Source organism: Monodon monoceros, unplaced genomic scaffold, assembly GCF_005190385.1.
Source record: "Monodon monoceros isolate NGI ecotype Baffin Bay Population unplaced genomic scaffold, NGI_Narwhal_1 Super_Scaffold_8, whole genome shotgun sequence".
Classification (NCBI taxonomy): domain Eukaryota; kingdom Metazoa; phylum Chordata; class Mammalia; order Artiodactyla; family Monodontidae; genus Monodon; species Monodon monoceros.
The window spans coordinates 3,205,603-3,277,691 of NW_021703785.1; the positions used below are offsets into that span (position 1 = coordinate 3,205,603).

Sequence of the window (72,089 nt, forward strand, 5' to 3'; positions counted from 1 at the left end):
TTCTGATACTATAAAGTATTTGAAAAATCAAAACTGAAAATTTTTATCAAAAGAATGTTAATAAAGCGAATGAAAATAGAGTGAACCACCAGAATTTTTAGCACTATTTAATAGTTAGAAATGATCGTGTGTTGTAGACACTAAATATTAAATGGACTTTAAAAATATTCCTATAAATAAGAGTGTTTCATTGAAAACCAGGGTGATAGTCCCTGCTGTCACAAAACTTTGATCTTTCTAAATAAGATAGTGAATTTTTGGAAAAATATAAAAATCGAGGCAGTAAAATTTCAGACATTATTGACGACAAGTTTTCACTTAAAGGTGTTTAAATAATTTCATGTGCAATTCTATATATATATATATATATATATAATATATATATATATTTTGTGTGTGTGTGTGTGTGTGGTACACGGGCCTCTCACTGCTGTGGCCTCTCCCGTTGCGGAGCACAGGCTCCGGACGCGCAAGCTCAGCGGCCATGGCTCACGGGCCCAGCGACATGTGGGATCTTCCCAGACCAGGGCACGAACCCGTGTCCCCTGAATCGGCAGGCAGACTCTCAACCACCGCGCCACCAGGGAAGCCCAATTCAACATTTTTGAGCTTAGTAACGTTTTCTAGGGATCTTGGGAGATGCAAGAAATGTTAGTTGTAAAAAATTAAACCTTGTTCTTAGTACACAGGAAATATATTTTAAAGAGAAAAGTTTACAATAAAATCTTATTGGATTTTGTACAGATGTTATCCAGGTAAAGCTATGGAGAAAATCTGAAGTTTCAGCCAAAATTTAGAAACATATGCTTTTAAATTTGGCTACATTAAAGCCATGATAAGATCACTACTCTGATTGTGCTATAAAAGATATAAATTATCAGTCTCTTTACCACTACTCCAGATAACTCTCATATTGATGTACCAAATAAACCCTGGAGAAAATTAAATAATATATCTGAAAAGAGTGGGATTCAAATAAGGAAAACTGGAAGACAATTAAATGTCAATAGTATATTAGTGCTAAAGTTGCCAAAATAATTTGAAAATTACATCACAATTTTTACATTCACTTTATTAGTAATTGAATGTGGAAACAAATGTTAGAAAATAATTCTTTTTGACATTTAACTTTAATAAAACTCTTTCTGAATAAGATGTTACTCTCTTTTTTTTTTTAAAGCAATAAAACCATTTATTTCCCTTAATAGCCATCCAAAAGCATTAAAGTTATTCTCTTTGGCTTAACAATAAAGACGTGTTTTCAGTCATCAAGGCTGATCTATTCCTGCAAATCTCTATGGATTGAGAGTGATCTATTAATAAAATTAAGTCAACAAATGGATGGGACATGCCAATCAATGATGTTTGTGACTTTGATAACTGAGGTAGTTAATATGTGTAAACCTCAGACTATAACTGAGGCTAGAAAATGCTTTGCTTAACATCGCTGTTTGTGAAAAAAATCTGAGAACGTAAGGATTGGACAGCAGGACGATTAACGTGGACAGTGATATAAATCCTTCACTTCCTGAGGCTACAAGTAATCTACTGAATGTCCAGTGAATGGAGCTGTCTTCGGAAGACTCGATGCAGTCACACCTCTGTCACATCATGACAGACTGGGTCTCCACTGACCTGATGAGAGTAATGTCAAAAGATTACAGAAACTATCCCTCAACTATCAACCAATAATTTGGAAATGAGTATGATGATTCTGGAGAAAGTTATGCTAAAATATCACGTGGTAAAGGCTTTAAAAAATATGTGTCATTTAATTCAAGTAGTTAATGGATAAAGGAAGACATTTTTACTTTTTGGTTCATATATCGATTCATATATATATATACAATTTATATGATCATAACAGTTGTTAACATCTGTAATATCATAAAAAGTATCATGTTTCCCAAGTGCACATAAAACAAATAAATAAGAACTGAGAATTCAGAAAACTGAGTACTTTTTTTTTCTTCTCAAAATGAGTTTAGCGTAATTTATTGTAAGTTTAGTGCAATACCAAACAAAATCCCCATGGAAAGTTTGGGGGGGTCATAGGCAAAGTGATTCTGAAGATGATCAGGAAAACCAGCCATATGAAATTGAAGAATAAAGTTTTGAAAAAGAAGAAACCAGAAGCATTTTTCTCCAGACATTAAGCTTTGACAGACAGCTCACTTTGGTCCTGGTGAACGGATCAATGGATGAAATAGATGAATTAAAAACACAGTGACATCTTGCAGAAACAGTAAATAATATTAACAGCACCATGAAGTTATGAAAAACAGAAGGATTACACGTTACATTTTTCCGAAACAATGTATTATCTGCTGAGAAAACAAAAACAAAACCAGATCAAGTCTATCGTTACATATGGAGGAAAATGCAGGGGGAATATTTCTCTGTTCTCAAGACGGTCAAGAATTTTACAGTCAAAGCAACGGAAGAGAGTGTGATGGTTAATCAATACAGCCAACTACATAAAAAGCTTCTCTATTTCACAAATCAGCATAAATAATATAAAAGGCAACAACAACCCAGGGAAGAACTGCAGCAAACATGGCAAACAATAGATTAATGTCCTTTATGCAGAAAAACAGGGTATAAATCAATAGATGAGATAATAATGCACCTAGGAGAGGAGTCTGCACGGAATGTGAACAGGCAGTGTATTAAAGGAAAAGCTTATAACCAGTATATATGAAATCATCTTACCTTTGCTTTCAGTGAACAACTTTTTCTATCATGTTAATGAATATTTTTCCCCTGAGGATGGTTATAAAAATATGTTGTGGTTTGGTATGTTTTCCACTGTAAAGTTACTATTTTCCCCCTTTGTAATTAATGTGTCACATAGAGATATAACTTGAGATTGTGGAAATACCTTGATTCTCATCCTATTTGGGGAACTACTTTTAGCATCCAGTGGTGATTTTTGCTTGAAACAATGTTTACTGTGGTGTCTACCAAATGGTGATTTTCTATTTCTGTCTTTCTTTCTATGCACATTAATTGGGATTCTACTGTGAAGACAGATTTTTCCATCAGTGGAGAAGCTAGGCAGAAGACACGTTAACCAAATGATCAAAGTTAACGTCATCTGCAATGGGGCAAACTGGCGTGTTTCTAGGTGTGATACAACAAGGACCTAACATCTCTTCTGTAGAGAATGCAACCCTGACATGTAGTCTTGAGGAAAGGCCCAGCAAACCGGAACGGAGGAACCTAGATGAAACAGCTGACCACTAGTCCTCCAGAGTGTCAAGGTCTCGAAGGACAGACCCCGAAAATATCCAGAGTAAAGGAAATTAACAAAACATAGCAACTAAATGCAACCAACTTTTGGCCTTGAATTCTATCCTGGACCAGAAAATGGACATTAATGCAATGGTAAAATTTGAATGAAATGTGTAAGTTAGATAAGAGTAGTGTACCAATGTTATCTTTTTCTAATTTTTGTATCTGCAGTGTGGCTACCTAAGCTATTATCATAAGGGGAGTTGGAGTGAAGGATATACAGGAATTCTTTATCATATTTTTTCAAATTTTAAAATTCAACACACAAAAAAATTAAAAAGGAAATGAATGCATAGGACTTTCTGAAAATAGTTTATTAATCTACCTACTTCAAGACACTTAACAGTGTTTCAGCATTTCTCCACTTCACTCTACTGGATAATTTTCCTAAAGAAAGAATCAGAGTTGTAGGCAAAAAACACATCATAAACATTTTCATAACAGTGTTTTTATTTCTATATAAATGCAGTAAATTTATATAAAGACTGCCATAGAAGCAACCAAAATTGGGTCTAAATATTGTTTGATGACATGATATTTGGGAGCTTGGTGGGGGTTTTATATGCAGCAAAATCCGAAACCAGACCAAGAGCCTCAAAAGAACACACATCCAAAGACAGAAATAAGTGGGAAGTGTTCAGATCTCTTCCATTATTAAATAGGTCTGCTGTTCACTTGCCGTGTTCAGATGAATCCTGTGACTTTAAAAAATATCACACACCTGGAAGAGAGCAAAGGCAGCTACTCAGACCTCACGGTGGCTATCTGGGGCTTTCAGAGCTTCTGGGACTCCTCTGGACGTTCTAAAGATTGACATAAACACACACACACACACACACACACACACACACACACACACACAAAACCTCTGTACAAACAGCCTCTGATCAAAGTAAAGCTACAGATGATCATATTTTCCAAGAAATTAAACCACTTAACCATTAGACATGGGAAAGTTTCATGATACCCATGCAGGTTACAATATACACTATACTTAAATATTTCTTGTGGATGTACAGAGAGAAGAATAGATACATTGAAGGAGAGATGGATAGAAATATAGATAGAAAGATAGATAAATAGGAAGAAAGAAAGATAGATAGAAAGATAGATGATAGATAGATGATAGAGATAGATAAATAGATGATAGATAAATGACAGAGATAAATAGATGATAGATAGATACATAGATACATAGATAGATGATAGACATAGATGGATAGATGATAGATAGATAAATGATAGATGATATAGACAGAGAGATGATAGATAGAAGATAGATAGATAGAGGTAGATAGATAGATGATAGAGATAGATAAATAGATGATAGATAGATGATAGGGGTAGATAAATAGATAGGTAGGTAGGTAGATGATAGAGACAGATACAGAGATAGATAAATAGATAAATGATAGATGATAGAGATAGATAGAAGATATAGATAGATAGATGATATAGATAGATAAATAGATAAATGATAGATGATAAAGATAGATAAATAGATAGATAGATAGATAAATGGATAAATGATAGATGATAAAGATAGATAAATAGATAGATAGATAAATGGATAGATAGGTAGGTAGGTAGGTAGATGATATAGATAGATAGATAGATAGATAGGTGATAGATAGATATAGATAGATAGATAGATGGTAGAGATAGATAGATATAGATAGATAGATGGTAGAGATAGATAGATATAGATAGATAGATGGTAGAGGCAGCCACACCACACTGCAGTGGGGATTGTGGATCCAGGAACGCTTGGGAGTGAAAACTAATTCCGATGGTGGTCTGAGCCCAATTCTTTGACTTCTTATCTGGGTCATGTTAACCGTGGGCCCCACAGGTTTCTGCCAAGAGTCTCATTCAGGGAGGTAGAGAGGGTCTGTCTACCTGTGATGTCCCCCATTTTTCTATTACACTGCTCCTCCAAAGGGTTTGCATTTCGTAGGGACAATTGGAACCCACGTGTCTGCTCTGTGCAGATCAGGATCCTCCCCAGGAAGCAAATGCAAAATTTGAGTGAGTTTAATAGAACAAACCTTATTTTCAAACATGGGGTTTGAAACATATTGGTTTAGAGAAACTACGGAAAAAAAGGAAGTCATTCTGGGACTAGTGTCTGCACAAAGCCCTTATGGTCCCCGGGATAGAGGGGCTCCGAGGAGGGAGTGGTGTTCAGCACTGGGGTACAGGGTAGCTCATGAAGCAGATAGGAGCCATGGTCTGTGGTGGAAGGATGCCTCAACTCTCAGAGGTGGGCAGGTAGGGCCTCTGGGAGCAAAGACCCGCCTCACTCTCCCCAACTTTCTCATTTCTTGCTTTCCTGTGGCTGACTCGGTGGGAGAGGAAGCTCTCCAATGTGGTCCATCCAGGTCAACCTTGGGCAACCTCCAGACACAGAGTGGGATGAGGAAAGGTGGAGAGGAGGTGTCCCTCTCAAGCCTGCACCTACTTCTCAACCCTTTGATTTTCTTTCCTAATTTTATTGAAGTATAGTTGATTTTCAATGTTGTGCTAATTTCTGCTGTACAGCAAAGTGACTCAGTTATACATATACATATTCTTTTTCGTATTCTTTTCCATTATGGTTTATCACAGGATATTGAATATAGTTCCCTGTGCTGTACGGTAGGACCTTGTTGTTTATCCATCCTATATATAATAGTTTGCACCTGCTAATCCCAAACTCTCGATCCATCCCTCCCCCATCCCTCCTCTCCCTTGGCAACCAAGTCTTAAACCTTTTGATTTTCTACTCATTCCCCCCACATGGACCCCACCAGAAAAGTTTGACCCCCACCTTGTCCTTCCTGTTTATCTGGAGCTCAAAGACTCCAGTGTCAACCTGAACCCCAATCCACCAAGCCTGACACTTGCTTGACACGTCAAAGGTGGAGATGGAGGAATTGAGAAAATCTTTTCTCAGGGCAGAATGATGATGAAAATGCCCCGAGAACTGTGAAGTGCGAATCACTGACCTCTCTGAGCCTGAGATGAAAACAAACAAAATCCTTGTCTTTCTCAGCAGTGTCTTATGTGAGGGAAAGAGGCCCGTTTTGAGTGTCAGAAGCTGCATCTTTCTCTGGGCATCTCCGACATAAACTCTTCATTTCCTCAAGGCAGCTGTGTACTGGGGAGACTACAGTGACTGTCTCACAAATGAAAATGAGAGAAACTCAACACATTCATATTTATGTTTGTCAAACTATTCCTCCTATTTCTCTAGGAACAAATAGAACTGGAAATAAACACGACATTAATATTGGTTCTATTCAAGTGATGGTATGGTGAGAAATTCTTACTTTCTCCTTTTATGCTATTATTTTTTTCCAAAATATTTTACTTTTATAATCAAGGAAAAATACCTTTTTTTCCGCAAAGGGACCAGAGTCATACCTGGTGATAGAACATCAAGTTTGAGAGGTTATATTTCGGGGAAATGAGACAAGTCTACATAAGAGGTACATTGCCCATAATTTCTCTAGGTACTCAAAATTCTTTTCTTTGATAAATTTTGATCCTTACGTAATTATATTATATTAGCTTTTTGCAGAGTCACATTTTCTGAATTCTGTTATAGCCTTACCTTTTATTCAATGTTGCTACTCTTTTGACAATTTACGAGACTTCACGTGCATATGTTAAAAGATATCTTATAAAATAAAATTGCTCTTTTCTTTGGAACATCTGTCTCCCTTATGTGGCAGTTATAGGGCAATTTCCTGGGAAATTTATTATTAAAACAGAAGAAGGAAAAGAAATCTCAGGATAAACTGTGGAAATTATGTTGTATATGGCATGATTAAAAGATAAGATGCCCTAATGCAAGAATTCTGGAAAGGCACTTTTTTTCCTAATGTTTCCTTGATTTTATGCAAATAATCTGAGTTCACTTTTTGCCTCAGTTTCTCAGGATGTGACTAATTTGAATACATGTTCTAAGACAGCCGAGCATGAGAGAATATTTGGAAATTTTCAAATATGACGATATCCATTTTCTTCCCCAAACTGTCAGTTAAGTTGATATTTTCTTCAAGACAGCATAACAGGTGCCAAATTAAAGGACAGTTTCTGCAAGAAACTGTTTTGTATCCGTAAGCTTTCATTTTGTTAGTTGGGAATGACTGCAACTACCCAAGAATTTACTACTTGGAACAACTGACCAGCAATTGTGGTTAAATATTCTCCATCCTTTACTCTCCTCCTTCCTTCCTTCTTTCCTTCCTCTCTGTCTCTGTCTCTGTCTCTCTCTCTCTCACTCACACACACACACACAATTTAATGCCAGCAAAGTGCAAAGCACTATTCAGGACAAGAATGATACTTTTTAATATGCTTATTATTAGATTTGACAGAAACAAGGACGGATAAGTTTAGGATCTTCATAAAAATGTTACAATTTTTCCTATTCTCAAACTTGTTGCATAATCCTGAGTCTTAACCATACATCTCTCTGCATTATTATAAATTATTATTATTATTATCATCATCAGTCAGATGGGAGCCAAAAAAGCAAATGACTTCACTTTAGTGTCTTCAAGGATCAAATTGTTAATAAATTGATCAAAGCTGTGGTGACACAAATATACATGTGCAAAGGACTAGCTGAGAAGATGGGGCCATCGGAGGGAGGAGCGGCAGGTGTCCTCCCTGCCACTGGGCAGCAGGTCAGGGCCTTAACATGCATCCACGTGGACCCCTAGCAAAACCAGTGTGAATCTTTAAAATTAATTTTGCAAATGTAGATAAGGAATTAGATACCCTAGATCAAATTGGGCTACTCTTTCTTATACATTCCTGACGTAGAGGGATATAGTTGGCTCTTTTTTCTAAATAAAAAAGAAAGGATTGGGGCTTCCCTGGTGGCGCAGTGGTTGAGAGTCCGCCTGCCGATGCAGGGGACGAGGGTTCGCGTCCCGGTCCGGGAGGATCCCACATGCCGCGGAGCGGCTGGGCCCGTGAGCCATGGTCGCTGAGCCTGCGCGTCCGGAGCCTGTGCTCCGCAACGGGAGAGGCCACGACAGTGAGAGGCCCGCGTACCACAAAAAAAAAAAAAAAAAAAAATCTCTCTCTTTAAAACATATCTTCTGAGAAAAATAAATGAGTTCTATGGAATGGGGCTTTATTTTTAGCTCTCGATGAGCTATAGTAAGACTTCTTATGCCAAATATCTCTTCAAAATATACCTTTTGGGGAATATTAGTTCTTTGAAATAGGAATTTATGATTAGTTCAAAGTGAACAGGCCATGGCTTCTTTTTCCTGAGAGATCCTTTAAAAAGTCTGAGTTCTAGATTTTTGTCTAAGCACAATGAAAACTAAAATAAAAACTCTTTCACTCTGTACAATCAAAAAAAAGGGCAAGTTATTTGTCCCACGGTGTCTGATCTGGAAAATCTGTTAGCCACGGGGCATTTTAGTTCTTTGAAGATTTCATTATAGCAAGTAGAATAACGCATGACAGAAAGAATGCACACACAGTATGGGGAATACGCAGCGTATAAACTTTTATGGAGCTAATTCCCTTCATTAAATAGGAGATGGCACTTTGAACGGCTGGGTTAACACCTGCAGAGCCATAAGCTTTGTGTGGATTATAATATTTCTATTCGATGCTTCATGTTTTTTGCAATCACAGTGCACATCTAAGGTTTTGAGTCTTAAGGTTAAAGCTGGTGCATTTACAGCCCGGCCTCACTGGGAACTGGGAACCCCAGAACTGTTCTAAAGCAACAACGTTTTACCTCCACCTCTGTCTTTTTTGGACAATCAGGCTCACTCTCCTTCCCAGCAAGGAAAATTGTGTTCATCACCTGCAAGCAAACGCTTTCACAGATAAGGGCTGCGGGAGGCTTTGCCTGCAGCCAGCCGCTCGGGGCGGGAGGGGCCGAGTGCTCTACGGAATCCAGGGACAGACACAGTGTCAGGAGTCGCAGTGCGACCTTTGCAGCATTGCAGTGACAAGCACTTTGGGAATTTAAACGGTTTTGAAAGGAAGCCTCAGCGAAGGGCTGCAGGAGCCTGCTTCTTGTGTTGGGAAAAACAACCAAAGTAAGTGGTCTCTCCCTGTCTAGACAGAATGGTACTGTCCCAGACAGAAAGGTCTCCACAGGCCAGTCAGTGCAGCACCGCAGAGATGAGAGTGCCACGATGCCCTGGTGTAAAACACGACACGGAAAACAACGGCTGTGTCCTCGGGGTGATTAACAGGGCCGGCCCAGCAGACAGCCTGGGCTGTGTGTGTGTGTGTGTGTGTGTGTGTGTGTGTGTGTGTGTGTGTAGTTCTCTGCACAGGGCTCGTGTTTTGGGACACAAATTCAGACACAAGCCCAGTGCAACAGCAATCCACGTGGACGTTTAAATGCTATAAGTGCACAGAGAAAATTATTTTGAGCTCCGGATTGCTTCTAATGGAAAACACAATTTGGTTTCATTATTTTATTTGAAAATCAGTTTTCAAACTCAGAATTCCAACCATGATGTCAGCAACATCTAAGTTTTACTTGGATTTTGATTCAGAAGGAAAATGGTTCAGAACCCATGTTATTGGGACAGGGTATATTTTTAAATCTTGACTTGGTAAATTTCACACTTCAAAAAAAAAAAATTCTCCTCATTTTCCCACCTGGTTCACAGCCACAAAAGACAATGATTCCTTGGCTTCCCTGTGGCAGTGCCCTGGGTCTCCTGTGACATGGGTACCCCCTTTATCATTCCAAGCAGCTCTCGGATGTTAGGAGACCCAAGGCAAAGCCTGTGTGAATTTGGGATGCATTTAATTCTTAAGGTCTTACTTTGTCTTAGACACACCCCTACTGAAGACCACAGAGAGTAGTAACTTAGTCCCTTTCTGCTCTACGGAGAACGGTAAAATGTACTTGGCTTTAAACAACTTAAATGCGCCGCTTTGGATGTGGAGAAAACAGTCACAGTTTATCTCAGAGTTTATTCTGATCGGCCCCTATTAAATGATGAGAATTGCTTCCTCTGCTTATAGACTAGTGCAATTCATTGCCTTTGTCTAGAGCTGACACAGATTTGAGAAACACTGCATGAAATATGGCTGTGGAACTCAGCCAGAGTCCCGAAGATTTTCACTGCTTCACTTGAAATATTGGAGAATTTCAAAATATAAGAATGTAGATATTTCTGCCACTGTGATTTCCAGGTGAAATTTTGAATCTCAGTGGGTAGGTGAATCTGCTTAAAAGTACCTCACAGGAAATCTTTCAGAATGTATCCTTGTTTAAAAGAGTTATTCTCTTGGCCAAAGAGGGTGTGACCAGGAATGGGGCAGGCATCGCGCCATCTGGCTCCTCTGTGCCCAGGGGCAGGAGAGAGACCAGGGGTGGCTTTTGCTGGGAGCTGGCCTCCTACCCCCGGCAGTCGTGGACTCAGTGGAGGAGTTGATCTCCAGGCAAGCACAGATTCGCTGGTACAGAACATGGAGGACCTGGGCACTGACTGTGAGATCAAGTGGAAGTTCAGACTTGGGCCCACCAGGAAGACAGCCTCTCCAGATCTTGCAGGAGGTGATCTGGGAAAAGGTGAGCAGAGATTCCACTCCATGTGTCCAGGAAATGCCTCAGCGGCACCTTGGTCTTGAGGAAGATGACTCTCCTCCACTCCTGCCCCACATGGCAGTCTGGTTTCCTGACATTAGGGCTGGTGGCCTGCCTGCTGGGTCTGTGTGTGTCCTTTGTCACCTCTCCTTACAGTGTCCAGCTAAGGAGAAGCTGAGGATTTGCACAACCAAACACACAACGACTCCCCAAGCTACAGATGGCTACCAGAAGCTGAGAGTCTATTTTAGTCTATTCTGTATGCTCTGGGCATGTGGACTGGTACTTAATTTTATGCCTGATATATAATCTAAAATTGTTCTTGAAAAAATGCCTAGAGATAGGTTACTAGAATGGGGAAAGATATAAAAACAAACAAAGCGATACACACAATAATAGCTACATTACACAAATCGCAAGAAAAAGCTATGGTACTGAAATTGGTCCTCCAAATATGGGTTTGAGAAACATAGAAAGGTTATACCTGACTTAGAAAAGGTGAAAAATTAGTTTCTTTGAATCTTGGTTTACAAATTTCTTTTCTTTTTTTTTTTTTTTGCGGTACGCAGGCCTGTCACCGTTGTGGCCTCTCCCGTTGCGGAGCACAGGCTCCGGACGCGCAGGCTCAGCGGCCATGGCTCACGGGCCCAGCCGCTCCGCGGGCACGAACCCGTGTCCCCTGCATCGGCAGGTGGACTCTCAACCACTGCACCACCAGGGAAGCCCAAGAATACTTATTTGAAACAAGAGACTACATATTGCTGGGCTGGAGAGAATACATCCTTCTCCCCGCCCCCATCCCCTTGGTTTCCGGGGCCTGAGTTGCACCATATTCCCTGGATGCTACTTTGCAAACTCCTTCTCAGACTCCACCTTCTGGGCAGGCCAGTGTCTACTGTTCACTGGGTCCATCTTTGGGGCTCTTCATTTTATGCCCCCAATCCTAGCGCATGGCTGTCACATTTGATTGACTATTTATACTCGTATTACCTCGACGGCTGAATGGTCAGCCAGCCTCGTATACTGGCCCTTCCCCTCTGTGGAATCCCTAAGGCAGGTCGCAAAAACCTCTGAACCTCAACTTTCGAAGCCGAGTTCACCTGCTTCACCTGACTTCTTTCTATCGTGTATATGCTCCTGTCCACTCGCTGCAGTTGCCCTCCCATGGGGGCAACTTCGACACGAAACCTGACTGTCCGCTCTGCATCTGCCCTCAGCAACGCCGTCACTTCCTGCTGGCCCCGCCTACTGTAGGGCTCTCACCCCTCAGCATCGCCAGAAGCCTCTGGATTGGTTTTCCTAAACTTCATCCTCATCTTCGTTTCCTACCAACTTACCTTCTCTCAAGGCTGCCAGACTGACTTCTTCAAAAAACCAAATCTGATCAGGTCATTCCTCCGTGTCAGATCTTTCAATGGGCCCAGATGGTCCTGAGATGATTTCAGACTTTGTGGTCCAGCCAGCAAAGTCCATTATCTGCAATCTCATCTCCTAACACCGGACTTCCTGAAATGTAAGGTTACAAAAATACTTGCTTTTTCTATAAGGAGCCCCATGTTCTCAAGCGTCCCCTGTTCCCCAGAAAGCCCTGCTTCCATTATCCACTTAACGAAACTCCCACTTCTTATTTCAAAACTCAGATCTATTGCCACATCCTCCAAAAAAGAGTCATTTGAGCCCTGCAAACGGCGCTGGGAACCCATCCAGAGTTTATCACGCCCTATGTGATTCCCTCTAGCCATTGTTTTCTGCCCTCCATCTTGAGCTCCTTAAAGGCAGGCGTGTTTTATATTCATTGTACTGTTCCTAGTCTTCTGCACAGTGCCTGGCCCATGGTAGATGCTCAATAAACATTTATTGGGTGAATGAATGGATAGGGAGCTCTCAATAAGTGTTTAAGACTGCTTGTAAATAGGTTTGGGAACCATTAAGGGGCCAGATAGGATTGCTCATTGTGAATTTCGGGATACGCCATATCTTTCCTAACGTCTTGTTTTCCAAGCAGTTGTCCCAGATTTAAAGCATCTCAGGCCTAAGGTAATAATAAATGACATGGAAATGCAAATGAATTTTAGACAGAATTGTTGGATAGGAAGGTGTCCCAATGGAGTTGAAAAGCATAGGTCTTGAGGGTAATGTCATCCGGGGTTCATGTGGCAAACCTGGCTGACTAAGTGACTCCAGTCAGGTCATTCAAAGTCTTTGAGCATTCATTCCTCCATCTAAAAAGCACATCTGTAAAGTTTATATATAAAATACCTACTCTGTATGGCCATCTCTTTGGGTGGGGTGGGGAGTGCCTTAAAGAAATCAACATCCTTTTGCTGTTGACACCCTCAGCTTAAGAATTTCTTATTCCCAACAAACAGCTCATCTGATCTCAACTTTTTTCTTCAGTTTCCCAGTTTCATTGAGTGTGTTTGTTAGATGTTATTCTTCAAATAGCTACACATCTTTGTGTCACTCTTACTTTTTGTCTCAACCTGGCATAGTTTTAGTTTGTTATAGTATTTTATTTTCCTTAACAACATTAGTTATCTGTGATGCCTAGTTACACATTTTGAAACTAAATCAATGTTTAGAAACAGTAACCAATAATCTTGAACCTGTATGTGTTTCTTAAAGATTCACTGAAACAGTCAGCAACACATACGAAATGTCTGTCTATTTAACATTTCTTTTCCTTTGAGGCTGATCTGCTATGCACTTAATTACCAATAATTGCCCACCAGGTATGATATTATAAGAAGTAAATGTCAATAATTAGTAATCGTGTAAGACAGCTTAATTTTTCTTTGGAGAGATTTATTTCTAACTGTTTCTCTGGTGTGTAGCAGTTGAAATATTAGATAATGTAATTTTATTGATTTTTTAGCTGAACACGGAAGAGGTACGAAATACATCTCCATAACTTTGATGGTCATGAGACTCAGAGCATATTGATTGGATGGATGTAATACATTTGTTTGTTTAGAATATTAACATCATGAGAAGAGAAAACCATTCCAGCAGATAGATGCCACGTGCTGTGCTGGAGGAGAAGAAGGAGGAGGGTGTGTGGGGAGGGGAAACGTTTGAGTTCTAAGCCAGGCATCAGCCTGATTTACGGCGTGGTTCAAAGAACCACTCATCTTATCCACTGCTGCCTGCTTCTGTCACAAGAGCGCATCACACAGATGCTCTCCAGCCTTAGCATCCTCCCTTTTAAATGACTGGGACCATAAAGTAGCAATTGTCTCTTAATGTGTTTGCGGGGAGAGGGCTTAGGGAAACACAAGATTAAGCTCCGATATTTACAGCAATGAGGCCAGTGATGCTCTCTCATCAGGGTCGCTTTCAGAGAAATGGGTCTTCAATGTGAGTGTGAAAGTGGCCGAGTTATGTTTATGTGCGGGATCTTCTTTGCTTCCTGAGAATGGTCTGAAAAGTTCATTCAAATGCAGATGGTGCAAGTGACAAATGCAGTGTTGATGTGTTTACCAGAGAGACAATTCGGGCTAGATCATTCAGGCCTAGGGACTGTCTTTATACCCGAAATAACTAGACCAGGGCAGAATCAATCCAGTTACTGTAGCCATTTTAGGAAATAAATCAAACTGAATATAGTCAATCCAATCAGTGGCCAGCCTATTGATCTGGAGGGTTGGAAACACAAAAGTGAGTCTGTATATAATTGTCTTGGTGGAAGGAGGCTTTACTGGTGGAAGGAGGTTTTAAACCAACTCCTAGTGAATAATCACTGCCTGTCTCCCTGACTTAGTGCATTGGGAATAGGGTAAAGGCAAGGGTTTTGGAGTCAGATAGGATGTGAATTCGAATCTTGCCTCTTCCACTTATTAAATATATGACTATGGGCAAGTTGGCTTATTCCTCTTATTATTGTCATCTATCAAGTGGAAATAAGAACTCAGCTCACAGGGTTGCTCTGAGGAACACATGTGCAAAGTGTAGATGGTTGTTTTCATCTGATGGCTTCTGCCTCCCTTGTCCTTAACTGGGAGCTCTTCTTTGTTTACCAGTGTTTTGTCAGAAAGAACGGTTGTCTTTTGGGAAGGGGGAGGGATGGGGTGCTATACAGATTTTAAAATTTATGTTTAGGTAATTAATTTGGGGATGTTAAAAAGTGGCCAAACAGATCTTGACCGCTACTTCCCATTACATATAAAAATCAATTCCTGATGGATTACATATCAAAATGTGAATGGTAAGATAATACACTTTTTGAGAATAAAATATAAGAGAAGCTCTTCATGACCTTGACTAGGAAAAGACTTCTTAAATAGGACCCCCAAACCACTCATCATTGAAGAATGATAAATGGTACCACATTAAAATTAATAAATTCATATCACAAAAGAGACCATTAAGAGAGTAAAAATGGAAGCTGCAGAGTAGAGAAAGATGCTTGCAATTCCCTATATTACACAAAAGACTTGTATCTGGAAAATGTTAACAAGTCTCGCAGATCAGGAAGACAAACAGTCCAAGAGAGAGATGGGTTAAAAAAGCTCCAAGACAACATGGATGGGCCTAGAGAAGACCATACTAAGAGAAGTAAGTCAGACAGAGAAAGACAAATACCATATGATACCACGTATATGTGGAATCTAAAAAAGATGATACAAATAAACTTACTTACAAAGCAGAAATAGACTCACAGGCATAGAAGACAAACTTATGGTTACCAAAGTAGATAACAGGGTGGGGGGGGGGAGGGGGAGGTAAATTAGGACTTTGGAATTAACAAATAAAATAAAATAAATTATGTTTTTAGAAAAGCTCTAATAGTCACATCTCAAAAGAAGAAATCCAAATGGCAGTTAAATGTAGGAAAATGTGCCCAACTTCATAATTCACGAGGGAAATGCAAACTGCTTCAGTGCAAACTGCTTCAGTGCAATAGCATCACACACCAACTGGGACCACCAAGTGTTGGTGAGCATGCAGAGCGAGCAGACCACGCATCCACGGTTAGTGAGTGTAAAAGGCTTAATCACTTAGGGAGACTCTGGAACTCCTACCAAGGTAGAGTACATGCACCGACTATGGCCCGGCAATTCCGCTCATAGAGATGGACCCAAAGCTATGCACTTGTAAGTTTACCAAAACGTGTGTATACAAGAATGATCATGGCAACACTTTCCCTAGCTGCTCCTTAGTGGGAACAGTCTCAGTGCAGCAAGTTTACACAAGGGACGTGATATAACAAAGAGAATGAAAAGTCATTGCTACCTGCAAAACCAGGAATGGATTCTCTTAAGCATAGTGTTTGTCTAAATAAGCCAGGGGCAAGAGTACATACTGCACTGCACTCCACTTAGTAAAATTCAAAAAACAAGCCAACTATTCTACAGTGTTAGAATTTATCTTTGAAGGGAGGTAATGATTGGAGGGGGCACAAGAGAGCCTTCTGGAAATGCTATAATGAGATCTTTTTTGGTCCAGGTGCTGGTTCCATAGAGGCATCTCCTCAGGGAACTTGTCCAGCAGTACAGGTATGACTTGCGCACTTTTATTAGTGCATACTGCAGTTAAAAGGTGTTTTTTTGTAAGTATCTGGTGACAACTTTTTGAAGAAAAAAATTTCTTAACGTAAATGTAATGCATGTTCATTATGAAGAATTTGGAAAATATAGAGGAGAGATTTTAAATCATCTATAAATCTGTTACTCTTATACAGTGTTTATATTTTGACACACTCCTTTCCAGTGTTTTTCCATTTATACATTGTTGTGTATGTGTGTGTAAAACCTAATATGCAATATACAGCACATCCATTTTTCAGCCTCCTTTTTTCACTTAACAGTGTGTCCAGAGCACTCTCTCCTGCCATTAAATACTCTTTAGGACACTCGCAAAGCCTCCCTCCTCCAGACGTGACCCACTGCCGCATTTAGCCCATGGCCTTGGCCATACGTACTTCCATCTCAGCCTTGTTTAAACTACACATCTGCTAGAGCCTGGAGCTAAAACTGAGTCAATAAAAGCAGAACAATTTAGACCCAGCAGGATCTTACCCACAGTCTTTGGCAGTGGGGAGCCTTGATTGTCACTGTTGACCTGGTGAGGTCATCCTCAGCTAGAAGCAGGACTGACTGCATGCAGAGTCCACCCCACTCCCAGGTCCAGTCCCTTGCTGGGCAAGACTCTGCCACAGGAAGACCCCAGGGTCAGGGAGACAAGGGCCAGGCACCAGCTCTGCAGCTACCATCAGTGCGACTCTGGCCAAGAGAGACCCGGCAGCCAGGGGCTCCATTTCCTAACTCCCATCTTGTAGCACAACGTTGTATTCACTGAGTAGTGGAGGCACATAATGAATTATAGGGACATTGAAGGAAGTGACGACCAAGCCACTTCCTTGCTTACAAACCTCAGAGTCAGCTCCTTAGCCTGGCAGTGAGAGCTTCATGCCCTGGGCTCAGCCTCTTCTTTCCATGGCCTATAATCTCATGGTCTGTGTGCCAACCACACTGTGTGCAGCTTCCTGAACACAAAATGACTCACTCATTTTTTCTTATCTGGAAGCCAGTTTTGCCTCATTCCCCACCCCCCTGCCACAAAAACATCACCCATTTACCTTCTAATTTACACTCACTGTGTGTTTTCATCCAGATTTGCTCTCTTATCATAGAAATGTCCTTTGACGCTCCCACTCAGCTCTCTAGAGGCCCCTCCCATGGTTCCCACGGCCCCTGGACTGACAAACACGTCAAGGGGATCAGCACATTGTAGTCAAGTGGCCTGTTTACCCCACTGTGTCTCCTTCAGACAGTCAGCTTCCCAAGGGTAAGGTCTATTTTGCTCATCCTGACACCCTCAAGGCTTGACCCAGAGCCTGGCAAAGGCTACTGCACACAAAATCATTGCTCACTGAATTACTTTATGTTGCAACTTAATTTCTATGAGCAATAACTTCACAAGGTCCAGGGTCCGGTCAGAACTATCAGGTTTCTCTCCCCTGAGGACCAACAAGGGAAACCAAATCACATCAGAAGGAGGCTGCAAGACCTAGAAAAGTGAGAAGAATCTAGTATTTAGTTCCTCAAACTGAGGGTCCTCAGGCACGCAGCCAACTACAGAGATAAAGTAGTTTTATTTCTTTTCCTAGTATTTCATTGTTAGGGTATAGAAATGCAACTGATTTCTGCATGTGGCTTTTATATCCTGCAACTTCACTGAATTCATTGATTCGTTTCAACAGTGTTTTGGTTGAGTTTGAGTCTTTAGATTTTCTATATATAAGGTCATATCATATGCAGATAACAATTTTGTTTCTTCCTTTCCCTTTTGGATGCCTTTTATTTCTTCATCTGCCTAATTTCTCTGACTAGGTTCTCCAGTACTATGTTGAATAAGAATGGTGAGAGAGGGCAAAGTCTTATCACTGATCTTTGAAGGAAAGTTTTCAATCTTTCATATCTTTTCACAGTTGAGTATGATATTTGCTGTGGATTTGTCATATATGGCCTTTATAAAGGGAGGTATGTTTCTTCTATATCCAATTTCATGAGGGTTTTTATAAAGAATGTGTTGTATTTTGTCAAATGCTTTTTCTGTATCTATTGAAATGATAATATAATTTTTATCTTTTATTCTGTTAATGGGATCTATCACACTTATTGATTTGCATATGTTGAACCATCCTTGCATGCCAGGGGTAAATCCCATTTGATCAGAGTATTTTCCTTTTAATGTGTTGTTGGATTTGGTTTGCTAACATTTTGCTGAGAATTTTTGCATCTATGTTCATTTGAGATATTGGCCTATAGTTTTCTTGTAGTGTTTTTATCTGTCTTTGGTACTGGGGTAAAGCTGGCCTCATAAAATAAGTTTGCAAGTGTTCCTATCTCTTCAATTTTTTATAAGAGTTTGAGAAGGATTAGTGTTAATTCTTTAAACTAGATGGTTTTGCTCATGGAGAAAGAATGCTTTGAAGTATTTGAATAAAGCTCTGACTCCCTAAACAATGGATAAGCAAAGTCTACTTTTGTGTCAGTTGCTATGATTTTGTCTGTGTTTATAGCTCCATCCCTCCCCTTCATCCTCCTGACAATGGTTTTCTTCCACGGAATGTCTTCCACCACCGTGAAGTTAAGTTTTGTAGGCATGAGAACTGTGCTGTTTCTTTAAGTTGATTTTCTATCTCTGCTTGGATATGTGCTTATTTCATGGCTGGACTCTCTAAAATAAATCTTAATTTTTTAAAGTCCAAGTGATTGAGATGCAAATTCCTGAGCGGTACCCATTATAGACCACAGCTTATCAATGATTTTGTAATATAAATATTACATGATATGATATATGACATGGTTTTCAGCCTGGAGAACTGGCAATCTGAATAGAGTCTGAATGCATGAATTTTTAAAAATTAACAGTAATTTATCATAAATCATCTTAAAGCAAAGAGTTATTAGAAGGGTGTTTGTCACAGTGTTAGTTATTTTAGTAAAAATATAACCAATACTCAAATTTTAAAATTATAATGGATTCTTTTGTTGCTACAGAAATTATACTTTCAAAGATACTTAATAATGTTTCTAAGGGTAAATCATTTAGAGAAGAAAAGTAAAGAGCACGAGTTCAAGATACTAGGTCATTATCTGCTATTACTGTGAAAGAGAAATTGTACAGGTATTGGAGAAGAAGGAGGTGAGAGCCAGCAAAGTAGTATTTAAGAGAGTTAATCACAGGTCTCTTCTAATTTTATTTGCTGACCCTCTCAAGGTTTATCTTATGTCCTTAATACTGATGAGATTTTTCCTAGCTTGTTATAGCTAATTCCAGGTTCTCTGGCAATGTCAAGAATTAGAAATCGATTCAGAGAAGGGCCAGCCTCGTGGGCAGGGGAGCAGGTCTAGATTTCCATTTTCTACAGGCTTTAGACATATGACTATGCATTTGTCTCTCTGTGTCATGTCTTGGGTTTGGTCTCGTCTCAGTATATGAAGATTCCAGGCTCATGCATTGTTCATTGGTGAATCTTTTCTAAGAAAAAGGACTTTCTAGGCAACTTCCGGAGGCACTAAGCAATAATGGATTTTAGTTTTGCAAAGTATGTTGGAGATCTAGTACAACCCCTATGAATGGGGAAACTGAGGTACAGAGAGTCTAGGAGACTTGCTTGGTACTTGATGGCAGAACTATTTCCCCTGCATGTCCTTTTCTGCTTGCCTGTGCCCTATGGCTGCCCTTGCACTTGGCAAATAACCCCACAGGGCTATTTGGAGTCAGGCCCTACTGTTTTCTGTCTCTGTGCTGACTAACGCAAGAAGACCCGGCAGGGCAAGCAGGGCGGCCTTCCCAGAGCACAGTTCTGTGCAGACATTTAGGAAACAATAGAGGAAACATCATGGAACATGTATGCTATCCTTAAAGCCTTAGCTTTAGCTCTGACTGGCCTGTCTTGAGGACTTATGTTTATTTTCTCAAAATTATGTATATTCATGTAAAAGCCTTTTGGAAATAATATAATAAGGATGGAAATAATAAGAATATATTTAGAAACATAAAGTGACCCAGTACTATCAGGGTTTCGTCATTTCAGAGGAACTTTTCCAAGAAATTCAGTCCAGAATTAAATTTGGGGATTAATAATTATACCTTAAACATTTTTGGTAGACCAGGGGATAGAATATGATTGTTGAGATGATTCTTCAAAGGAAAAGCTATGTCTGCTTAGCTTTGCATTAAATACTTTACATTTGATATTTTTCCTTAAGTGTCTCTAAATCACAGTGCACATCATAAAACAGGCATAATACTCTCCCACATTCCCTGTCTTTCTTTGTGACCATTACTTTAAAACAAAAATAAAAACAAAAAAACCCAGCCAATTCTTTGACCTTCAAAGGCCAAAACAGAAACAAACAAACAAACAAAGAAACCCAGCCAATTCTTTGACCTTCAAAGGCCATGTGTGGGTATTGGGTAAAAATGAATATCACATGATTCGTGGGAGAAAATTGTCATTTTCTTAAAGCAAACTTGGGAAGGGCTCTACCACGTGCTTACTGGACCCTTCTGATGGCGGCAAAGCTGCAGGAGTTTTGCTGGACTTCCCCTGAAGCTCAGGGCACCCATCACCAGATCCACTGTTGCACAAGCCCCTTTCTTTCTCCCAAAAACACATTTTTGAGGAATTCTAATGACTGCTATTTCCGGAGGCATAAAGGAAGCAATGCAGGTATAACTTTGTGACTGAATGAAAGAGCCACATGCTCGTCTGTACATCAGGTGGAATGGCCCTGACGGATTTAGCTCAAATCAAACATTGTTTTCTTCTTTTAGAAAAATCTGTTAGAGTCCGTCCCTTTGCCTTCCTCCAGTTTTTGTGTGTAAGGAGTGGAAAAATCAATAGAGCCAAGGGCAGCAGGATGGAATGATAACTCACCCACCCTCCTTTGCTGTATGCAAGGTGTCATCTGACCTATTTGTTTTGCAATTTCCTACCGTTAATCATCGATTCCTTGTTTATGTGACTTCACTTCTCATCGGACTATGATCCATATCTTTGGAAGCTGTCTGTGGCTTTCTACCTGAGTTGACTTAAGTGAATAATCAGAAAACAAATTGTTGCCTAATATTGGCTCAAGATGAACTGAGGATTAATGTCTGGAAAGAATGTTCTGTGCGTGGTGTGTCTGGGTTGTCATCTGCCCTGTTGTTTGTGTAAACGCATGAGTCCTTCACGCTGAGATGATGCTCCGGGTGGTGGGAATAAATTACTCTGAACCTGTTATCCTTTCTACAATGAGGACGCGTGCAATTGTTTGTTTGTTTTTCTGCCCTGTGGTTACAGCGGTGGCCCATTTCCAGAGATGTTTACTGCTCCCAGTGCTGGCCTGTTCCTAGGTTTCCTTTATGTTTTTACTCCATCTTTTTACAATGTGTTTTAGCCTGTTTGCTCCATACGAATATGTTTGTTCACTGGCTTTCATGGTAACATTATTTCAAGATGTTTCACCATACCTTTGTCTTTCTCTTCTCTGCTCATATTGTTTCTAATTTCCCTACCAGAACCTTCCATGGTGCCCAGGACAGTCCTGGTTTTCTACCTGTTGCCCTACTGTCATTCCCAGTGGTTCCCCCTCCCCCCACTTTCCCATTGAAAAGGGAAGGCATTGAAATGAAAATTATAGTGGTCTCCTTACCCAAAATCATGACTTCTCTCAGATTTTATAACCAACTTCTGAGACTCTTTATTCCAGGGAAAGACTGATTGGGTAAGTACTTAATTTACAGCCACCCTCCCCGGTCATGTATGAAATCATAAAATGGGACCAAACCCTGAACCAAACACTAAGTAATAAGTAGGTCCTAGTAGATGATTCTAAATGACAGACCAGGGTGAGAAAAACACTTTAAAGTCTTCTAAACTTTTCTGGCCATTGTAATTTACTCAGAAGCTGTGGATAATTCTGGACTTGTCAGCATGACTACCGTAGTCTTTATTTTCCTCCTTTCCCCAACACGTTTATTATGTTTGCACAGACTGTGTACCAAACACTGCTCTGAGCATAAAGCTGTATCAGAGTGTATCAGATAAACCCTCTACTGTCACGATGTTTATTCCAGGGAATGGAGGTAGAGTCACAAAATAACGAGTTAAATAATTAAATCAAAAAATCAGATAATATTGTCTTATTTTTTGGAAAAAAAAAAGTGATATGATAGAAACGGAAAGTTGTCACGGAGCATAGCTCAGGATGAGAGACCAAGGAGGCATCCTCAAAGGAGGAGTCGTTTAGGAAGAGAACCAAATGGTAAGTCAGTGCCGGTCACAGGAGGTTGAATGGCAAACTCATTCCAGGGTGAGGAAACCATGAAAGCAAAAGTCCTCAGGGGGAAGGAGCTTGACACATTTGAGAAACAGAAAAAAGGCCAGTGAGACTGGACTTCATGGGAAAGTGGAAGCATGCAGGGGGTGAGTCCAGAGAGAGACAGGTCAGGTTGGGGCTGAGGAAGCAGTAGGGAGGGGGCGTGGCAAAGAGCTCAGACCAGCCTCCAGGCGAGTATGTTTCTTGCGATATTGACATGTCACAATGTGCATGAACTAATATTCTAGCTGTTTCGTGCAGAACAGGGTGACAAAGGCAATGGGAGAAGCAGAGAGGCCAGTTAGAGATCTCACCATGACCTGCTGAAGAGCTGGATGAAGGAGGAGAGGAAAACGATGGATCAAGTATGCATCCTAGGAGCTGGCCGGAGGAAGTGGACTGACAGGAGGCATCTAGCAGGACAGATGGTGGGCTGGGGGCAGGTGGAAAACTGAGAGTTTTGTGTTGTCATGTTAACTAATCATGAATCCCATTAGATTTCCACGTGGAGATGTCAAGTGGAAAGCTGGCTGTTGGATCCACAAGCCTGGAATTCAGGGCAGAAGTCAAAGCCAGAGATATTGGTATATAGTCTGTATTTGAAGTTATTGGGCAGAACTGGATAATCTAGAAGGAAAGCATAGCAAAAAAAAAAAACCCATCCAGGCTCAGCAAAGGAGAATGTGATGTAGGAAAAGCAAGAGAGTGGGTGTCATGGAAACTGAGAGAAGAGGTGTTTCAAGAGGTAAAATGTGTTCATAGGAGCTGAATGCTGCCGACAGGCTGGGAGACGGGAGAGACCTCTGCATCTCCATCACCAGGATAGCTCCTGAGAAGAGGCCAGAGGCCCTGATGGGAGAGTTTGGGGCAGAGTGAGAGGCAAGGAAGTGGCTCCAGATTCTTTCAGGAAACTGATGTCTACAGGAGCTTTTACTAGATGGAAGTAGGAAGTCAAAAAGGGTGTTTTGTTTCTTTTTTAAAAGAAGCCAGAACCCATTTGTTTGCAGATAGAAATGGTCCAGTAGAGAGAAAGCAATGATGGAGAAGGAGAGGTGATGGTGTAGGGTAGAAATGAATGGTTGACCTTTGAAAGGAAAAAAAAAAAACCAAAAAGAAAACCCTTCATCCTTTGAAACCCGAGCGCAGAGATGGGAGGACGCTGGGCTTGCTAGGCTGGTGGGGTTGGTGGCAGGAAGATGAGGGATTCCTCTCCATTTCCTTCTACTTTCTTAATGAAGGATCAAGCGAGATCAACAGATACAAGCTTTAGGAGGATGCTGTATTGCAGAGGTTCAATGGGGACCACTTTGATCTGACCGTGAGTCATACATCCCAAGGTGACTTCATGCCTGTGGTCCTGGACGGTCTGGACAAGATGCCCTGTGCGCTGTGACTACACCATCAAAGTCCTCAATGGTTACTGAGCTGAGAGGTGATTTGCCCAGATGTTCGCATGCAGTCTCGGCCCAGTATACATTTCCAGTGTTTTCTCACATTTCTCCATGTCACCATGTCTTTCTGTCTTCTGTTCCTCTCTTGAGCCTTACCCTTTCTGGGCACTTGTTCCCATCATTTTCCTGGCTGGATTATTCAGAGCCTACTCCTCCAAGGGAAGTGGGTTAATTCTTTTCATCCCAGTTGAGATCACACGTTCAAAATGAAGGTGTGATCTCAAAAATCACACCTTCTGCTCTTCCTCATGACCGCCGTCTCCCCCTCCAATCTGAAATGAACGAGTTCTGTCTCTGGACCCCACAGAACTTTCACTCATTCATTCATATCCACCCATTCATTCATCCATCCATTCACTCATTCGATAATATTTCAGGATCTTCAGCAATGTGCTGGAAGCATGCCAGGCAGGCCCCAAGAATATGGAGGGGGGGCCTTGTCTTCATGCTTACAATCTAGAAGAGACTATGACAGAGCAGATGCCGTCAGTAACTTTATACCCTTCATCCCTGTATTTTTAGCTGGGCAGGGATCACTCATAATCCACTACATTTCTCAGACTTCCCTGCAGCTAGCTGTGGCATGTGAATACGTTCTAGCCAATGGTTTGTACATTGAAGCATTGTGTATAGTTTATGGAATGTAGTCTTCAAGTGAGAGGCATCCTTCTTTTTTTTTCTTTTCTGTTTCTTTATTCTGCTGCTTGGAATGTAGTTCTGACTTCCAGATTTCGATCAGCCATCATGGACAACGTGGTGGGGCCAAATGCTGAATCTGATCTGAGGAAGATCCTAGAAGGACCCTGGGTCCCTAGTTCTTACAGAGCTCTCTTTTCAGCTCTGCATGCTTTAAATAAGAAATTGATCTATTAAGCCACTGGTATTTCAAGTTTTCTGTCATACACAGTTGTATCTTAATAAAATAAGGGCTAATAACAAAATGCAGGATGCTGTCAGAACGTTTCATGTCCTGCGGTCTAGCAACTCAGAGGAGCTTTTCCGGGGCTGTAGACTTGTAGCTGAGCTCAGAAGGAGGGTTTGGAGCTTACTACAGCCGTGGAAGGAGAGAATTCCTGATGAGGTAGGGTGGGGGGAACAGTACTATGAAGACACTAGACAGGAGAGGAGGCACACATTCAAAGAGCCACAGACTGTGGCTCGAGCAGAGGAAACCGGTGGTCAGGGGGAGCCAGCAGAAGCAGGCAGGGCCAGACTCCCCATGACCTTGGAGGTCATGGTGGAAATGTTGTCCTTTACTCTAAAATGAAATGGGAAGCTATTTAAGAGTTTTATGCAGATATTTCAATGATCAGATTTGGGCTTTTATAATACGACACTTACCTCTGTAGGGAGAACTTACTGGAATTGAACAAGGGTGGATACAGCAAGACCACCTGGGAGGTTGTTACGGTGCTATTTGGTTCACAGAGGAGGGGGAAGAGGTGCCAGGATGTAGTGTCAGAGGGTCAGGGAGAGGGTGGAGGGTCTGGCTTCACTGGGATTTCCCTTAGATGGGAATTATCTTCTCTGTTCCTTAGACATCTCCATATATACGTCCTCTTCTACATCACAGGCTATATTTTACTCGTCTTTGCATTTTCTCTCTCACCCAGCAGAGCGCCTTGCTCACAGTAGGTTCTCAATACAAATTTATTGATTTATTAAGGGATGGGTGAAGAAACAACTGTTGTATAATTTTTACCAAAGGAACCCAAGGATGCTCGCAGAACGTGCTGGAAAGCTCCTCTGAGACTCGTTTCTTTGCTGACTCTTTGTTTTTGTTTGTAGCTATGGCAGAATAATCTGGAAGAGTAGGTCTGATTTTGCAAGTTCATTTGCCTATGAAAACAGCCCGTATTGCAGGATTATCAGCACGAGCAGCGGGAATGGTGCAATGCAATCTGTGGGCTTTGGCAAATAGAGTTTCTGAAGGAAAAATATACAACTTTAACCCACTTGCTCTTTTGCAATCATGTAGCAATATCTGTAGGAGGCCAGTGGCTTTTCCCCTTGGTAATAATGTAGGTTGAGTAACAAATGATTTCACTCTGTCTGGTTAATTATTACGGGTGGTTTATCCATTGATTGAAAGCTCTTTACAAGTATCAGGAAATGAAAATAGGAACAGAAAACTCCCTCCCATATTCCAAGAATTTCTATCGACTGGAAGAATCAAATGTTCCCCGTTTAGCAATGTCATTCCTAAGCAGTGCTCTCATTTAGGGTTAAACAGTTCATGGACAGACGCTCAGGCGAAGACAATGCCACTTTCAGAAGGGCACACATCACCGATGTCAGCGAGACTCACTCGACACAGGGAGACAAGGGTGCCTGCAGACCACTGCACAGGGATGCTGCAAACAACAGTCTTTACAAGAATTCATAATTTGTTCCTACTTTTAGAGGCGCATTCAGCATTTTGAATGGTGGTGTTGCCATCACCACATTCGTGAAAGAGAAGAGTCAGTGAAGCCACTAAAGGTTCACAGTGACCCCGAAAGAGGCAGACGTTGCAGAACTTCAAGAGTTAAAGACCAGGCCAAGTGTAAAGATACATCAGACGGCCTCCTGAGAGGTGTGGAGGGAAGGCGCTCTTTCCCAGCAGATCACTTTGTTTACTACTTACATATAATTGTTGACAGCTCATCACGAATCGATCTGACTTAAATACTTCCCGGAACAAGGTAAAATACATGAGTTGAAAAGAAAATGCATGAATGTAGGTATGTTCTCCATCTCTCTCTCCCTCTTTCTTTCTCTCTCCCTCTCTCTCTCTCTCTCTCTCTCTCACACACACACACACACACACACACACACACTTATTCCCAATCCATAAATTTTGGGAAGTCACAACTCTCTTAACCATTATGCTCCCAGTTATTAATCAGCCAGTTTAAATAACTAAGAATAACTAAGTCATCCAATAAAACTCATAACTACTTCCGAAAGAAAATTTGTCAATTTGGAGGCTATATTATGGGTTTTTTCACTGCATGATTGCTTTCGTTGTCCATCTCACCTTGTGAATGTCAGAATTAACTCTTTGTCATTTACAAACAATGTGTGACTGTGCAGATGTAATTTCCTTCCTCTCTGCCACAGATTTTATTTTAATGACGAATGCCTTATAAACTCACTGCAGAAAATTTAGACAACACATAAGAATAAAATTACTTGAAATCCTATTTTGAAGACTTTGTTCCATATTCTGGATTTTCTTAAATGTATTCAATAGATTGGTTAACAGTGAACTTTGATTGCACACGTGTCAGGCATAGTTGTATATACTCTACCAGCATCAACTAATTCATTCATCCATTTCTGCATGACTTTGCATTTTTTCTTATGACTTTTTAACATTCTTCTGTATATGCTTTTCTCTATCATTAAAAATTCTTAGTAAACATGATCTTTAATGCCTGTGCCTTTTATGGGATAGATATATACCAGAGCAGATTTATGTCACTCAAACAATTAATGTTTCCAATTTTTCATTAATGTAAATACTGTCACCTACTATAATTGTATTACAAATATTATTCTGATGAAATATTATAGCAGTTACTTTTAATAAATCCTCAAGTGTGTTTCTGATTGCAAAATTAAGACAGATGCCCAGAAACAAAATGCTGACTCAAAGACTTGGAATATTTTCTATACACAGTATTTTTAAAGGGGAATTTTTATAGTAAAAAGAATTTTAGTTTGATCAGATTTGCTTGTTAAAATGCAAGGACCAAAAATGAGTTAAATATTCAGATTTCTCCCCAAACAGGGGAACTGAGCCCCTAGTCAATTGGATATTTTTTTCTAATCCTATTCTAGTTTTATTCAAATTCCCTATGGAAGTGGGAAAGATCACACACAGCGCTCACTGTTTTGATTATTGTTGATGAGGAACCAGCCTTCCTTTGCAAGCATCTGAATGCTGCCAAGGGTGGCAAGTTTGTCACAAGGATATCCCTCGTGCGAGCCTGGACAGGACATCTGGGAGCCAAGGCTGGGGTGCCTGGTGCCCAGTGAGGCCATTCCTTCACCCCCTATTCAAGAGGACATTTCCAGCTCCATTTCCCCTCAGAGCAAACTAAGCCAGCAGCTTTGGTCAGGACCCAGAGAGCATCTCTGAGTCATCCGTGCCTTTGAAATCTCATTAGTGCCTTCCACGTAGAGAGAGCGGATTTGGGGTCCACGTGGAAAGCCTCTGTTTTACTAAATTGCTGACATCATCTTCCTTCTCTGCTGCTCTTCCTTGAAAGTAAGGACGGTGGTGCTTAAAACAGAGCTGAGTAAACTTAGTATAGATGCAGTATAACCGAATAAGGCTCCATTTGGGAAACCAAAACACAGGAAATGAGAGAGATCTTAGTGAGGAAGAACCAGTTTGCTCATTTTAGCCCACTTCACACGTATGAAAAGCTCATAAGATAGTAGAGTAAAACTGAGAATACATCACTGAAACATGAATCAAGCATCTGTAATGACAATGAAGAAGAAAATGGTTATGTGATTTATAAAGCATGACGGGGTGTCAGGATAAGCACTGGAAATTTTACTCTGATCTGATAATTAAGTGATAGGAGACATGTTGGCAAGATGTTGGATTTGGTAAACTACTTTGCATATTTGGTGATATATCCAAACAATTGTTACATATCAAAACCCAACTCATACTGTGAGAAGAAAAATACAGATGTAATTTTAACAGCTTTATTGAAGTATGATTAACAATCACGCAATGCACATATTGAAAGTGCACAACTTGCTGAGATTTCGTCTGTGTGCACATCCATAACTGCCACCACAGTTAAGGTGATGCATGCATCCATCATCCCCAAAGCTTCCTCATGATCGTTTGTCATTCTCTCCCTCCTACCGCGCCCCGCCCCCCCCCCGCCCCCGCCCGCCTCCTCCCCAGGCAACTGCTGTTCAACTTTCTGTGGGTGTTGATTAGATTGCTGGAATGTCATAGAAAGGACCAAATGTACCCACTCATCCTCTACCTTAAGCATAAACAATGCCGTAACAATGCCTTTAAACAATAAGGAACAGTGATGTCACAGAAAATCTTGGCTGTGAGGGGGAAAAGCTCATAGTTACGTGAATTACACATTTTCCATCTCCTACCTTTTCCTACAGTCTATCTTGCTGGACCAGAGAGAAATGTGTGTGACAGTGCAAATGAGATGTTCACCCATGACCGCACCAGTAGGCAATGCAGGTACAAATTCCACTGGTCGAAGTAAATGATGTCAGCTGCAACAGCAGCTTAATAAATGAAACAATGTTTACAGCTAGACTAAGACTTGGCATTTATGAAATACTATGTATCTGCTACTATGCTATATATTTGATGTGCAGTAGCTTATTTTTTTCACTTGATTTCCCCCCAAATTCTATATACAATTTTCATTTTCACATCGTGGTTCTTTCCTTTAATATTATTCTGTATGCCTTTTCAGTGTTATTCACTAATTCAATAAGCATCTAAGAAACTATGTCATAACTTCTTTATATCATATATCATAAAGACAATACTTACAGCTAGGAAAAAAAATTGATAAAATTTTCATTTGTATAAAATCCCCTGTAACATACCTGTGGCTTCAGTTAAGGTAAAGACAAAGAAGCAATTTGGGGGGGAATTTGTCCCAGAGAATATGATTTGAGGAGAAGAGAACGGGCCACATAAGTACGGTCAGAATGCAGGCGTTAGCTCGGATGAAGGGCAAGAAGGAATCTGTTACGAGGCAGGAGAAAGAAATCAGAATATACGCAGGAGTGCCGGGGCAGGCCGCTCTGGGCCTGGACCAGTGGGCTGTGTGCTAAACTGCATATTTAACACATTTGTTGGGTCCAGAGAGAGGACAGGAACGGTGGGCCACCTTATTAGCCTGTGTGGTTCCCTGGAACTATGGGAACTCCATCAGCTTGGTGCTGCACGGAGCTGTAAACCACTCACCCTGAAAAAGGGTTGTGAAGAGTACATCCAGGGTTCTGAGTAGGCTAGGCTAGATTTGGGGTCTGTGGTTGGTAGCCTGCATCAGTAAGATAATCCAATCCTCCTATATTACATCATCAGCTATCTCCAGGAGCTGAAACACTTTGAATTTGAATGGTCTGCTACAAGTGGGAGGTTTAAGACTTCCTATAAGCCCACAAGAGAGTTGTTTGAAAAGTTTATTTTGCGAGGAGAGGGACAAGAGTTCGCTTTCATTCTTCCTTGGAGAATGTGCATGGTCTGGTCCTCAGAGGTGTCACGGATATATAACCCCAGGGCCTCACTGAAGAAGGTGGATGGGGAAAATGGACCAGTAAGCACGTGTCCACAAGCCCCAGGTCAGGCATTGATCTTGCTAAGAAGCCAAACAGAACCTCTCAGGTCTCCTCTAGGCCAGTATCTGCTCCAAAGAAGCAGTTTTCTAAGCCACACCCAGTGCTTAGATTCCCTCTACCTTTTCCTGCTAAGGATTCAAGCTGTTTATCTTAACTCCTGTATCATTAATTCACCAATTCTGAGAACAGACATTTTCATGTGTAGAGACGCGTGGGCATGCCCTGAGGTTCTGGCTGTAACCGTGCTTGTTTGTTTTCGTTTTCTCTCCAGCTGGCATCTCTCTGCCTGGAGTTTCTGTCCATCTTCTGTTTTCTACTAGCTTCCTATCTGATGGTTAGGCTAACCATTCTGTCTCACTTCTCACTTGACACGGATTGGTTTCCCTTTCCTGTACACATCATTTCCCCTCTATCTCCTCCAGTTTCCAAGGCACCCTTCAGATTGTGATGTTCCCCTACACACACTCCCCTCCCGCCCCCGCCCCCAGCACGGTCTGAGCAGCTCAGGTGGTCGCCCTCACTCTTAGTCATTGTTCAGTTGGAGGTGTGAGCGGCTCAGAGCCTGCAGCGTGGTGCTGTTAGCCTAGACGGCCCCTTATTGCCAAGCCTCACCCCCTATCTGATAGGTGCCCAACCCGGCTCCCAGGCCTTCCTATTCTGGACTTGGACTTCACACTCATTCATGTCAAACTGTGGCTTGTCTAGCTTGTGGCATAGGACCCCCTGCTGCAGTGCACTTGGGACGTTTTTGGATTCAGACCCTGAAATTCATTGTATTTGCCAACCCTCACGCTGTTGGGACTTGCAGATTTGATGACATGTCTTCCATCTTTGTATCAAGTCACTGATAAAAGCACCAAAGAGAGCACAAGCTGAAGCCTGCACAAGACCCTGCACAAGATCAACACTAATGGTTATGGAACTTGATACTGGTTCTCCTCTCTTAGCCAAAGCTCCAGCGCCATGGGGTGGGAGCTGCATTTCCCATTTTTTTACCCCTAGTACTAAGCAGAGGGCCGAGAACCAACAGGCATTTTACAAATAGATGTGGATTGGATAAGATGCTGGCCAAAATGTTTTATTTTTAAATTTCATCTAATCTGTAAGGGTATTACAAAATACCATGTTATAGTTGATTGAAATCCACTTAATTGCTTCTTAAAACATTTCTTGAAATCTGAGTTTAGTAATCCTCTCAAGAAAGGACTCATGACTTATTCTTCTTGACTCTTACTGGATCTTAGTTACCATTGTTTTCTCCTTAGCTGTTCTCAGACCATTATTATAATAAGCTTCTAGATTCTTTCTAGGGATGTACTTTAAATTCACTAACCTGTAGTTTGCCTTAAGTGAATTTTCTTTTCCATTGGGGTTTTGAAATGCCATTTATTCACTTTTGTTTTTGGCAGTCTTTCCTTCTGCTCTCTGTTTTTTAAAGATCCCTCAGATGTCTCAGCGATCACATTTACAAAAGTTCTCTGGTCCCTGAGTTTCATTTAGGGAGCTCACAGGCTGTCTACCTGCTTTACCCACATCGGGTTTCCAGTCTTCTGATGCTGCCCTGAGCTGCTGACCTCCCGTTTATATCAGCACATCATTGTTTCCAAGATTATCTTCAGGATAAAAAAAAAAAAAAAATGAGGGAGCCAGAAAGAAAGAAAGGAAAAAAGGAAGGAGGGAGGGAAAGAGGAAGGGAGGGAGGAAAGAAAGGAGGGAGGGAGGGAGGGGGAAGGGGCACCATGTTGAACACTTTAGAGCACAATCTCATTAAGTCCTCACACTGCCCTGTGAGGCAGGGCCTGTTTTTCTCTTATTTACCAGTGGTCACTCTGAGGCACAGAGAGTGTGGGTCTGGCTTTCCAGACTGTCAAGCACATACTTTAAATCTCTTCCAGCTCTTCTCTGACTTGTTATCCTTTTCCTATATCTTCTCCTTTCTAATGGGCCCCTTAACCAGCTCTCCACTCTCGGTAGCTTCCACTTAACTGTTCTTTTTTTTTTCCTTTTCTCACAGAAACACTAAAAGATTTCCACTCTTCACACCTCTACCCTGCAGTCCATGGCAATGACCTAGAACATTTAGCAGCGTTCCAACCTCATTCAACACACACGCAGGCCCTTTGCCTCTGCATGGTCTTGTCCCTGAAAAGTAGAAATGTGGGTTGGGGTTACTTTGACTCAGATGGGGGTTGTGGGGGAAGGCTGCCAGAGAGAGGAGAAGAGTCGGGTATCATAAGCATTTGGGGAAGAAGAGGGGATATCCTGTAGCTGGTCCCGGCTCCCTTCCACGGGGCAAGGGATAGGTTTCAGTTTACAGAGGGAAACATTTAATCAAGACCGCATTCTTCAAAACCCACATGTATTTCTTATCACATCCACCCAAGCAATCTGGGGTCCCACACAAATGTGCAGTGGCTTCTGGAGAGGAAGTTTTGGTGAATATTTTGGAAACAATAACAACAACAAGAACAAAAACACAACCGGCTGGCACAGTCTGAATCTCAAAGATCTCAAGATTCTTCTTCATTTTGAGACCTTCCGAAACAATACGAACATTCTACTTGGTAAGTCAATAAGAAAACTCACTGACACAATAATGCTCTGTCTTTCTCAAGCTGGGGTGCTGACATAATGGAGAAAGTCCCTGCTCTGAATGTCTCCAACCATATGAAGTTTAAAAAGCATGCAGCTGGGGGTCGATGTTGGGTGAACACCCAGGATTACGGGACAGACGTGAACCTCCGCCTGGCTGGACGTGTACAGGTTTCCCTTCATCCCCTGAAGAACTGCTAAAACCAGCAATTAGGAACCGTAAACACCAGTACTTTGCCTTGAGGGAAATTTGGACTTCAAGGTAAAGTATCCAAGAGATTTGAAATCTGTCGTTAAACACAGCCTTGGTCTTAAATGTTCATAATCCTTTCCCTGCCCTTGACTTTCTGCAATAACTTCTTTCTGAATTTCTCTGTCTCTGTTTACCAGTTTACTTTCTTAGGGAATAACCTCCATAAGCTACCAAATGATGAACTGTTTTTCATTCATGTGTTGTTTTTCCAGCCCCCTTAATTGGAATAAATGAACATATGACTTGACTTTTAACCTACTTTTCCTTGTGCTTATAATAAAAGAGTATAGCATTATTTATGTGTGTCTGCATATATGCATTCATTTATTATCAATCCCAAGGACCTCACCAGTGTGAACTGGAGATTAAGCAAAATGGGAAAAATTATTCTCACCCTTTGCTGTATCTAAAATCAATGGCACAACAAGAATAAAATGGAGTAATGATATGTCAGATAATATCTTTACTGAAAGGCTACTTAATAGTTGTATTTTGGACAGAGAGTTAACTTAGTATCTTTTGCTGAAAACTTTTCATAATACAGTTGATTCTTGTTATTCATGGTGGTTAAGCTCTGTAGTCCCTGTGAACACAAAATTAGTGAATACTGAGCCATTGCTCCTATAGGAAATATAGGGTTACGTTCCTGCAGGCTTCTGCTTATGACATTCTCTCCAACCAATCAATTCATACCTTTGTTTTATGTATGTTTCTGTTTAAAGACACCTTATTTAATAGATACTGTTGATTTAATAATAATAACATTGAAGTCGTGGTCAATAGCCCTGTAACTCAGGCCTGAACAAAGCTGATCTAACACAGGGTTTCTACACAAGGCTCATCACAGCCTTCTCGCCCCTAGATACACTGGACAGCACTACAGCACCAATGGGAGCCATTTTAAACAGCAAAATCACCAAAAAAGGCACAAAAAGAATCCCTGTTTACAGTCTGAGAGCTGGGACAAGAAGGCAGGGCATCCCTTGTTAGCTGTTAGCTGGGAACACGCACAACAGGCAACTCAGATTTTTTGCCACTAAGTCTATGTCTGTGAATGAGTAAGTACCACAGTATTGATTTGGGGGTTACCAAGAAATGTAATGAGTTGACATATTTGCAAATACAGGATCTGTGACTAATGAGGATCAGCCGTACTTCTGAAAGAACCACTTAAGGCATCTCTATTCTGTACTATTATATATTCTGTACTAAATATATCGGCAAATATATTTTTTGCCAATACTGATTCTGTCACTTCTGAATATTCCAGCCTTCCTTACTTAACTTTATCTTCTTTTTTTTTTTTTTTTTTTTTTGCGGTACCCGGGCCTCTCACTGCTGTGGTCTTTCCAGTTGCGGAGCACAGGCTCTGGACACACAGGCTCAGCGGCCATGGCTCATGGGCCCAGCCACTACCACGGCATGTGGGATGTTCCCGGACCGGGGCACGAACCCTCATCCCCTGCATCGGCAGGCGGACTCTCAACCACTGTGCCACCAGGGAAGCCCAACTTTATCTTCTTAAAACAATCTTTTGGAATTAAAAAAAAAATTCCTCTGGTTCTTATTCTCCACACCAACCCTCTAATTCAGAAGGATTGCATTTTGGTTGTTTGTGGTTAACATGTAAACTCAGTGATGGGAAAGGAAGGTCAGAGGGTGCTGTTGGTGTGTCCCACACACATCCCCCAGCCCATCCCAAATACAGCTTGCAGACATGCCCAAGGGCATTCTCTGTCCAGAGGAATATGCTAGACCCACAGAGGACAGACCAGAAGTGAGGCAGATAACACCTGCAGAGTGATAAGTTATCCCAGCTCCCCACCCCTCAGTGGGATGATTCTGGGGCATTATCCCAGCAGAACATTGCCCTATCGGCCACAGCACTCACCTGCACCGTCCCTGTCTCAACCCCGCATGTTGTGGATTGCCTCTCACATTAATTACTTTTATTCAAATCCTCAGTGTGGGTTCTGCCTTTAGGGTAACTCACACTAAGGTAGAAATATTTTCCCTGGGAATCCTGATGGAATTTGCTTTTCTGTAGAATTGCTTGAGCTGAGAGAGGCCCTAGGGCCCAGTGGAAAGGATGCTCATGGGACTCTGGCCTCGGTTCCACCACTGCCTAATTCCTTGGTGCCCTTGTAAGTTTCCTAGGGCTGTTGTAAGAGATCACTGCACACTGGTTCACTTAAGGCAGCAGAAATGTATTCTTTCACCATGTGGAGACCAGCAGTCTGAAATCTAGGTGTTGGCAGAGCCATGAAGGTTCTGAAGGTTCTGAAGGCCTCAGGGGAGAGTCTGTTCCCGGCCTGTCCCTTGGGCTCCTGTGTGGCTGGCAGTCTTGGGTATCCCCTGGCCTGTAGGGGGATATCCAATCTCTGTCTGTGTCACTACATGTCAGTGTCTGTGTCGTTTTTCCTCTTCTTTTTATTTATTTTTATTTTGGGCTGCACTGGGTCTTTGTTGCTGCACGCGGGCTTTCTCTAGTTGGGGCAAGCCAGGGCTACTCTTCTTTGTGGTGCGTGGGCTTCTCATTGCAGTGTCTTCTCTTGTTGTGGAGCATGGGCTGTACGTGTGCGGGCTTCAGTAGTTGTGGCTCGTGGGCTCTAGAGCACAGGCTCAGTAGTTGTGGCACACGGGCTTAGTTGCTCCGCGGCATGTGGGATCTTCCCAGACCAGGGCTCAAACCTGTGTCCCCTGCATTGGCAGGTGGATTCTTAACCACTGCACCATCAGGGAAGCCCTCCCTCTTCTTATAAGAACACCAATCATTGGATTAGGGCCCGCCCTATGACCTAATCTTATCTGTATTCCATCAGCCAAGACTCTATTTCCAAATAAGGTCACATGCACAGGGGGTTGGGACGTGAACACGCCGTTTTGGGGACACAATTCAACTCAGAACAGCACCTGACTCCCTTGTCTATAAAATGCAGGTATTTGATGGGGAAGATGATCTCCAACTTTTAGCTCTGTAGTTCCACAATTTAAACTTCAAAGATGAGTGTTACTTTCATTGCTATTGTTCTTTTTCTCTTTATTCTCTTGCTTTGCCATTATCACCAGAGTAGAAATCATATTACAGTTCCTCTAAAAAGAAATACACATATCATCTCACATTAAAATATAGAAAAAATAAAGCATACATCAAATTGATGTCTCTTAAAATAATTACATTCTCATCTCTAAGCATTTAACTTTCTAATTCAACCTAAGATTCTCACTGAACTTTTATAAAATATTTTGAAAGCACTGGGTGAAAGTAACAATTAGTCATGACACGGATTTCCTCCAAGACCATTATGTTTCTTCAGATCCATTGCTCAGGTACAATGAGATAAAAAATTAACATCACAGTTTTATCTGCCCAGGACGCAACGTGGGTTTGCAAAGTTCAGGGTGCCTTCCACACAGTTTAATTTCCCCTGCCGGGGCATAGGGATGAATAGGGCTGATGGTATTTTATTTTTCTCTAAGCTGTAATGTTTTGGACGTGACCGTGGACTAGAAATGGAAACAACAGGTATAAATCATATCATTTACCCTGGGGAGCAAAGCTTGAGCAAATCTGCTCTCCTGGAAGGTTTTGGTTTTTTGTTTCTTTTCCAGATTGCTTATTTTGTAAGATTTTCACTTTTTAAAAATGTTCCAGGGCTTCCCTGGTGGCGCAGTGGTTGAGAGTCCGCCTGCCGATGCAGGGGACACGGGTTCATGCTCCGGTCCGGGAAGATCCCACAAGCCGCGGAGCGGCTGGGCCCGTGAGCCATGGCCGCTGAGCCTGCGCGTCCGGAGCCTGTGCTCCGCAACGGGAGAGGCTGCAACAGTGAGAGGCCCGCGTACCGCAAAAAAAAAAAAAAAAGTCCTGTTTATGCTACAGCAGCCAATGGAACCTTTGGAAGGAGGTAGCAAGTTGTTTAGAGAGCTGTGCAGCAGAGCCCCTGGCATATCCGGTGAAAGGCAAGAAGATGCCTGGCCCTAGGTACTGATGGGAGCCGCGCGGGCCACCGAGCCTGGACCCCGCGATGTCTGCCGGGTTTTGGTGACAGGAAATCACATGTGGTGTCATTTTCAGCTGCTGAGAGACAGATGCACCCAGATCGATATCGCTGTCCATTTTTAAAGAGGTATTGTGATCTCACTGAGCATTTTTAACCAAGCAGAACAACAAAACTTTTATTCCATCAGACCTGGCAGGAGCCTCCAGGGTCTCTTCCCTTTTCCAAATCACAGGCGTGAATCAAGGCTTAACAGGTGATTGGGGTTCTTCTATTTGGAAACCCCCTTCAGCTAAAAGATAGTACGATCGTTTTGATCTAATTATTTTGTTTGCTGGAGTCGGTATAGAGAATGAGCGAAGAGCAGCAGTAACCCTTCTGGCCTTTCCTGACTTGAAAGAAGCGTGAAGCAGTTGATCTGTCTTATGTGCTGCTGAGTAAGCTTGTCACCATCCCACCTGTGGCATTTGTGTATCATTTCAAAATGTTCATGAGCTGTTTTCTTAAGATGGTCAATTAAATATGAGTACTCTTGATGTGTGATGAATGGGACTCTGGCTTTCGGAAGTTACCCAGGCAAAGTCAGGTAGAGAAGTGAGGTGATATGCTCTGAAAGAAAAAGGGGAAATTGGTTTACTTTTCTTTTTGCATTCACAGGATAATCAGCTTAATTTTCCACTTCTCACCCATGGGCGCACAGGATGATGGGCACTGCCAAAGGGAAGCCTTCCAAGCTTCCATTCTTATTTTTGCCCGGGTGCATCCACCATCAGACCATATTAGTGTTTCGTGAGTACATGCAATAGGAACGGGACATTACAAGAGTCTTCCAAGGTCCCTCCAATGTCATTTTCTACAGGTATCTCCACAGGTGGTAGGATGAGGTCTTAGTGCCACATGGCTGCAAAGTGAGAAAGTGGCAAAATTTTGTCTACTGTACATTTTAAGAGCTGGAGATTAAATGACATCACCGAGGTCATCCCAGGGCAGAAACAGTGAAGGATGCTTGCTAAGTCCCCAGGCACTGCTCACTCAATTGCCCACATGGTGAACTCCCAAAACCGTGGTTTTAACTCAACTAGATTCAAATAGAGGGTGGCTGGCTCCCCGATAGGTGGGCCCCCCAGAATCAGAGAGAGATGTGCCTTTCTCAGGCAATTGGGAACTTTTCAGTCTCTCACATCATGTTCCTAAATATGTATCTTTTCATCACCTAGCTACACTGGGGACTTGTTTTAGTGAGAACAAACTCAGAAGGACAACACCGTGCGGGAAGCATCCTGATCGTGAGTCCCCGTGTGCTGTGACCGTGGTTCTCAGCTCCTTCCTCCCGGTATCATCACCTGGCACACATGCTCATTATCATGTTTCTTATAAGAAGGTTTTTAGTAAGAGAAAATAGACCAATGGTTTATTTAACAAGGAATAAAAATACATTCTTCAGGACTGGCTTTGGGTAGTTCAAGGCTTCCAGCCTGGACTGGAAAATGGGCTGACATCTAGCACCTGCTCGTAACGTCCCAGAGCCCGAGGCCACGTTGAATGGATACGCCCAGGACGTAAACGGGGTGCCCATTATAATATTTTAAATTCCCCAAATCTGGTGGCTCATCATTCACACATTCTCGTGTCACGTTGTCTGCCCAGTGAGCTTTTCTTCAAAGAGCCTTTAAATGTTAATTAATTAGACAATGTGTTCATGCTGTACTTCTAAGTTCAATTCACAATTGCATGTGGCATATGGCGCCAAAGGAATGTGTCCCAAGACACTCCTGAAATGCACAGAGCAGAGAGAGGAGCCGTCGCCGCGTGGCCCCAGTCCCCGCAGAGACTTCGCAGAAGAGCACAGAGGGAGCCCCGTCTAGAAAGGAAAAAAGCCAAATGTGGCTTCTAAGCTCAAGAGAGACTTTACAGAAGGAGAAAACATGTTTTCCATCTTTCATAATTAGCCTCTGTAAACAGGGAAGGAGTTGTTCTATTTTGCTTGAAAAAAACTCTGCTGTTCACGGGTCCATACCCTTATTTGTGAAACAAACATCATTTGGGTTGGAGGAGGCCTGGGGATGATCACGCTGGTGGCTGAGAGCCCATGGTGAGGAGGACGTGGCCCTGCCAGCTGCAGTCAGAGGCAGTGAGAATGAAGGCCAAGGGTCGTTGGAATACATGTGGCTTTATTTGGTTGGAACTAATGCCATTAGAGGTTCAGGTGATGGATGCCTTGGAGAGAGGCCCAAGGGGCTCTACAGGATGGGGTGCCCATCCCCTTTTGCTGGGAATCCTCTTGGAATGGCTTCAGCTGGAGGGAGCTGCCTTGGCCAGTTTCAGCCCTTCCCTGTCCATTTGGGCAGCTCTAACAAAAATGCCCCAGACTGGGAGCGTACACAATAAAAGTTTAAATCTCACACTTCTGGAGGTTGGAAGTCTGAGGTCAGTGTGACATCACAGTGGAGTCCTGAGGTCAGAGATCATGGTGACTGCGTGGTAGGGTCCTGAGGTTGGAGGTCAGGGTAACTGCATTGTGGGTTTCTGCTGAGAGCCCTCTTCTGGGTGGCACAATGCCAAATTCCCATTATGTCTGCACAAGGCAGAAAGAGTATGGGGGACTCTCTGGGACCCCTTTTACAAGGGCACTAATTCAATTCATGGGGGCTCCACCCTCATGACCTAGTCATCTCCGCAATGACCTACTTTCTAATTCCATCACCTTGGAGGTTAGGATTTCAACGTATGAATCTTGAGAGGAAACAAGGTTCATTCCACTGCACGTCTGTCAAGTGACTGGTCAAGGCAGGCCTACAACACTCAGCACCTCTTGCCTTAACTCCTGACAATCACCAAGCACTGTCCCGGCTCCTAGACTCCCTGTAAGATCAGTGCAGCTGCAACACATTTCAACCTCTCCTGCACACAATCCTGCTTTCTGGTTCCCCAGTGATTGCTGTTCCCAACTATTCTCCCCAGTGTTGTTTCTTCATGCAAATATGTGTCTCCGAGTCTGCTTTCAGGGGAACTTGTGGTCAAAGGCAGCCCCCCAAAACAAAGAACCATCAGGCCTCAAATGTCAACAGGGCCCAAAATAAGAAACCTTGCATTAAAGAAAGACAGTGAAAGGCTAAGAATGATTAAATTAAGACAAGTGTGAAAGTCAGGGGCCTATGTTACTTATTGTTTTTGTCCCCCAAATTCCTATGTTGAAGCCCTAAGCCCCGATATGGTGGTATTAGGAGGTGAGGCCTTTGAGAGGTGATTAGGTTTAGCTGAGGCCGTGAAGGTGGGGCCCCCACGATGGGATTAGTGCCCTCATAAGAAGAGGAAGAGGCACCAGGGCTCTCTTTCTGCCATGTGGGGACATGGACAGAAGACGGCCATGTGCAAGCCAAGAAGAGGGCCCTCCCAGGAACTGACTCTGCCAGCAGCTGTATCTTGGACTTCCAGCCTCCAGAACTATGAGAAATAAGTGTCTGTGTTTAAGCTGTCCAGTCTATGGTATTTTGTTATAGCAGCCTGAGCTGACCAAGCCTACCCGTTATGAGTAGGGGTCTACAGCGAGGCCCTGAAATACATTTCTTGGTGAAGAAAGAGAGTTAATGGAGCTGTTTACAAGATGAAAAGGGAAAACAGTGGAGCAACTATTAAAATCATATTCATTTATCCATTCTGTGCTGTCCTTTTAATGATTGTGGAAATGTTACGATAATATGGAAACATAGGTAGAATAATATTGAAATCATACGGTAAATGGTTTAAATGCAATATCAAATGTAAAAAGTAATACAATGTAGAGAAAAATGAATAAAAGTGTATAAGATGTTTGCTTAAAAACAGGAAACGTATCAAAATATTGTTTTTCTGTTACGTTAGAACGTCGAAACAGTTTTGTGTGCAGGATGATATGAAACTGACCCAATAAAACACTCTTTCTGAAATATTGTTCTTAACGAGTGTAGATTAATAAGCCCAGCACCCTGTTGCCACATATATGTATAATTTACACAGCCATATGCCCCGTACAAAGGCTCCCGGCTTTGGCGGCTGACCTCCAGCCCAGTGATGGCCCCCGATTCTTTCTTCCTCCCTGGGGGGAATTTTCTCCACGGCAGATAGGCACAGCTATGCTGGGAAGGAACCCACAGGAAGTTTCAGGATGTCCTCACCAAGAGGACAGCTCTGCATTTATTTGCTTTGCAGATAAATTCCACAGACGAAGTGATTAGACCCCTACCCATAAAGGACTTTGGAATATGACAGATCAGCCTCCCCCTGGATACGGGGCTTGAGTAACTTACTTCTCTTCTGTGAAATGGGGACGCGCAAGTGAATCAGCAAATGGTGAAGGCTCCATCTCTTCTCCTAGCCTGGCTTTCCAGCAAAAGTCCTGCTCTCCTGGCCCAGTTCTCACGCTTCCGTGAACGAGCCCCGGGGTACAAACGCTGAAGGCAGGTGCCGGGAAGCAGGTGGCACGGATCTTCCCAGGTGCCACGACCCGTGAGAGCGGGGGCGGGGAGACGCAGTGGGAAAGCATAGGATGCAGTGGTGTTGAGACTGTGTATCCATCCGCTGCCTTGGAGAGAGAAGGAACAGTAACTAAGGAACATAGTTACACTCAGCGAACCCTGGCTACTCTCCGGCTGCCTTTGGAGACACAGCTTGATGACACAGTAACAGGACACAGAGGACACGGTGAGGACGGAGAAGTAACGCCTGTGGCCCCTGACAGGTGCTGTTCACAGGTGAGTTTTTTCCTCCAGACCCTTTCCTAGGAGATGGAGAGAAAACAGGGAAACACGAGTGGGCGTCATGAGCTGAGGGACTGAACGTGGGTGTGGATTGAAGCTGTTACCTCCCATTATGCTGGGGGGTAATGACGCCGAGGAGAGGGTGGAGCTTGCGACTGCATCCCCAGGAACTGGGAAAAGCCGCTGACCAGGGACAAGGGAAGGGTGACAGCTGGGATGGCAGTGAGCTGAGCTCTGAGCGCAGTGGGAGACGCACCCCTTCCCTCTCCGGCCTCTGGGTTTCCCTCCAGTTTTGAGGGGCACACGGGTAGCCCCACTGGGGACGCCGTTGGTTTGCATCTGTGCCTTCTAGCTGCTTCTCCATCACTGTCAGCTGGTGTCTCCCTACGGAGGTGACCTGCGGTGCTGAGCCAGCCTCTGACTTGCGAGCTGAGGTGTCATTTCAGCAAAGAATCGAGAGAGCAAGACCCAGTGCTGTTTGTGTCCCGGATACCAACTGGAAGCAGCGGGAGTCCAGCAGGGAGATCCCGGCACAGTGAGAGCTTCCCTCGGGTATGGGGAGGAAGATGAGGCCCCCAGAAGCGCTTCTCCAGGCTGGCGGGGGGTCAGGGGCTCCTGGCCTGGAAGAAACGGCCTGGGAAGGGGGCACACCCAGGACCCCGCGAGGACCCCAGCAGAGGTGCCCCACCTCTTGTGTGGAACACAGGCGGGGAGAAGCCCCGGGCTGCCTGAGCCCCTCCCTTGAGCCGGTTTCAATTTGGAAAGTCTGAGCCCATTGACCCACAGGCTTTGAATGGATTTTTCTATTTCTGCCGCTGCCGCTGCTGCTGCCAACAGATTCTAGCATTTTTGACTCTTTTGACATCCCTTGCTGCCTAGATGGAGATGCAAACATAATGCACCAGGGCCAGGTTCCAAATCAGGGCACCAGAGAAATCAAAATGCGAAAGGAACAACATATTTCTTGGGTGTGTTATCTTTTCTCTGCCAGCCTGCAATACTTTATGTCCCTGGGGATGCAGGGCCTGGTGTGCTATAAAGTAGCATCCCGGGGACTTTTATTCTTATTTCAGTGATCTTTGAAAACTTAACCTGCCTCTTGGCCTGGAACATCAGCTGCAGAGGTTTTGTAAACAGGACAAACGCACAAGGAGACGCACACGCACACGCACACGCACACGCACGGAAACGTTTCTTCCACGACAGGAACTTTGAATATGCACTAAAGTTGATTTAAGGAGGAATATTAACACTTTTCAGCAAAGCTTAAGTAGACTGAGGGGAAGGGAGACTGAGACATTATCTGCTGGATTTAACCGAAGTGGAGAGCGAGGTGAGATAATCTTTCAGTAGGACAGGCGGGTTAGCTGGGATTTACCCAAAACATGACATCTGGGTTCCCCTTGCTTCAGCAGGTCGAAGCCCAGGTCAGAGCATCCGGGGTCAGAGGGAAAGCTACATCCTTCGGCATCCCAGGGGAGCTGCTGGTTGTCAGAAGCCATCTAGAAATTAAATGATGAAGGAGACAAAACAGATCAGAAGCGTTCAATGCAGACTTTGCCTTTTTTTCCCTGCCCTCAATACCTCGCATGATATCCGGCCTGAAATACGCGCTGAAACTATGCTTCTCCAGCGAATGGACACGGAAGTGAATACCTTTCTTTGTATTTTCTTGTCTTTTTCTTCTTTCTCCATCCTGTTTGTCCTTTATGACACAGAGGCAAACCTGTCCACAGTTTTCTCTTCTTACTGGATTATCTTGTCACTTAGGGCCTGGCCAGAAAGACAGGCTGTGGTTATAAATCTCCTCCTCTGGGCCTCTCCTGACACTAAACATGCTTATTATTGAATATGTTCAGAGGCTAGTAAGAAGCTGAGGATAAAATTACCCGAGTGAGGAGGTCATGGAAAGGGCCCATTGGGGACCAGATCCTGGGAGATTTATTCTCCTTAATTCTGGGAATGAAAGGGTACAATGAGGTGGCAGGTTCCACGGGGCCCTGCAGCAGGGTCTGTGCCGTTTTCAACAGGGAACAGGGAGTCACAGGCTTGATGAGATTGTTCTGAAGTAAGTCTGGCCCTCAATTCCAGAGCCTTGGTCATTGGCTAGTAGTAGGGGGACTGTATTAGTTTTCTGGGGCTGCTGTGACCAAGCACCGCAAACTGGGCAGTTTAAAACAATAGACGGTTACTCTCCCAGAGTGCTGGAGGCCAGGATATTGAGATCAAGGCAGGGTTGGTCCCTTCTGAGGCTGCGAGGGAGCTTTTCTCCCAGCTTGCGATGGTTTGCTGGTCATCCTGGGTGTCCCTGGGCTTGGATACACATCCCTCCCATTTCCGCCTCCATCTTCACATGGACTTCTCTGTGCCCAGATTTCCCCTTTTTATAAGGTCACCAGTCATATCGGATTAGGGCCCACCCTATGACCTCATCTTAACTTGATTATTTGTGTAAAGACGACCTCCAAAGATGATCACTTTCTGAGGTTTTAAGGGTTAAGATTTCAACATGCCTTTTTTGGGGTGGGGGAGGGACAGACACTGCTCAACCCATAACAGCCACCCATGAAAATTTTGCTTGGCCAGCTCACGACTTGCCCCGGTGACGTGTGCTGTGTCCCTTATTTACCGTGAAGGTGCTTCTGAGGTCCCCGGAGAGAGCTGATTGTCTAATCGAGGAGAGCTTCAAAACAGCATTAAGATTAAATATTTATCTTGATCTTTTAGAACCCTACTTACACAAGGCGCGATTATTGTGATGCTAATTAGTTTTACCAGCATATAGTTCTTGGCAATAAAAGGCTTGGTACCTAATTAGTTTGCGTGGACAAACAACCCTGGCAAACATTAAATATTTAAGAACTCACAATAGCTGTGTGTCGCGCTTGACCATAGAATGTACAGTCCTGGCTCCGGAGTGTGGTGATGGTTAAAAGGGTTTATAAAGCAAACGTGTCTGTCGCTTTAAATCTCACCTGGGACAGGCCGGCCTCTGGCCCTGGGCCGCTCAGCCTGCAGGGAGCCCCATCTTTCCAAGCAGCTCCCCTTACAGCCATGGTACTGACAGCCAGTCCACAAGAAAGACAGAATGAAGAATGAAACCAGTACCGTTTCCACCAGATGGCAGGTGTGAGTTCTGTGTGGACAAACCTTATCATGACTTTCAGTTTCACTCGGGGCTCTCGAGGTGAAGGCACTGTGTTCTTCCCAAAGTTCAATTTCTTGGAAATAATCTTTACCAAAGTACTGGGTGCACTTAAACTGTGACACAAATGGGACCATGACGCTATTACTGTTGTCATCCATATTTCCATTACTTCTTTCGACACTCTTGTTCCTGTGTAGCCGTGCTCCCAGGCCTGGACTGGCTGGGCACGCAGCATCGTCACACAAGTCCCAATGCCCCCTGCCCCCCAGATTGATGCCCTCTGTGGTCCCCTCCCCTGAGTATGGCTGGACTTGGTTCCATCTCTTAATGACGGGTGTGTCCAGCAGAAGGGCTGCATGAAGTCAGCTTATCTGCCTTTTTCTCTCCTCTCTCTTCCTCTGTCTCTTCTTAAGTGTTGACTCTGATGAAGCTAGAAAGGCCCACAGGTCAAGGGACCGAGAGCAGCCTCAGGCCAACAGCCAGAGAGGGACCCTCAGGAGGGAGCTTACCACCTGAGTGTGCTTGGAAGAGACTTCTCTCCTCTCGGTAGAGTTTGCAATGACTGCAGACCTGGATGACATCTGGGCTGCAGCCTGAGAGACAGCCTGAGCCAGAGGACCCACTAAGCAGTGCCCAGGCTCCTGGTGCATGGGAACTGTGAGTGATAAAGGCTGTTTACGTTCTGTTAGGGACTGAATTCTGTCCCTGCAAAATCTATATGTTGAAGCCTTAACCCCCAGTGTGCCTATATTTGGAGAGAGGGCCCTTAAGGAGGTAGTTAAGGTTAAAAAGGAGGTCCTAAGGGTGGGGCCCTGATCTGATAGGACTGGCGCCCTTATCCGAAGAGGGAGATACCAGGCGAGCAACACCCAGAGAAATGCCATGTGAGGACCCAGTGAGAAGGTGGCTGTTGGCAAGCTGAGGAGAGAGACCTCAGGAGGAAGCAACCCTGCTGACACCCTGATCTCAGACTTCTGGACACCAGAACTTTGAGAGAATAAACTTTTGTTGTTTAAGCCACCCAGCCTGTGGTGCTGTGTTATGGTGACCCCAACAGACTGATAAAAGCTGCTGAGCTTTGGGGTGATTTGTTACTCAGCAATAGGTAACTAATACAACAGTCAGCAAACTTTGCATTCACATCCCCTTTGGGCTGGGAACTGGGTAGAACAAGATAAAAGCTCTGGACCATAAGAATCTCAGTCTACACAGGGAGACAAACAAGTAAGATAAAGCAAAAGACCAGGGTGGGGAGAACAGCTTACCAAATAGAAGCTGCGTGGTGAACGCATGGACCCAAGATAAACCATCCTCTCTGCCTGCTCTGTGCTCTGTGACTACGGACATAGGCTCTGCTTTCTCTGATCCTGGTGGTTCCACTGAAGTTGCTCTGTGATTCTTTCCATGTTGTAATTGGTACATGGAAGCTGGAAGAGGTTAAGTTGCCTAAGGTCACATAGCTCATCATCGAGTTGCCAAGATTCACACTCAGGTCTGCAAGGTGAGAAGAGAAGAGATCCTTGGAGGATACCAGGCTTCTAAGAAGTCAGACAGAGAAAAGAACCTTGGAGAGAAGTCAGGGCAGTAGGAGTGATAAGAGGAAATTTACTATTCTCCCAGAATCGAAGGAAAGAGTTTCTCTAGGTTGAAATAGTGTTCGATGCCAAAGGCAGTAGAGACATCAGGCAAGTTTTGGGCTTTTGGAAAATCCTTAGTGACAAGTTTCAACGGTTTAAGAACAGAAACAAGATTCCTGTTCAGTGAGTGAGAGGTGAAGAGCTTGATTGTAAAGTGAAGGGGAAATAGGGCAAGGGCTAGAGCATCTCCTGGTAAATTCTGGCGTGCAGACACTTCCTTACTTGATTCCCCATCGGATGCTAGAAATTTCTTAATTCAGTTGGGTTTTGAATGTCAAGACATCTGCACGCTGCTCTCTTTGAACATTTCCTTCCTTTTTCATTGATCCAGGGCATCACTGCTAAGCACGCTGTCAGATGTTGACTGTCACACAGCACATGGTGGGAGAGTGCTAAGGTCATCACGGGGCAACAAGAGATCTGATTACAGTCTGTCTACACACAGAGAAGGTATCTCAGAGCCAAAGTTCTTCCCAGCAAGGTCCTCCAGCCCCACCCAGCCCGTGATTGTGGGGCAGTGGAACTCTTGTACCAAAGAAAGGATTGGATTAGAAAAGACAGAGCTCAGAATTTGAGATTTTGATTTTTGTAAGATCCTGCCTGAGAGTTCAGTTGTTCATTTCCTAATCTGCCATAGAATGTGCACGGTAGGACTGGACCACAGCCTAAATGCAGCATGAGCCGGGCGGGCATTGCTGGCTGCGCAGAGGGGCCATGGAATGGAGCCCACCTCCATGTGATGCACAAGTAGTAGTGTGGGAATTGTCACTGTCAGGACAAAGGGATGTGAGATGCGCTACTTGTAAGTTGTGACAATGTCAACTAGCAAAGTGCCCTGAAGGCTAAAGAGAGCACGTGTGTGTCTTCTGATGGAGGGACCTGCAATGACCCCAGTTAGCTACGCCCAGGCTGCCCGGGCTAAAGGAGAGTCCAGTCCTGCCCCACCACATACGGCTGTTGCCTCTCTACATAGTGATTATAGTGAACCAACCCTTCTCTGTTAATTCGCATTTCTATGTGTCGTCTGATGGACGGGCTGTTTGTTTTGTTGGTCTCCTTCCCCAAGAAATTGTCATCTGCCTGCTGTTGGGTCCATTGTCCCCGGCATTCACTGCTGTCTTTCCTGCTCCCAGAATCCGGCCTGACCTGTTTGGCCTGTGGTAGCTCCATATTGTAAAATATGTGTCTGTGCCCACCAGCCTGCTCCCTCCCTCCTGTTCCCAAATATCTTTTCTGCTCTGCCCAGGGAAGGGGTGCAGGGATAATATGGCAAGAGATCAAAGCCAGTTAACTGGCTTGATTATTTTAGATAAATATTCTGGGTTAAAATAAATGTTCTCCCCCCGCAAAATCAAAGATAGGTTGAAATCCTAACCCCCAGCACCTCAGAGTATGACCTTCATTGCCGTGAGGTCATTGTTGGTAGAATGAGTTAAGATGAGATCATGCTGGAATAAGGGGGACCCTGACCCAGTATGAGGCTGGTGTCCCTATAAGGAGACAGCCTGTGAAGACAGACCCAGAGGGAAGCCCTCTGATGACGAAGGCAGAGATTGGAGGGAGGAAGCTGCAAAGCAAGGAATGTCCGGGGCTTCTAGAAACCAAAAGAAGCAGAGGATCCTCTGCCTGGTTTCAGTGGGAGCACAGCCCTCCTGACGCCTTGGTTTTGGACTTCTGGCCTCCAGACAGATGAAAGAATGGATCTCTGTTGTTTTCAGCCCCCTGGTGTGTGGGACTTTTTTAAGGCAGCCCCAGGACACACATACAGAAAGTCTATGACAGCCCTGAATCCCTCATCTCAAAAATGAGAATAATAACAAAGTTACTTAAAATGGTTAAGGAAAATTAAAAAAAAGACCTTCTTCAGGGACTTTGCTGGTGGCGCAGTGGTTAAGAATCCATCTGCCAATGCAGGGGATACGGGTTCAAGCCCTGGTCCGGGAAGACCCCACATGCCGCAGAGCAACTAAGCCCGTGCACCACAGCTGTGGAGCCTGCTCTCTAGAGCCTGTGAGCCACAACTACTGAGGCCCGCAAGCCTAGAGCCCGTGCTCCACAACAAGAGAAGCCACCGCAATGAGAAGCCCGCGCACCACAGCAAAGAGTATTCCCTGCTCACCGCAACTAGAGAAAGCCCACAGCAACGAAGACCCAACGCAGCCACAAATAAATAAATAAATTTATTTTAAAAATAAAATAAAAATAAAAAGAAGACCTTCTTCAAATTAATGTATCCACTGCATTATGCTCCATCTTTAAAGTTCAGAGAATCTACCTCATAAAACAGGAATGGATTGATTCTTGCAACAATTTTGCTGCTAACTTACACCCAGTTTTCTCATCTTTAAAACCAGCGCTGGGACACTGGCTGCCCATCTTCACTCACCCACAGAAAACCCAGCAGCTCTTCCAGATTTCATTTATTTCTGATTGCTATCCCATCTACTCCCAACGTGGATGTGAGGCTGTTTGCCATCAAAGCACGGACTCAAGCATTCCAAGCACCTTAACGCTGCAAAGGCAAGACAGTAAAAGACGTGATAATATATGCTTATGTGGCTATCACACGCTGAAAGCGTGATCCATTTCTGTGACTCGTGTATGAAGATGTATCTTTCTAATACTGTGTGACTCGGGTTCTTTCATTTATTTATTTCATCAATTTTGTCCTTTTGTTTTCCCAGCGATTTCTAGGAATGACAAACTGATCATGGTATAATACATCCTGTCGCCCCCTGGATGTGACTTAGAGGGGACTGAATGGAGGATGGGGTGCGTGTTGACTCAGTTTTTTCTGACGCCAGGGGGAATTCTGGTTGATTGATGGGCTGCAGATCACACGTCGATTTCTCTTTGGTGACACGGGCAGCCTGCACAGTTCTGGGTCTACGGGTCTGCTGTCCAGTGCTGATCTGTTAAGCAAGACAGGGGAAGCTGAGAATTGAAGGTTCTGGCCTGAACAGGCAAGGGCATCCCCGCTTGGTTCCCTCTTTTCCTGCTAATTCCCTCAAAGCCAAGTTCAAATCAATGGTCACTTATCATTTCACATACGTTTTGCTTCACTGTTTGACTAGTTAACCAAGTGATATATTGGTATCATACCTTATAGTTTAGAGATTACTTTCACTTGAAAATAATCATCTTTTTCTTTTTCTGTGTGTGGTTGATCATTTCAACAACAGACAGACCACCTGCCTTTTCCCAGGTGGCTCTTGCAGGAAGCAGAAAAGCTCTACCTTGAGGGCCCACACTTTGCTTTGTCTGCTCTTCCTGTGACGCCCACACCTGCCGGCAGATACCTTTGAATTTTTCTTAGGACCTATCTTAACCTGCAGCACAGCGGACGCTTGTCTGCCCCGCCCGTCACTGTCGGGAATGGTTTGGGGGCCAAGATGCAAAGCAGAGATCTCTTTGCTCATTTTCTGCTGGGGACGACTCTGCCGGATGTTCAGTAAGTGGAAAGTTCACCTCAATGAACTATCTTTGCATCAATCAGATTTTTAGAAACATGTCAGATGCTTTCAGATGAAGGGGAGAGCACAGAAGGAACGAGGGGAAGCAGTGTTTTGTCTGTTTTGGAGAGAAAATGCTGAGTGAGGGACGTAGGTGTCAAAGGGGGTGGCCATAACCTTCCCCTGAGGACAGGTGGACCAAGGTGGGGTAGGGGGTGGTGGATATCCTTTCCTTGGATGAAAGTGGCAAAACGCGTAATTTGATTCTTCCCTCCGTTTTCTCCAAAATCAATAGATTTTACAACCTGTTTGTTATCAACTGACTCTACCAAAAGGAATGCACAAATTTAAAATGATCAGGGAGCTGTGACCTGTCTTCAGATTGAATCATCTTTGACTTTCTGCTTTTTATTTTGAACCCGTTTACCTCCCAGTGTTAATCTTTTTTTGCGGTGCGCGGGCCTCTCACTGCTGTGGCCTCTCCCGTTGCGGAGCACAGGCTCCGGACGCGCAGGCTCAGCGGCCATGGCTCACGGGCCCAGCCGCTCCGCGGCACGTGGGATCTTCCCGGACCGGGGCACGAACCCGTGTCCCCTGCATCGGCAGGCGGGCTCTCAACCACTGCGCCACCAGGGAAGCCCCCAGTGTTAATCTTAATGGATAGTTTCAAATATTTCTTTCTTTAGTCTCCTGATGAAAGTGTTAGACATTTTAGGTTATGAATGGGATTGATTAATCCTGCCATCTCAGGCCTGGTATTCAGTGTGTGTGCAGTAAACGTGGATGCTAGCCTGGCCGTGTAGCTTCAACCCTACCCTTACCACTTTATGTGAAATATTGATTTAATGGGTCCAGGCAGAAATAGCAGGTGGGGACCAGGTGAGCTAAAAATTGAACCGGGACCAGGGGCAAGGCCAAAGGAGAATTAGACTTAATAAGTATTTGACAGAATAAGGGAGATCTTAGCATCAATGAGGAACTTCAAGGCCATCTGTCATTATAGGACATCAAAATTGTTTTTTCTTATGTGAATGTGTCTGTATGTCCTGAATAACTGGAAGAACTGAATGTCAACTCTCATTTACTTTTCATAAGTACAACTAACTAGATCATTTCAACTGGGTAAGTACCAGGGGCCTGGGATATGAAGATATAAATACATACCATGGAGTCTGTACCTGAAGTAATATTTTGCCTATGGGCCTGGTTATAGTTATTTCTTAGAGTAGCTCAGGTTAGATCTACAAATAAAGGGGGAAATTCTGATGGGTCTGGGTCATGTTAATTCTGTAGAAAGCAAGATCTACAGCTTCTACTGAAGGTACATTGGAACCTTGTGGCCAGGTAAGTAGTTTGAGTTGGAGTCTATGACAAGACAGTCTATAAAGAAAAGTGAATTAAAGAACCAGTGGCCTCTTCTAATGATGAAGCGCTATGTAAAGGAGAAATATAAGAAGGACTAGGAAGGTAATTGAATTTCTGTTTTTAGTTTTCTTGACACCTTGGTGTTATATGGTCATGGCACCGTTCCTCATTTATCTACCTCTGAGTAGACAGAGGGCTCTGGTTCTACCTGAATATGGAAGCAATACAGATATATTAACAACCTATCCATTGCCAGCTAGCGAGAGGGCCATATTTCATAGCTCTAATGTAATCGGAGGCTACAGAATTTAATCAAGGGCTACAATATTTCATGCTTCTGAGGCCATTACTTTGAAACATTGTTGTGTTTTTTTTTTTTCTTAAGCACAAGAAAAGACCAGTACTTACATTGGATTTTAAATCAATACTATTGAAATATATAAAAGAACTTAGATGAAGCTTGTACCATCGAGCTCAGATGATTGGAAATCTTAATCTGAGATCTGAAAACATTTTCCAAGTAGGAGATGAAGAGTAAAGTTGTCAATTGTTTAGTTTTTCTACTTCCTCAAATAGAAGATGACTAGCCGGTGGCCAAGGTATTGTGCTAAGTCAGAAAAGAGAGAGAGATTTCAATTGTAATTATTGCCTTAGTGTAATTTTTTCTGAATTGTTTTTAAAGCCAAAATACCATGGAACGATACTAGGCTGAGTGTAAGATACTGAAGGAGGCTACAATTGCCGACACCCCATGTCATGCTCATCCAGCAGCAGAGCTTTCCAGTGTAGGGCTTGCAGCCCTCATCTATATGAGGGAGGATTTATAAAGGCCTTTCGGAAAGTCACTAGATATACTTGCAAGTTAGAGACTGATAATTCCCATAGTAAAGAGAAAACCATAATTCAAAAAGATACATGCACCCCAGTGTTCATAGCAGCTCTCTTGACAATAGCCAAGATATGGAAGCAGCCTAAATGTCCATCGACAGATGAATGGATAAAGAAGATGTGGTACATATATATAAAGGAATATTACTCAGCCATAAAAAAGAATGAAATAATGCCTTTTGCAGCAACATGGATGCACCTAGAGATTATCATACTGAGTGAAGTAAGCCAGACAGAGAAAGACAAACACCATATTATATCTTATATAATATAAGATTATATATAATCTTAAGAATGGAATCTAAAAGAATGATACAAATGAAATTATATACAAAACAGAAATAGGGTCACAGATATAGAAAACAAACTTATTGTTACCAAAGGGGAAAGGGCGGGGAGGGATAAGTTAGGAGTTTGGGATTAACAGATACACACTACTATAAGTAAAATAGACAAACAACAAGGACCTACTGTAGAGCACAAGGGACTGTACTTAATATTTTGTAGTAACCTATAAGGGAAAAGAATCTGAAAAAATATATATATATATGTATGACTGAATCACTGCTGTACACCTAAAACTAACACAACACTGTAAATCAACTATACTTCAGTTAAAAAGAAATGGAATCATTGCAGTTAGACAACCATCATACAAAAAGCCAAAGGCATCTCTATACATGTCGTAGACTACATAGATTATTGAACTGCATTGTGAAAGGAAACAGCATATCTACACTTTTTCAGAAAATGGTATCTGTCATCATCTGAAGTAGAACTATTTAGTTTATACGTTCTGAGGCAACCTCTTTACCATATGTTATATGGAAGCCCTCAAACGGCTTTTAAAACAATCTCTTTGGTTTGTAATAAAAATCCAGAATTTCTATATCCAGTTCCCATGGTGCATGATCTGGAGCTCTTCAGAACTGGTCATTTTCCCTGTTGTGTTATGATTGCAGATGAAAAAGCAATGGCATTTAACCACAGGACACAGTCATGCCCAATGGTGGGGTTCTCTTTTCTTATTACTTGTCAAGACCCCAGTGAACACAGGGAGAAAGCAGGTTAGACCTGTTCCTTCAGTTAGGCTAATGGAGCACCTACCTCCATGACACTCTAAAGAACTGAAGAAGTGTGAGAGAAGATATGAAACCCTCATGTTTTATGTTCCTTGATTCACGAACAGTAATAGTGCTGTGGGTTCAACTGTGTCCCCCCAGAATGAATGTCCAAATCCTAACCTCTGGTACCTGGGAATGCGGCTTTATTTGGAAATAGGTCCTTGCAGATGCAGTCGAGTCAAGATGAGGTCATCCTGGTGGGCCTTAATCCAATGACTGGTGTCCTGACAGAAGGAGAAAGGTCACGTGGCGTGAGGCAGCTGCAAGCCAGGCAGCACCAACGATTTTTGGCACAAGCAGAAGTTAGGAAGAGGGGCACGGCCCTGCAGACACCTTGATCTCGGGCTCCTGGCCTCCAGAGCTGTGAGAAAATGAATATTGGCTGTTTATGCTACTCAGTTCGTGGTACTTCGTTACGGCAGCCGCAGGAAACCAACACCAATAGGCAGTACCTATTTTGTTTTTTCTTGTTTACTATTTTACGCATGGTGCTAGACCACTTGCATACTTTATTCCTTACAACTGCTCTGGCTGTACGTAGGTCTATTATCTATAGGTACACGTAACAGAAAGTTTTGAATGTTCTGGAGCAGCGGCAAGAGTATCGCCTGGGAAAAGGCCAGAAGTCTAAATTCTCAGACCCGCCCCAGACCTAGTGAATCAGGAAGTCAGCGGGGTGGACCCGGCGCCCTGAGCATCACAACTTCAGAGGTTGCTGACGCAGGATCCAGAGTGAGGCCAGGTGGGTTAGACATCCTCGGGGGGATGGAGGAGAGAAGCAGAATCAAATCTCTCCCTCTAAAGCCAGTGCTCTACCTGACAAACTGGGTACACACACACAACCACACACGCACACACACATACACTCACACACAGCCAGACACACATTAACACAGACGTTCACACACAATCACACACATGTAAACACACACACACAACCACACACCTTCACACACACACAACCACCCACTGACATATCAGCACACACACATTCACACACAGCCACATAACCACACACTCACACGTGAAAACTTATTGAACATACACTTCTTTACAAAACAAAGAAAAAGCAAGAAGGGGAACACGACAGCAGAGAAGCGCAGCTCAGCAGAAAGCCCAGGTGACCCTCCAGTAGGATCCACCATCCCCCGGACGGTCAGACACTCTTTTATTGCTTCAGAAGAGTTTGCAGTGATAACCATTATTCCTACTCTGATATATGTCAAGGCCAAAGGCTAACTGACAAAGGCCAAGAAGCTGCTTCATCCAGGAAGAAAAATTAAGGAATTCATTTAAAATAATTTGTTTGCCTTCCTGTTTCTTCAAGGATCTTTATTAACATAGCAACTTTATTTTACCTAATACAAGCGTCCTTTCAAAATATTCTCACTTGCTGCTCTACGAAGCATTTAATGATTCTGACTCTAACCTGTAAAATGTCTGCAAGGCAAACAGGGCTTATTTTCTAAAGACTTAGCACCAAGGCAAACAGCCTATTTCAGGTGTTGATCTGGGGAGGGAACTGTAGGATGGAGCACAGTTTGTGACACACATAAGTTCTTTTTTCTTCTGTCCTGGGCATTAGCCAGCAGTCTCCAGCTAATACATTAGCCTTTGATGTCACATAATATTGATAATATAATAGTTATATCAGAAAAGCCATTTCTCTCCTTGTGAAAAGAGCTGTGTATACTGCTCAGGGGTTTTCCTACCGTAAGCCTGTGGGAGCTTCCAGGACCCAGGGCAGACCCAACTTCATCGGATTTACAGGTTGACCTCTGCTTAGATAGATGTATTTGTCTTTCAGAAGTCAGCATTTCATGCTGGAGAGGGTGTGGAAAAAAGGGAACCCTTCCATACTGTTGGTGGGATTGTAAGTTGGTGCAGCCACTGTGGAAGACAGTATGGAGTTTCATCAAAAAGCTAAAAATAGAGCTGCCATAAGATCCAGCAATCCCATCCCTGGGCATATATCCAGACAAAACTAGAAAAAGACACATGCACCCCTATGCTCAGGGCAGCGCTATTCACAATAGCCAAGACATGGAAACAACCTAAATGTCCATCAACAGATGAGGGGATAAGGAAGATGTGGTACATATATACTATGGAATATTACTCAGCCATAAAAAAGAACGAAATAATGCCATTTGCAGCCACATGGATGGAACTAGAGATTGTCATACTAAGTGAAGTAAGTCAGAAAGAGAAAGACAAATACCATATGATATCACTTATATGTGGAATCTAAAATATGACACAAACGAAGAACATATCTGCAAAACAGAAACAGACTCACAGACATAGAGAACAGACTCTTGGATGCCAAGGGGGAGGGGGAGGAGGAAGGAGGGATGGATTGGGAGTTTGGGATTACAGATGCAAACTATCAGATATAAGATGGATAAAGAAGAAGCTCCTACTGTATAGCACAGGGAACTCAATATCCTGTGATAAACTATAATGGGAAAGATTATGAAAAAGAGTGTATATATATGTATAACTGAGTCACTTTGCTGTACAGCAGAAATTAACACAACATTGTAAATCAACTATACTTCGATAAAAAAGAAGTATTGCAATACCCCTTAACTGGATGATTTCTAAGGTTTCTTCCGGTCTTTAATGCTCTATAATTCTGTTCCCCTCATCGAGGGACTTTGAAGAACAAGCATTCTCTTTTTCTAGCTTTTGGCTTTGCCCATCTCTTCCCCAGCCAACCCCCATCTAGGAATCACTTATTGGGAGGGATTTAGGGGAAGTATTATCAGAAAGACATGTTTTTTGTAGCAAGTGTCTTTCACAGTACACTGACCTAAAGCACAAAAAATGCTTTGGACTCTGAATCAAAACGATGCTCCTCTCTCTCCCAGCTCAGGACCATCTTCAGAGTGTTCAACATGCTTTCCAGTCGTGGGTCCCTGGAAGTGCAGCGGACAACCCTCTTTAAATAGTGGCCGATCTTCGTATGGTGAATTTCCTACTCCGAAAACTGAAATGTCTTGTAATTAACCAGCTGTAGGAACACATAAGACGGTACTAAATTTTGCTTAAGTACAGCTTATTTTGAGAACAGAAGCCAAAATATATAATTAGGTTGGCATTCATATTCGCTGGCTGTGTGTCTGGGAGGGGCACGGTGGCTGGGACACTTGTGAAGGGCAGGCTGTCTGGGTGATGTAGCAGAAACCCTTCTCTAAGAGCATGGCCTCCCGTGCCCCTGTCACTGTGCCAGCATATCTGTGCTATTCACAGTCTGCCAATACAGTAGGACTCCACTTGGCAGGCTCTGTCAAAAGAAGCAGTCTTGCCCATCTTTGGAGCAAACGTCTGCCCACGTAAATGAAAGCGAGGACTAACCAGATCACCGTGCTTCTGGAGGAACTGATGCAAGAAAATCGTCCGTCTCGCCCATTTACATAAATAAACATCCCACTCTTCCCAGACGATGTTCACAGGACAAGGGTCATGATTTTCCATAATGAATTCCAAGTGAACTCTTCAGACAAGGCAAGAAAAGTGCTTGCTTTGATTTGCGGTCTGTCTATAATTGTGATTAAAAGTCACCGGTGATGTCGTGACATGTATGTTATGTCCTATTTCCAGTCATGATTTTTAAAACTCTGTGATATGGCTGTTGTCAGGCCAATGTGAACCGTCGGGCAAGAAGAAAATAAACATTTCCTGCTTACAAGTGGCTTACAGCTTACGACATATTCTTAGAAACAAAATGATCCTGTCAGTTGCTAGGGCGCTGTACAGCATTTAAGCGCTACTGACTGATAAAAGGGAGAATATCAGACTTGGTGGCTTGGAAGAAACAAATCCTAATTACTATTAATGAGATTCGTTATAATATGGAGTCTCCCAGCAACGTATTTTACATGTCCCTTGTCAGTTTTTCGATCAACGTGGCACAGAAGAAAACATCTGCTCTGGAGCGCCCATGGAATTGCATCCTTATTAGCTGATATGGTTAATCTATTTATCTTTGGACTCGTCATGTTGGTAGACAAGGGATCAATCCCTCCCTCAAATCAATTTTTCCACCCAAAGCTAAAAGCTGGGGTGTTCGTGTGGCATGTTTGTAAAATCATATATTAAAAATAATTGAAAGAAATTAAACTGTAATGGCTTTTTTCTTCTTTTTTCTACTTTTTTTTTTCCTGTTTGGACTAACACGCATTACCCTCATCATCTCTTATTATCAGATGAAGGAAAGCCTTATGCTAGTGTATTTCAGAAAAATCAAGTCTTTTTGTGAACAATACAATTCCAACTCTTTATTGGAGGATGAATAAGATCTTCCTAGAAGTTACTGTCTTGAAAAGTGATGACCAATAAAAATGGAATGTGAGCCATATAAGCCATTTTAAATCGTCAGTAGACACACATTCAAAAATGAGAAGAAATATGTGAAATTAGCTTTAATAATGTTTTATTTAAGCCAATAGATCTAAAAGAGTTTTGTCAACACATAATTGACATAAACGTTGTAAGATACCTATTTTACTTTCTCTTCTTGTATTCTGCACTTACAGAACTTCACCACCCTCATTTCAAGAACTTGACAGACTGTGTCTAGTGACGTCCATCTTGGACAACCCTGGTCCTGAGGAAATGCTTTCTCTGATTCTCATTTGAAAAACTAGAAGGCGATGATTGAAAAGAAAACAGATGACATTGTTTTCAATGAAACTTCTTTAGATAAATGTTTGCAAATGTATTTCTTTAGAACAGGTTAAATATCTTACAGCTTTTAAGCCTCACTTTTCAAAAGTTTGAATGGTGTATCATTGCTAAAATACAAACTTCTTTTTAAAAGGATAAGACAACTGAATGCGTTAGGGATGAATTTCACTAGTCAAAATAGCTTCAGCTCTTTAGAAATACCTACATCTGGCCAAAGGTCTCAGTGGGTGTAAAACAATTTAAAATTTCCATGCGTAGAGACAAATGATTTCTGTCTATTTATATTGCATACGGAAATTAAGCAATTTAACACAGTAAAATAAAGTTTTTTATAGTACTTTTAATCAGTCAAATATACCCGAAAATATGTTCATAAAAAAGTATAAAAAACTTTATTAATCTTAATTTCCATCTAAATCCAATTAATTATTTTAGTATTATTTGAGTAAACTGCCCAGAAACATTGCCTGCTCTGGTTTTCCTGACAATTTCACAAGGACTTTTTTTTTTTTTTCGGTTTGGGTTTTTTTTTTTAATTTTTATTTTATATTGGAGTATAGTTGATTAACAATGTTGTGTTAGTTTCAGGTGAACAGCAAAGTGATTCAGTTTTACGTATACATGTATCTACCGTATTCTTTCTCAAATTCTTTTCCCATATAGGTCATTACAGAGTGGTGAGCAGAGTTCCCTGTGCTGTACAGTAGGTCCTTGTTGGTTATCTATTTTATATATAGCAGTGCGTACATGTCAATCCCAGACTCCCAATCTATCCCTCCCCACCACCCTTCCTCCAGGTAACCATAAGTTCATTCTCTAAGTCTGTGAGTCTGTTTCTGCTTTTTAAATTAGTTCATTTGTATCATTTTTTTTTTGAGATTTCACATATAAGCGATATCATATATTTGTCTTTCTCTGTCTGACTTACTTCACTCAGTATGAGAATCTCCAGGTCTGTCCAAGTTGCTGCAAATGGCATTATTTCATTCTTTTTAATGGCTGAGTTACATATTCCATTGTATGTATGTACCACATCTTCTTTATCCATTCATATGTCGATGGACAATTAGGTTGTGTCCATGTCTTGGCTCTTGTAAATAGTGCTGCAATGAGCATTGGGGTGCACGTATCTATTCAAGCCCTGTTTTTCTCCTGATATATGCCCGAGAGTGGGATTGCTGGATCAAGGAAGCATTTTCAATCAGCATAAATATTTAGGCTACCTTGTATATGCTACATATTGCAGCTCTGTGGGAATCAAGAGCGTAATGTATGTAAAGAGATATGACGATCTCCCTGAGGATGTAAAGGAATATGAAAAGTTGCCTTTGTCTACAACGTGCAGAGTGGCTGGTCCCCAGCGATGTCCACACAGAGCACATGGTCAGTGCTGGGACTTTCAGAGAGGGCAGCAGTCTCCCTCTGTGAGTGTTATTGAAAAAGGCTTTTTGGAGGAACTGTGATTGAATGATGAACAGGACTTGGCAACCTGGAAAGGAACAGAGCATTCCAGGCAGGGGAATATTTGAGGAAAAGCAGATGGACAGTGGTTGGCACTTAATTTTAATAAAAAGAAAAATAAGGTAAAACAGTGGTAGTCTTATTAAACTATGGATTCATGGGAAATTTCTATATAGTTATTTAAGCGGAAATACAGTAATAATACTGGTTCCAAGATACAGCAGGGTGGCCCCTCATCAGGAAGAGTGGGTATTGAAAGAGCCATCAAAGAAACAGAGAAAAAAAAAGTTGCAAAGGCTGAAAAAAATCTTTCTTATCCTATGTCTTTAAGACAAGAGTCTTCTACTTGGCATTCACTGGTGAACTTAAAGATCTTAAGACAAATATTCAATAACCCCTAGGTATCATTTTTCAATCTCTAACATCTCGATTATTTTTAAAGCAAACACAGAAAGGAAGAGCTTAGTGATGTAGGTTTTTAAAAATTGGAATCAGGGTCTATTTTTACTTTATACAGATCGCTGTGGGCTCTGGAGCTGGCTGGGTGAGTTTGAACCTTATCTCTGCCACTTACTTGGTGTGTGAATACAGAGGGAGATGCCAGACGTTCCTGTAACTAGTTTTTCTCATCTCTCTAGTCCTTATTCCCATTAAAATGGGGATAATAATGGTATCTACCTTAGGGACTTTTTAAAGTAGACTTCATTTTTTTAAGAGAAGTTTCAGTTTCACAGCAAAGTTGACCAGGAAGGGCAGAGGGTTCCTGTCACCCCTCCTACATGGACACGTCATTACCACCCAAAGCCCGTGGTTTACATTAGGGCTCACTCTTGGTGCTGTACATTCTATAGGTTTTGACAAATGCATATAGGGTTGCTTTTATGATGGAAAAAAAATACACAATAAGCTTAGAAGACCGCATGGTATAGATTAAAAACTCAAAATGTTATGTGTTATTGTTAATTATAGGAATATATTTTAAAATCGTTTTTTGAGGCACATTTTTTTCTTTCCAAGTTAAGGTATAGTGGTATGTTTGTAATATATATAATATATGATATGTAAGATGTAATGTATGTATATGTAATATATATGATATAGCATACGTATTATTTAACACTATATATATATATATATATATATATATATATATATATATATATATATCTCTTTAGAAACTGATGGGCAGAATCTCTGAACCCAGACAGACACAGGACACTTTTTCACACACAGGAGCCTACGTGATTGGGGTTTGGGGCCAAGAACTTTGGGAAATAGTACACTTAAGGCAGACTCCAAGGTCTGAAGTTTCTAAATGATATAAGCCCTCTACACACAAAGTCGGTTTCTGGCTGGGGTCTGGATCTGGGGTCAAGGATCTCTATGTTCTTTCAATCACATGGAAGGTGGGATTTGCCCCCTCCGGGCAACCATAGCTTCAGATTGGAAAATAGAATCTTGACAGTAAAAGAGATCTGGGGCTTCCTTGGTGGCTCAGTTGTTGAGAGTCCGCCTGCCGATGCAGGGGACACGGGTTCGTGCCCCGGTCCGGGAAGATCCCACATGCCGCGGAGCGTCTGGGTCCGTGAGCCATGGCCGCTGAGCCTGTGCGTCCGGAGCCTGTGCTCCACAACGAGAGAGGCCACAGCAGTGAGAGGCCCGCGTACCGAGAAAAAAAAAAAAGAGAGAGAGATCTGGAAGGGACGGAGTTCACTTCCAGACACACGGATCAGGGTCTGTTGGACTAAAGATTCCAAACAGTTAGCAGCTTCACTGTGCTGGTCTACACTAAGCTGGAAAAAAATGTTAGCTCAGATCATAAAAGCCGTGCTTCAGATTGGCTCATGTATCTCCCCCCAGCCCACTCCCCACGTCTCCACACAGACGTCCCATCACTGGACCTCTGTTTGTTATTCTTGAATTAGATACAGATGTCCAGGATCCTGTAGTCCAAGGGTATTACCCACTCTGGAGCTTCTAGGACTGAGTCCATTATGTGTTTTCCTACTGTTTTTGCAAATCAAGCATTTTGTAGAAATTATATTTTCTCATGCCAGCTCTCATATGCTTTTATTATGACAGTACTAGGGAAAATCAGGGATCTCTTGGAATTTTTTAGCCCTATTGGACATGATCCAGGGTCCCCGGTTATACCTGGTAAAGGAGAGCGTCTACGCGGCCCTCTTGAAGTGAAGACCTAGAGAACCAGCAATGGTCACTTTACAGTTATTCTCTGGAAGGCAACCAGCGAGATTTGACCCCAGGTCTCCTAACTGTTGGTCAAAATCACCTTCTCCTCCGCCATATTCTCTGACCATGGCCCAGCAGTAACTGTGAATGAACAAACCTGTATTGATTTTTAGCTATGTGTAGTATATTTTTAAAATGTGTCATAGCTACTCCTTTGTGGGCCTTTATAAACGTCCTCTGAGTATGACGTTGAACATCCCTCACCATTAGAAATGGCACAACTATCCAGGTTTGCCAATATTTGGATGGGTGCTCTTGCTCGTGAAGGTCTTCAGAAAACCAGTAATTAGGTGCTTAACATTTAAGCAATTTCAACAAGCTTACAATCGTCGTTATTTGTTTCCGCAGAGAGCCCTGTGACCCACACAGAATATAAAAATAGTCCCTTCTCTCTGTGCCTAGGTATCAGTGGCCAGGTTGGGACAGAATTCAGGTCATAGCCCATGAGAAAGCTGTTCCCCTTTCTGGATGCAGCATTTACCCCTTCAGGGCTTCATGTGTGTTTGTAAATACTAACATATATTTGCTGGCTTCAGGTGATTTTCTTCTAACCTCCATGAGGAGCCCTATCAGGTAGTACTCTGGTTATCCTCATTTCAGAAAGGGTGGGATGGAGCGGCCATAGGAGAAATGATTTGCCAAAGGACTAATAGCCGGAGGAGCTTGGTAAGAAAGCTCACAGGAAGTGCTCTCAAGGCCAGCAGGAGCCCTAGGTTTGGGTTCAGTGTTAACAGGTGATAGAAGACAGAACACCTTCTACCCTACTTGGTTTTTCCAACCTTTTCTGTTAGCAAGATGGATCTTTCCAGTGAAGCTTTGGGAGGAAACAGGAGCTGCGTCCCCGACAGCTGAGGGGAAGGTAAGAGAGGGCTGGCCCTGTGACAGGGATGGAGTCTCCAGGTCCAGAGGACTTTTACCGCAAGGTGTGCAGAACATAAATGTGTGATTACAAAGCCAATTTCAGCTCCCTTTGAAGAACTGCAATGAAGTAAAAGGGCAAAGCCATGGGTACCGGAAGCTTCAAATAGACACACTTGATGACAATTCCTGGTAAAATTGGAGAGTGAATTATCAGACGATAGATTTATTAGCCCTTTGGATAAAGAAGGAACGATTTCAAGGAGTCAGCAGGGGCTTGCTTCCGGCAAGTCATACCTCATTTTCTTTCTGATGCTCTTACCAGTCTGGCAGCTAGTGGGATGACATGGACATGGTGTATCTGGGTCTCATCAGAGCATGTGATGGAGCCTTTTTAATGCTCATGGAACAGCAGGATGCCATGATCTGACTGATAGGAAAATTGGATGAAATGTAAAGTAGCGGATAACCGTAAAAAAAAAAGGTGGTGATTAATGTACTAATAGCCACCTGAGAGGAAGTTATTAGCAGCAAGTCGAAAGGCTCTGATGTGATTAAGTACAGTCGAACGCTTTTATCATTCAGTTATTTGAAGGCATAGAAAACATGCTCCTCAAATTAGACAGTGATCTAATGATCGAGGGGAAGAATCTACTACAGCAGATGACTGCATTGAGATTCAAATAACCCAGATGTGCCAGGGTGAAGTTAAAAAGAAAATGTGGGAAACTTCTCCTATGGAAATCCTTCCAAACAAGGTATATGCCCATCAGTTCAAGGTTGGCAAGGATTTCTGCTTTTACCATGGTGAAAGGAAGCTGGCATTCCTCCTGTAAGAAATAACTTCAAAATAAGAGGCAAAAATAGAAATAAGTAAATTTCACCATTGATGAAAAGGAAGGAAGAAAGGAAGGAAGGAAAGGAGGGAGGGGAGAGAGAAGGAAAGAAAGAAAGAAAGAAAGAAAGAAAGAAAGAAAGAAAGAAAGAAAGAAAGAAAGAAAGGAAGGAAGGAAGGAAGGAAGGAAGAAAGGAAGAAAGATGGAAAGGAGAGAGAGAAAGAAAGGGAGAAAGAAGGAAGGAAGGAAGGGAGGGAGGGGGGAGGGAAGGAGGGAGGAAGGAAGAAAGAAAGGAAGGAGGGAGAGAAAGAAAGGGAGAGAGAAGGAAGGAAGAAAGGGAGGGAAGGAGGGAGGGAGGGGAAAAATAGGAGATTAGTCTGTCAAAAGCAATGGACGTCCAACTTGGAAGTCATGGAAGGTGACAGCTGTGGTCTCAGATTCCAGAAAAGTTCAACATAGTCCACGTGTTCACAGTAAATGGCAGCCCCGGGGGCCAGATCCAACCTCATGCCCACAAGATCTGCAAGTTATTTTCTACACCAATTTAAAGAGAATTTACCCATTTGTCTTGACCCCAGAATGAGTCTGGCTCTGAGGAAATTTGGCTGAGAGAGGCAGCACACAAACGCATGCTGGTAAGTTAGAGCTCATTAAAAAATAGCAAACGCGATAAAATCATGGTGAGATACTTTTCGGTAAAGTTCAGCACAGATTGTAGCACACAGTGTTAGCAAAGCTGCCATGAAACAGTCATTTTCCTACTTTACTGGGGAGAGCATACATGTGAATAACCTTTCAGGAGGGCAGTTTGATCCTTTATCAAAATTTGAAGTGTACATAATCTTTGATTCAACAGTTCCACTTCTGGAAATTTATTCTACTAATATACTTACATGTTGGCAAGATAATATGAAAAAATATAATATATAAAGTATTATTATTATAAACCAAATATAGAATAAATATCAGTTAGTCCATACTGGTATAAATAAATGATAAATGTCTAAATAAATAAACTGGGGAGAACAGACAACTCTCCCACGCAGAAGAATCCCAAATACTTTACGTAGAGTCTTCACCTTCAGGACTGGGAGCATTACTCCCACTGTGCAGTGGAGAGACCCAGTGCTACCTGAACCAGGTGGTCAAGCTCAACATCACCAGTGGTAAGTCCTGTTGATAGTGTGGACCCATCTTACACTGTGATGAAAATGTACTTCATCTCTGGAGTAGTCCTCCTAAAAACCCATAACCCCAGTATAATCATGAGAAAAACATCAGACACATTCTCTGCAGAGTTATTCTACAAAATCCCTGACCAGTAGTTCTCAAGACTATCACAGTCATCAAATCCAAGGGAAGTTTGAGAAACCTTCACAGCCAAGAGTCGCCGAGGGAGACATGGCACCTAAACGCAATGTGGGATCCTGCACTGGATCCCAGAACAGAAAAAGACATTAGGTAAAACTGAGGAAACCTGAATAAACTATGGGTTTAGTTAATTATTGAGACTCACCATCGGTTTATTAATTGTAGCAAGTGCACCATATTATCGTAGGTGTTAATAACAAGAGAGGCTGGATGTACCGGTACATGGGAGCTCTCTCCAGTACAATTAAGATAATTCTACTGTATTTCTAAAGCTGATATAAATACAAAATTCATTAAAATTAAGGGGACGAGAAAAAATTGGAAATCACACATATCAAAATATGTGAGATGCAGCTAAAGCAATGCTTAGAAGGAATTTTTTGGCTTTAAATGGTTACATGAGAAGAAAGGTTCAAAATCAATGCCCTAAATTTCCACCTTAAGAAGATCAAAAGAAGATCAAATCAAAGCCAAAATAGAAATAAGGGAAAAAAAAGAATGGAAATCAATAAAATAAAAAGAATGGAAAGTCAATAAAATAGTAGACGTAAGTTAAAAGAAGGAACGGAAATCAATAATACAATCAAGAAAATCATCATTGAAACAAAAGCTGGCTTTTTGAAAAGACAAATATTATTGGTAAACCTCTAGCTAGATTAAAAAAGAGAAGGAAAAAAAGAGAGAGAGAGAAAGAGAAAGAGAGAGAGAGAAAGAGTCAGAGAGAGAGGTCTGTTCATGCCTTTTTCACATTTCTCATATTTTGCCCTTGGTCTTTCAATATTTAATAGATTTTTGTTTATTAGGGATATCATCTCTTTGAGTTATTTGTTTGGAATATTTTCTCCCAGTTTTCAATTGTCTTTTGCTTATGGTGAGTTTTTGACATATAACTTTTTGTGTATTTTGTGTAGTCAAATTTATTGATCTTTTCATCTGAATTTTGAGCCATAGTTAGAAAGTTTTTCTCTACACCAAGTTTAAAGAGAATTTACCCATTCGTCTTCTAGTACTCGTGTCTTTGTTTTACATTTAGTTCCCTAATCAGTTTGGAGTGTATTCTTAAGTACAGTGTGAAATGTAGATCTAATTTTTATCTTTTTCCAAATGGCTACCTTCATTTGTTCTAGGTCTATTTATTAATAAGTCCATCTTTTCTCCAGTGATTTGAGAAGCCATGTTTGTAATATACTAAATTCCCATATGTACTGGGATCTAATTCTATATTTTATATATTTCTTCCACTGGTCTATTTGTCTATTCCATGCCAGTACCACATTGTTTTAGTTATAGGAGACATATAGTATGCTTTAAGATCTGATAGGGCAAGACCAACCCTTTTTGTTCCTCAGTGTTTTCATAGGTGTATTTGCATGTCAGTCATTCCGTATGAATTTTATCAAGTCGTCTAATACTATAAAATAACTTGTTGGTATTTTTATTGATACTGCATTGATCTTATAAATCAACCTAGAGAGAATGTACATAATGTTGAGTCTTTCTATTCAAAACATAGGACTGACCTTCCAGTTGGTCAAGTCAACTTTCATGAACACTTTCAAATTTTCCTGGTGTAAGTTTTGCACATTTCTTGTTACATTTATTTCTAAGTATTACAATTTTTACTGCTATCGTAAATGGAACTTCCTCTAACTGCTTATTATTTGTACATATGAAGGCTATTGATGTTTGATGTGTTGATTTATCTCCTACTATATCACTGAATTCTTTAGTTATTTGAGTTAGTTTTAGCATGGATTTTTTTGGGTTTTAAAAGAATAATAACACAACACCTGTAAACAGAAAATTTTACTCTTTTTTTACCCATTCTCATGTCTCTAATTGATGTATCTTGTATGACTGGCTAATACTGCTACTACAATGCTGAGAAGTAGTGGACATAGTGGGGCATCTTGCTTTGTTCCTAATCTAGGGGAGATGTTTCTAGAATCTCTAGAATTTCCCCCATTAAATAGCATGGTGCACTTTGGACTATATCTCCATTTATCTATGTATCTATCTATCTGTTTGTGTGTGAATGGTATATATATCCTTATTAAGAAAACATCTTTCCATTTTCTTGAGTATTTATAATCATGAATAGGTATTGAATTTTGTTAAAGGCTTTTCAGCAACTAAGAGATGGAAAAAAAAAGAGTTAATATTAAACTAATGTTTAACTGGAGATATCTCAGATTTTTTAACAGAAAAGGAATCACTGAAAGTCATTAAGAAAATACAGTAAACAGTATTTCCTAATTTAAGAAACGAGAATCTTTTGTTCATAAGTGATCTTCCAGGGCGCGTATAACAATGAACACACTTTGGAAAACACAGTGACCCTGCTGATGCCCATCCTTCCCCTCTTCATTTTAGTTGTGGATAAAAGTGATTCTGCAAAGGTTAACACAAACACTAGTAAATATTAGGGTCAGAATGCAAGGCTGCAGCTAGGACCCTTACTCTCCTGGTGAGCTTCCTCTCAAAGCCATTTTCAGGAATTTCATTATGAGATCTTCTCAAAGATCTCCCACAGCCAGCCAATTGGTATGACAATCTTCAAAATCAAACTATTTGGAGAAGGCAGCACATCCCTACGGAGATACTGAGCATGGGTAAAAACTCACATGAAAGAAAGACTTTTGGCAGTAAAATTATCGACATCTTGAGAAATGGTTTTGCATGTGTTTTCTTTATTCCTTGTGAACTACCGAGGTTTATACAAGTTAAAATACATGAGAGAATGAACTGTCTGGTTTGTTTCTTATTTCTTTTTCTTCTTCCTAGGGGCAAAGGAAGCCTATAGAGGATAAAAATTCCATGGACAAGAGTGTGACTTTTTATGAATTGAATTCCAAGAATAGAATCACTGCAACTGGAATTGGAAAAAAGAAAGGAGAGACAGAAAGAGAAGGAGTGCAATTAAGCAAGTGGCTCACATCAGTATCTTTGTCTGGGCTTTTGGCCCATGAGTTGGTTCGCCATCGAGGCCAACTTTGCATGGCCCTAAATTCAACAGGTGTATTAAAGCTCCAAGCACCATGGTTTGCTTTTTCCTGGGAGGATTTGATTACATTGCCCTTCACTCTCCAAAGAGCCATAGACATTTTTACTGTCAAAGCTAAAAACCCAATATTCCTCATCACCTGGTAACAGCTTTTCACCGTTGTCTTAGGAAATGCCACTCAGAGTGCCACGAGAGGTATGTAGTAATGAGCAACCTCGAATGATGGCAAAACTGCCCCAAAGGTACCATTTTTGCTCTTTGCCATGTACTGACCTTACCTTTTCATGCACACACAAATAAATCAAGTCCAAATTTGATTTTCCTCCTTTTCACAGGAGCGCCCCAGGATTTTAATAATGACCATAAACCAGGATGCATAAAGGGCATCTTTTACAGAGGTATAAAGATAACGTCTTTATCTTGTCATGGCGCGGAAATTGCTACTTTATATTGTGGACGGTGTTACTTTTTTATTGCAGCAAAATTAAGCGTTTTGATAGGTGTCCACCTCTGGTCTTCGAGGTCCTCATCACCCTTCTCTGTAGGGAGACCTGCCTGCAGAACAATTTGCTATTGACTCAAGGTCCCAAAGTCTCCCCGGAAGCCTTGGATGTTGGGCTTCAAGGCAGTCACTGCAGTCCTGCCTGGATTATCTTTCAAATGCCTTTGGGCTAAATTTGTGTCCATCGTTTGCTGGCAGATTTATCCTGAAGCCTTAGGCTTAAATGCATTTTCTCAGAAAAAATCAGCCATAATTTTGCATTAATGAAGCTTATTCATTTGGTTATGCAGGGTTCCTTTCTTCCATCAATGTGCATGTTTAGTTCCCATTAATGGTGAATTATGTGGACATATTGACATAAGAATAGATCCCTTGGGCTCTGCGTGTAGAGAACATTTGTTAATTGGGAAGTACTTAAAAAAACAAACAAACAAATACATCACAAATCAGGAAAAAAAACTAATATTACTTTGAGAAGAAAGAGGAAAAATCTTGCTCTGACTTGGGAAGGATCGGGTTTGAAAGGATGCCAAACTTACTTCCAAAGTATTATGGAATGTTTTTCCCAATAAGAGGCATCCAGGAGGAAATGTACCTTCGTTGCTCCCAGCCTCCTCGTTTCTCTCCCAGTTCCTACTGACCATAGCCCCCCTCGGGTAAAAACCGTTCTCTCTGCCTGTGCCCTGCCTGTGATGATAAAAGGGGGTCCCCTGCACTGGCTGTACCGGCCCCTTTGTGTACACAGCATGGGCTCACTGTGAATGTCCCCAGGGGAGTCTCATTCAGAAGATTTCTCTTGTGGCCTTTAATGGACTCCAGTGACTGTTCCAAGGATCTTGGCTAATTGAAGATACCCTTCCTTGGTATTTCCTAAAAGTGTCAGTTTTCAGCAAATGGTCAAAAGCCTCCTTATTTTCCTCTGGGCAGCTTGTTTGCCTGCCCCATGCTGGCTCATGGTGACAACGATGCACTTGAACTACCGCGTGATAATTTTACATAGGACAGGGCACGTAACTCAGAACCAGCCTCCGACCAGAGTCCATCCTGGGTCGTCCTGTCCCCTGTATGGCCCCTTATGCTGCAGTGGAGTGGACTTGCATTTCATGGGCTCCAGTTCAACCAGACACGTGAATAATTTCCATCACAAAGTGAAGGAGCCCTACAAAAGAGTGAGGTCTGCTCTGAGAATGGGCTCTGTCCCACCGAGGCTTCCTTGGGGTCTGACAACCTGAGCTATGGTGACAACCTGCACAGATGGTGTTGGCAGCTGGGGGAACCAGGTGCAGATTTGGACCGGCTTCAGGAGGTCTATCGTATTGTTAGGACAATGTAGACGGTCTCCAGTGAGGGGCGGGAGGAAAAGGGGAGTGGGCAGGGGTGCCAGCTGTCGCTCTGGTCTGCCTGGGTTGGCATCCCCACACCCCCGCGCTGGTGATGTGACCTTCATTAAAGCCTGCCTCTGTCAGCATCTCTCCCAGCCAGGAAATGCCACAGGAGGGATGCATGGGGATGGAGAGAGAAAGTTAAATTCTCATCAGAAGCACAGGAAATAGTAAACAAACGCTCTCCTCTCCTCCCCGCCCCCTGTTTCAATTAGCGATGTAAATATATTCAAATGTTCTGCCTGTTACACCCTAGGGTGGTGGGGGGAATTTGCTGCCGTAGGCAAGATGGGGAGAAAAGAGCCACAAGCCCACCTACCCCCTCACAGCTTACAGACCCACCCGTAATAGAGTCACTAAAACATTTTGCTGCCCTAGGCAACCACCTGCTCTTCCCGTAAAATCCATCACTGGCACGACTTAATTCAGCTCAGCCTGGTGGATCCGGATCACAGGCAGACAATCTCAGGTCAGGGTGAAAAACAATTCAAATGCATTCTAATATAAAATGGAACATTCACTAGGCTGCTTTTATGGTCTCCTTGTTAAATCCCAGATATTTAGTTCTTTGCATTACTGTCGGATTTTCCTTGGGATTAGAAATTCTAGCGAACTGGTTAGGAAGAAGGAAGGGAAGAAGGAGGGGTTTTTTTGTTTTTTGTTTTTTTACCAGAAATAAATTTTAGCCCTTTTCCCTCCCTTTTGACCTCTTTTCCAATTTTCTTATTATTCTGTGTATCACATGTCCATTCCAATGCTACCTGGTCCATCACTACACAAGTTTTTAAAAATCCCTTTGGAAGAGGACAAAAATAAATCAAAGTGATGGCTGCATAGTCTCTCGGTGTCCGTGTAGGTGCTTCACACCCTTGTGACACGCGTGCTGTGTGTGTGTGTGTGTGTGTGTGTGTGTGTGTGCGCGGCCCGCCACTGCCACTTGGGGCGGCCAAGTCAACAGTGCAAATGGAGCCTTCACACTGTTTGTGTAAATATCACAAAGTTACGAATCAAGCTGGCAGACAGTGAAATAAGGCATATTCTGTCTGCCTACCTTGACACGCATGTCTAACTAATGACCAGAAAGGGCAGGTTTGAATTGGGGATTCTCAGACTCCTCCAACCTCTGAGCTAGAACCAGGACAGGGCTCCATCACCCGGCCCCTCGCCTGCCTTGGGTGTATAGGTGGGTGCCCAGCCCGCAAGTCCAGCTTCCATCCACTCCCCACAAACAGTGGTAGCTACCTGGGGCCACGTGTCCCCTCAGGAAGATGGATGAGAATGTGTTACAGGCCTTGGATGTGACCTCAAGACTGTTTTCTTGGGATTTCTGGCTCTGGGGTGGGCAGGATGTGGACTAGAAAAGAAAGCATGGCTCCTGGGGCAGGGGCCCTTGGCCCATTCGGCATCTTGCCCTTTGGAAGGACAACGCCAGAGGAGGACCAGAGCGGGGACTGTAAAGGTGAAGGGTCAGGAGAGGGAGCTCTGTTGCCCAGGCCGAAGAGTGACGGCCACATGGCCTGTCCTCGCCTGTTGGATCTTGTAAGCTCGACTCTCGGAAGAGCTCCGGCCAGAGTCTGCGCTCTGGTCACACATCAAATTCATTACCTCATTTCATCCTTGCAAGCCCTGCAGGGTGGGTGTCGTTCCAAGCAAGGGAAGGGCACGTGGAGGAATTAGCTCCCACAGATGTAAGTCCAGAGCAAGTGTGGCCGTGAGAGGCGCCACGCCTCCCTTCTCTCCACCACGCCCCAAGACGTGCGGGCTTAGTTAACGTTTCATAAAGATGCAAGAGGCCGCAGTGAAAGCTCGAAGCTGAAGATTTTGCTAACAGTCGAGGGAGGAAGACAAAATATTAGAGAGTCGGGAACAAGAGATAAAGGAAGGGGAGCGGCTTGTAAATGACGCGGGAGAGTCAAAGATGAGTGCCAGCATCCCTTAGAACAGTGAAGCTGCCTGGCGGGGGTGAAGGAGACCCGAGCCTCGTTTTCACCCAGGCAGTCCTGTCACCCACCGAGCTGTCCTCACAGGGGCCCTGGCCGCAGCATGGCCCCATCAGACCTGACCCGTCCTCTGCTT

At 42.7% G+C, this 72,089-nt stretch overlaps 1 long non-coding RNA gene across 1 annotated transcript; it reads left to right on the forward strand.

Annotated features, from left to right (window-relative positions):
• Positions 1 to 26,349: 26,349 nt before the first annotated feature.
• Positions 26,350 to 33,573, forward strand: LOC114888323. The gene is made up of 3 exons (XR_003791758.1): positions 26,350 to 26,815; positions 29,268 to 29,349; positions 33,080 to 33,573. It is a non-coding gene; the product is annotated as an uncharacterized LOC114888323 (long non-coding RNA).
• Positions 33,574 to 72,089: the final 38,516 nt, after the last annotated feature.